At 37.0% G+C, this 72,089-nt stretch overlaps 1 protein-coding gene and 1 pseudogene across 1 annotated transcript; one reads left to right on the top strand and one right to left on the bottom strand.

Moving 5' to 3' along the window:
• Positions 1-26,809: 26,809 nt before the first annotated feature.
• Positions 26,810-29,204, bottom strand: LOC149163857 (L-ascorbate oxidase-like; annotated as a pseudogene).
• An 11,542-nt stretch (positions 29,205-40,746) lies between these two features.
• On the top strand, positions 40,747-43,195 carry LOC149163856 (uncharacterized). Its single transcript, XM_089429282.1, has 6 exons — positions 40,747-40,990; positions 41,108-41,675; positions 41,811-42,487; positions 42,578-42,672; positions 42,839-42,895; positions 42,995-43,195. Exons 1-6 carry the CDS (start codon positions 40,747-40,749, stop codon positions 43,193-43,195), a joined length of 1,842 nt encoding a protein of 613 aa, XP_089285408.1.
• The last annotated feature ends 28,894 nt before the right edge of the window (positions 43,196-72,089 follow it).

The following is a 72,089-nucleotide window of genomic DNA, read 5'->3' as shown; positions in this document are numbered from 1 at the left end:
GCATATGCATCGGCCACTATGGACAAGGCTACTGAAGTCTCTACTTTGTTAAGGGAAAACGAAGAGAGGATTTCATAGCTCGAGCAACAACTCGAAGCAGAGAAAGCAAACGTAAATAGGCAAGCAGCTTAGCAGCTCACACAATTGCAGCGAGACATGGAGGTCCTGAAAATAAGCCATGAAGCCGATATATCGGCCAAAAACATGCAACTCTAAGAAATGCAGCAAGCCATGGAAAGATACAAGGATGTTCCCACTACTGAGGAGTTTATTAAAGAGGCACTGGAATTAAATTCCCTTCTGGTGAAACAACAAGAATATTTCTACCAAAAGATGTCACACATTACTCCCTATCTGACTACTAGCGACTAGATGACAGATAAGGCAATCGACCAGAGAACTAAGTCTAATGATTTAAACACCAGAATATTTGAGTTCATCAAATGGTAGGAAACAGAAGACAAAAGGAAAGCCAATCTACCTGAGATTGAGGAAACTCATAAAGACATTCTCTTCATGGATTGGGATGCGAGAATCAAACAAGCTGAGCTAGCAGTCACAAGGGAAACCAAGGTATCAAATAATATCACTAAGGTAGTGAATCACACCCTGTTTGCCACCAACCTCATTAAAGAAGGCAATCTTAAAGAAATGCCCGATTTAAATGCTTTGTATAAAAGCTAGCAAAAAAGGCAGAGACTCAAAGGGAGGCAATTACAAAATTGAACAGGACCAACTAGGAGTTGTATTGGCAGTACCTCGTCAAGCAACACAGTTAGATTATGACTCTCAACTGTTCCATTCATATGACTCAGCGGATGCTGCCACCTCTCACCAATGTGATTTTCACAGGACAGCTCAGGACACATTTTGGGGCACCTCCTCAAATTCAACCGATGGCTGATATATGTGATTTGAAGGACAACCTGGCAGACACAAGTCATCCTCTTAGTTCTATTTGTTTAGTCACTGTTTATTTTTGGAGTTATTTACCTAGTTAGGAGGAAGGTTTTTTGAAACTTCCTCATATTTTGTATAATCTATTTTTGCGCATTAGTTAGAATAGTATTTATACCCTTCTCATGCATTTAGGGAAGGGTCCAAAATTTTATCCAAAACATTTGTAAAGAATGCACTATTGTAAGTTTGTGAATGCTTTGGGGAAATTATGGAACATGATCATTTCTTTTAGATATTAGACTACTTTCCTTTTTTGATGCACTATTGTATTCTTGGGAGACAATTTGATTTGAAGAAAGAAGTTGGTCTATGTCATTTGTCAAATGAGTAGGACTTTGTACATATCATACTATTATCTTGTATGATTGTTTATGTTTTCATTTAATTAGTAGAAAAACTTTACTTTCATGAATTGTATGTGAGATTTATTGTTTCTGTTAGGCGTTAATTGCACTTTTGTATGATGCCTAGCTGAAATTGTGATTTTCATATATAAACCATCATATATGCAATATATTTTATAAATTTCTTTGACTAACTATTTAGTCAAAGAAATTATCTTTATACGTTATCATCTTGTTTAGTTGTGATCAATCTTTATTATGACATGTTAAGCAGATATCTTTGTAGATCACATACCACACAAGAATACTCGAGTTTATATTAGAATAAGTTAGTTAGAGAATTGCATCATAGAATGTCATTTAGATTATCATTATTCTATTTCAAACACTCATGAACCACCCACTTTCATCTTAAAACCCACACTGTGAAACTGGTCCCATTATCCCTAGTTGGAGCCACCAATTTAAATGGAAAAGGGGTTGCCTTAAGGTTCGAACTGGGTGGTTATCCCCCAGGTTTCGAAAGTGGAATTATAAGGCTGCAACGGCACTAAAACAACCTCCAAAGATCTTCTTCTTGTCTGCTTACTTCTATATATATATATATATATATATATATATATATATATATATATATATATATATATATATATATATATATATATATATATATATATATATATATATATATATATATATATATATATATATATATATATATATAGATATATTAGCTCCTTTTCTTTTTCAAGATGCCAAGTTTCCACTTGGCTTGTTTCAATTAGACTTTGATGAAATTCTAATTGTTAACCAGCTCAGTACATTTAAGTCTAGGGGGATAATAATATTCATTTACCCATTTCCTCAGCACTTGTTTCACTGATTTTAATTAGGCTTCTCGCACATAGGTAGAAGATCCTCTAACTGGAAGCCTCCAAGTCCACCTGATCATTTCCACAACTCTTTCTTTCTTTAAACATGCAAGATTAAACCTAAATAGGATTGGGCCTAAATCATCTATACGATCCAATGATAAAGAGATTAGTCAATGAAAAAATTCACTCTATGTTTTGATTGCAGAAATACAATCCATCCCCTTTTAAAAAAAATATGTGTATTAAAAATTGATCCAATTTGGTCATTATTTGATTTTGTCCACACCTTCTATTTGTCCATATGTATTTACATGTTTTAGGGGGATACCCACAAGGTCCCATTCCTCTATTAAATCTTTGACATGTTCTCTAAATGGATCAGGTACTATATATCCCCCACTCTTTTCCGTGGACCTTAGAATAATATTAAAATCCCATCCTATTATGAATTTGTTGTGCCAGGAGCTCTCTTTAAGAGAGATTAGCGAGTCCCAAATTTACATTTTTCTCCATATAACAACGGTTCATTTACATTGATGACGAGTTTATGCTCACCTGTATCTTTTCTTTCTAAAAGAACTTCCACTGAGAATTGTGATTTTATACAATCTATTAGATTGAAAGGAATTTCTGACCAAAACATACCTAATCCACCTAAAGCTCCCCTAGAGCCTTGCGTAATTCCAACACTCTCTCTCTGGAAAGAATTACCTACATTAATAACTTCTCCTTCCTCGAGCTTATTTTCCTGAAGTAAAATAATCCAAGGCGCTTCTATTTCACCCAAGCCTTAACTGATAGGGAGTTTTTGGGGTTAACTAAACCCCTTATATTCCAAGACAAGATCTTCATCAATTTTTGGGAGGATTTTGGGAATTGCCTCCTCCTTATAATGGGGTTTCCATCCCCTTAGGTTTCCATCCCCTTAGGGTAATAGCTAATGATCTCCTCGATCCGAAGACAAGGGGTCCCATTAAGAGCCAACTTGTTCAATTTAGTTACAATCAGTGAATGGCATTGTCATTATTAGGATACTACACCTAGACAATGTCTTTTAAGAAACCAAAAAGAAAAAGATTATATTCAAAAGGAGAAAGGGACAAGGTCCAAGTGAGATTCAAAGCAAGTGAATATCATTTTGAAATTTTAAAATTCCTTCAGATGGGATAATGAATCATTGTTGGTTAAAAGATAACCCTGTCGAGACTATTAACATGCACTGGCAGTAGAGGCTCTATCTGTGATAAATGAGTAAACACCAAAAAAATAATCTGCAGAAGACACCTTCTATATGACTTTAAATCTTATTATTGGCTGATGTAAACGTTTATATTTTTATCATTACAAGAGTAAAGTAATTAAGTAAGTAGAGTGAGAAAGTAATGATGATTCCAGAGAAATGTTGTTTACCTTATAACTCATGTAATCATTATTCTTATAACTCTAATTACTTTGAAAGTTATTAGAAAATTCAAAAAACTACTCAGAGATAACTGGTTCTCCCAAGTGAATCGCTAATTATTGTACTACAAAACAACCCCCCCATTTATAAAGAACAATAGCTAAGGTTAGTGTTATAAATGGGGATCCTTTCAAATTTTTCGCTTAGGATGATAATACCTAACAAAAATGCATAGAAAAACATCACAAAATGAACTAAGGATGAAATCCACATCGTAAATCACACTTTTCCATGTGACTGTCTTAAAACATCTTCAAACACTTGCAATTTGCGATCAAATCTCCCATTGTGATAGCTCGATAAATAGCACCTTGTCATTTCACAAATTGCACTTCACACTTCGCAAGAAATTTAGCTATGAGATTAGAGTGTTGATTAGTGATTTACGAAATGCAATATTGTGATATTCACAATTGCATTTCGCTTTATGCATCTGATAGCGCGATAGTGTATCCATTTAAATATTGCAATGTGTGATTAAGAGCAGTAAAATGTGTGAAATAATTACATTTTAATATCAAAATGAAAGAATTGATAGGTTAATAAATATTTAGTAGCCCGAGGAAGGATAATCATTTTCCAAGTTATGAGTAGTTAACATCGAGTATCTCACTAAACCTTCTCATGATCCAAATTCATTTCAGAGAAGCTTTCAGTCTTAATTACCCGATACCATCTGCGCTGATATATCTTGTCTATTTTAGGAAAGCTACAAAAGACATGTCACTAAGGAAGGTGATACAGAAATAGAGCAAGCAGAGAATTGCTGAATATGAGTTTACAGAGATGGCTCCCATTTTCTCAAATACCGTCTGCAACACTGCCTGAAGCGCAACAATGTGGGAGGTCATATACAATAGACCCGAAGATGAACGTCCTAAAATCACTTTCACTAGAGCAACAGATGACTCAATGAGGCCTTGAGGACTTCAATTAAGGGATGATGCATGTTCTTTCCTTCATAGGATAGCAGAAAGAGCTAAAATCCTCCCATACACGGATACGATCAGATGGGTGGTCGAAAATCTCACCATTTAAGATAGGCAATTTAGGAATTCAAGAAAGGAGCTCATAGGGTCATTCAAAGCAGAGGATCTGAAGAATATGTACCACATACCTAACCCTCAGGATATTTATGACAAGGCATTCATGTCCAACTTCACAAAGAAAAACACGAATCCCTTCAAGCTGATTGAGGGTTGGAGAGTATTGGACAACAAATTCAAATATGAAAAATCGAGTATGTATGCTATAGCCTCTTTGGCAAACCCCTACAACTATGCAGTAACTATGTTATGTATATTATATGGGCTACCCAATAATACTAAGTTTTCCATATAATGGATTCCTCTGATTGATGCCTATGTTAATTCCCACATCATGAATTGGCCCTCCATCCTATCTCATAACCTAGCCAACACCATTACCAAATATCGACAGAAGAGAGCCTCCTCTCCAAATAACCTCCCTTCATTCTATTTTAGTGCCTACATTATGGATACCATCTGTTTTTGCACGATATTTTTGACCATGAGTTGGAAATGGACCTTACAGGACCCCTACCAAATCCATCTCAGTCATAAAAAATATGGGAATGGCATTATATACCTCACTTATATAAGATATTTCATGCTGTTGTGTTGCCCCTACATCAAATAATTCTCAATAAGAAAGCCCCTAGGTTTTCCCAAGAAGCCGCAACAGACCTGTTTACTGTCGGAAAATATTTCATTGAAGAATGGTTCACTTACATTAGGGTTTTTGGTAGCACAACCAAACCACATGTCCTTCCTTTATATGTTTCTGATAAATTATTAGCAAGAGATATTTCCTACCAGATCATGGGAAAAGGCCTCACTAAAGTTCTCAAAGACAACAAGAAGTCATTATGGCCCTCTTTTCCTGTCAAGTGTGGTTATTTTGCTTTAGTAAATTTTGTTTATGCTACTAAGGAGTCAGCACACATGGAAGCCCTTAGGCTTCATACATTGCCTAAGAGACAATTTGATCCAGAAAAAGTGGCATATAATATCACTACTATAGTAAATCTGAAGCAATACAACCATGAGGATAATGATTTTGAAGACTGTTACAGTTTTCCGAATCCTTCGAACAAGCATTCGAATGGGCAAAGGTGAATCTAAAACCTAAAGATTTTTAAAGCTTTCAATAATTCAGAAATGAAAGGCTCGAAGTTCTCCCAATGCATTTGCTAAAGCCCGAGGATAAGCCTACACCAAGTATCACTGTTGATAGTGAAGGTCCTAGTTCTTGAGTAGATTCTCAGGTAAATACTAAGAAGACTCCAGTCACAGGGAAACCCCAAGATGAAGATAACACAGCTGAGTCCAGTAGGAAGTCAACTAAGAAATAAGTGATGAGTACCCTGACTACAAAAATCAGTTCAGAGGTCAAAGGTAGTAGTTTGGAGCAAGAGTGGGATCAATTTAATTAGAAATTGCAAGGCACTCCCAAAATGAAAAATACCCAAGAAAATGTGGAATATAAAACTCCTCTGCATGTTAATAAGGATGCAGAGCTCAAGTCTATCAGTGAGAAATCTAAGCCTATGGAGGAACAAGCGACAAAGTCCCAGCATACTGAAATTATCCCTGCTCTGCCCACATCAGAAATTATTTTGAAAGTAACTGAAATATCTCCATTTGATGTGTTCTATAGCCCTCTCCATAAGGCTATAGTAATAAGGCAAAGAAGAAGGAAAAGGGTAGACATGCCCGAATTCCCACCTCGAAACGAGTCGATGGACGTAGTTTGGAAGGACATTCATTTCAATCCAGCCGAAAACTTGACTAGACTATCACAGTTCATAGTATCATATGCATCGGCCATTATGGAGAAGGCTACTGAAGTCTCTACATTGTTAAGGGAAAATGAGAAGAGGATTGCACAACTCGAGCAGCAACTCAAAGCAAAGAAAGCAAGCGTAAATAGCCAAGAAGTTGAGCAGCTCACACAATTGCAACGAGACATGGAGGTCCTAAAAATAATCCATGAAGCCGATATATCGGCCAAAAACATGCAACTCCAAGAAAAGCAGCAAGCTATGGAAAGATACAAGGATGTTCCCACTACTGAGGAGTTTATTAAAGAGGCACTGGAATTAAATTCCCTTCTCGTGAAACAACAAGAGTATTTCTGCCAAAAAATGTCACACATTACTCCCTATTTGACTACTAGCGACTAGATAATAGATAAGGCAATCGACCAAAGAAATAAGTCTAATGATTTAAACACCAGAATCTTTGAGTTCATCGAATGGCAGGAAACATAATACAGAAGGAAAGCCAATCTACCCGAGATTGAGGAAACTTATAAAGACATTCTCTTCACGGATTGGGATGCGAGAATCAAATAGGCCAAGCTAGCAGTCACAATGGCAGCCGAGGTATCAAAGAATATCATTAAGGCAATGAAGCACACCCTGTTTTCCACCAACCTCATTAAAGAAGGAAATCTTAAAGAAATGCCCGATTTAAATGCTCTGCATAAAATCTGGCAGAAAAAGGCGGAGACTCAAAGGGAGGAAATTACAAAATTGAACAAGACCAATTAGGAGTCGTATTGGCAGTACCTCGTCAAGCCACACCGCCAGATTATGACTCTAAACTGTTCCATTCATATGACTTAGCAGATGCTGCCACCTCTCACTGATGTGATTTTCACAGGATAGATGAGGACACTTTTTGGGGCACCTCATCAAATTCAACCGATGACCGATATATGCGATTTGAAGGACAAGCTGACAGATAGCAAGTCATCCTCTTAGTTCTATTCATTTAGTCACTGCTTATTTTTGGAGTAAGTTACCTAGTTAGGAGGAAGGTTGTTTGAAACTTCCTCATATTTTGTATAATCCCTTTTTGCACATTAGTAAGAATAGTATTTATACCCCTCTCATGCATTTAGGGAAGGGTCTAGAATTTTAACAAAAACATTTGCAAAGAATGCACTATTGTAAGTTTGTGAATGCTTTGGGGAAATTATGGAACATGATCGTTTCTTTTAGATATCAAGCCACTTTCCTTTTTTGATGCACTATTGTATTCTTGGGAGACAATTTGATTTGAAGAAAGAAGTTGGTCTATGTCATTTGTCAAATGAGTAGGACTTTCCACATATGGTACTATTATCTTGTATGATTATTTCTGTTTTCATTTATTAGTGGCAAAACTTTACTTTCATGAATTGTATGTGAGATTTATTGTTTTTGTTAAGCGTTAATTGCACTTTTGTATGATGCCTAGCTGAAATTGTGATTTTCATATATAACTCATCATATATGCGATATATTTTATAAATTTCTTTGACTAACTATTTAGTCAAAGAAATTATCTTTATACATTATCATCTCTATTTAGTTGTGATCAATCTTTATTATCACATGTTAAGCAGATACCTTTATAGATAGCATACCACACAGGAGTACTCGGGTTTGTATTAGAATAAGTTAGTTAGATAATTGCATCATAGAATAAGTCATTTAGATTATCATTATTCTATTGCAAACACTCATGAACCACCCACTCTCATCTTAAAACCCACATTGTGAAACTGGTCCCATTATCCCCAGTCGGAGCCACCACTTTAAACAGAAAAGGAGTTGCCTTAAGGTCCGAACTGGGTGGTTATCCCCCATGTTTCGACAGGAGAATATTGAGGCCGCAACACCACTACAACAACCTCCAAAGCTCTTCTTATTGCCTGCTTACTTCAAATATATGTTTTGTTAACTCCTTTTCCTTTTCAAGATGCCAAGGCTCCTCTTGGCTTGTTTCAGTTAGACTTTGATGAAATTCTAATTGTTAACTAGCTCAGTACAGTTAAGTCTAGGGGGATAATAATATTCATTTACCCATTTCCTCAACGCTTGTTTCACTGATTTTAATTAGGCTTCCCACACATAGGTAGAAGATCCTCTAACTGGAAGCCTTCAAGTCTACCTGATCATTTCCACAACTCTTTCTTTCTTTAAACATGCAAGATTAAACCTAAATAGGATTGGGCCTAAATCATCTATACGATCCAATGACAAAGAGATTAGTCAATGATCAAATTCACCCTATGTCTTGATTGTACAAATACAATCCATCCTCTTTAAAAAAAAAATATGTATTAAAAATTGATCCAATTTGGTCATTATTTGATTTTCTCCACACCTTCTATTCATCCATATGTATTTACCTATTTTAGGGGGATATCCACAAGGTCCTATTCCTCTATTAAATCTTCGACATGTTCTCTAAATGGATCATGTAATAGATACCCCCCTCTCTTTTCCGTGGACCTTAGAATAATATTAAAATCCCATCCTATTATGCATTTGTTGTGCCAGGAGCTCTCTTTAAGAGAGATTAGCGAGTCCCAAATTTACGGTTTTCTCCATATAACACCGGTTCATATACATTAATGACGAGTTTATGCTCACTCGTATCTTTTCTTTCTAAAAGCGCTTCCACTGAGAATTGTGATTTTATACAATCTATTATATTGAAATGAATTTCTGACCAAAACATACCTAATCCACCTAAATCTCCCCTGGAGCCTTGCGTAATTCCAACACTCTCTCTTCGGAAAGACTTAGCTACATTAGTAACTTCTCCTTGCTCGAGCTTATTTTCCTGAAGTAAAAGAATCCAAGGCACTTATATTTCACCCAAGCCTTAACTGATAGGGATTTTTTGGGGTTAACCAAGCCCATTATATTCCAAGGCAAGATCTTCATCAATTTTTGGGAGGATTTTGGGAATTACCTACTCCTTATAATGGGGTTTCCATCCCCTTAGGTGCTATGGGATTGAGTATTTTAATGATTAAAAATTGGTTGCCCAATCTATTATTATGTTTTACCACTACTTCCTGAGTAGTCATCTTGAAAGGCCTCCCTTTCTTTTTCTTATTGCTTTTTGTCTCTTGACTATTGCCTTCATCTGCCCAGCTTAGATTTTTGTGCCATATTCTGAGTTATCCTATTGGAAGACAGACCACCCTCAACATTATTGGATTTGGGTGGGGGACTTCCATCATTATTTATTGGAATGATTTGAGCCTCAATAGGGATCAACTCCATGGGTTGCAAATATGTTCTTTATTCAATGACTAGGACCTCCACTATGTCATTAAACTCTCCATCTTCTTGTTCGAGATTTTCTTCTTCCTCACCAAAATCCACCTTCTTTGACTTAGGAATAGGTTCTTCCTAACCATTTCCTTCTTAGGTATGTAGTACATCCAATGGATTTGTCAAAGTTGAGGCCCCACTCTTGTTCAAGGTATTATGTTTCTTAGATGTTGACGCTTTGCCTTTGATCCCCCCTTGCTTTTGAGTTCACTACTGCTCCTACTCATCTGTTGGTGCATCTAGGCTTTTACTTGCTTGGGCATTTTTACAATCTCTGGGAAAATGGGCATACTCATGGTATAATTGACACTAAAATGGGATCTTCCTATAATCTAACATTTGGCAATGGGTTCATCCCCTTACATTGAGATTGAACTCCAAAGGCATACCTTTCTCTAGATCAACCTCCACACAAATCTTGGCACATGCAAACAAAGATCCTTTAGGCTTGGCTTTGTCCAAATATTTTCAAATTCCTTTTCATGTTGTTTTAGACAAACATCACCTCAGGAAGAAAGTGGAAGTCATGGGAATTTGAGCCATACTGAAACCGCATTCATAATATCTTCATCTAGGTAGAAATCCAAAGACCAATTATTCAAATACATACCTTGAGATCTAAAGAAATAACAGCTCCTTCTAAATATCAGATCTTTATCTTCCATGATTTCAAATAAGAAAGTGAGAAAGCCATTCCCAAATGTGTAGAGTCTGATATTACCTTTCATCATCGCCTTCCAGGTTTTGTCTATTTAGGCATCCATTGATCGAGGGGACAACCACATCCTTGTAAATTTCCCCATCAATGCTCGCTCAAAAAACACTAGTGTAGTTCTTTGGGAACTCGTGGGAAGAGCCACGATTAGAATGGCTTTCGCCTTCTTCATGAACTTGGCCTAACTTTCTTTGCTCCTAGGTTTTCTCGAAATGGAAAACAAAAGAGCTTAGAAGGTCGTGGCTTCATTTTGTGGGGGGGAGAGACCCCTTCCATGGTAGCCATCGCAAGATAAATCTAGGGTTTCTGCAGAGATTGAGAGGGCCACAGCGCATATTTAGAAAGATGATAAGACATATCATAATTTCTCATAGTACTCCTAAAGCTTTAAATAAACTAAACAGATTTTATAGGGTAACGTACCTAAAATTCTTTCGCCAAGGCTTGTCATAAAAAAATTACACAAATTTTATAGAATAACATATTTGATATTCTACCAACTAAAACCTGCCACAAAAAGATATAAGCACAAAATTGTCTTTCGTACTAAAATCCTTTTAGCTAACCATAAAACATGGCACAATGCAAGGTAGAGAAGTATGATTCCTAATAAGCTCTTTTCACACTAATAATAATCTATTTTTTCAATTTATAGAGGATGAAAAACAAAATAGAAACTAGTGTAAAACTCTAAGTTTTTAATATAATGAATAATCAAATTTTCCCTTTTGATGATGTCACTAAGAAAATTAAACCAAAGATTCCAACTCTTATCAGCTCAAAATCAAGCCAACATTAGAAAATACTTTTAGAATAAAAGCTACAGCAATTTTCAAGAACCTAAATTTGAATATAAATATTTAAACCCTAGTTCAAAATAAAAAAAAACAACAAAACTCTCCACCATAAAAACTATAACAATTTTCACTCAAAAGGACTTCATTCCCTGCATTGCATTGCTCTTTCTAATTGTCAATAGTGAAAGGGAAACTAGATTAAACCCATAACAATAGGAACTCATTTGCTTCTTTATTCATCGACCATTTAGACGAAAATATTAATGTTGACATGAATATACTTTTCGAAGAATCGTGACCATTATGTTACCATTTACTAACTCTGCCCTTTGATCATAGTTAGAACTACAAATTCCAGAACAAACAAAGACTATAAAGATGAATAAACACTAAGAATGAGGAAAACATCACAAAAGGTGAAAGAATAGCTAAAACCAAAGTGACTTTCAAGCAATAACTAAAACCACATGAAAAAAAATGAATTGTGATGAGAGGCATTAACAGATCTAACTAAAGACATTAAGCAAAACTAGAGCAATGAAATGTGAAACCAGTCATGGTATTGTTTAACTATTAAAAGTTTTAGAGTTTTTATATGAAATTTGATAAAATAAATTTTGGTTAAATTATAATTTTTTTCCATATAAAATGTATTTTTATTATATATATAGATTCATTATTATGAAAAATTATTAGAACACATAAATTGTGAAAAATTTACGACTCAAACTTATAGTTTCAATAAATCCGGGCTGGATTCTCAGTAAATTACACTAGAAAATTTTCCAAAATAAAAACTACAACTATGTTAATTAAGCACATTAACACTTTGATTAACGTATCATAAACCGTTGATCCATCTGTTTCCACGTAATTCAATTCTATATTTAAAATTATTTTGAAATTTTTAATAAATGAACGAATTCATATAGATTGCTTCATTCATGTAATTCAAATTTCCAGAATTTACAATTTGCCAGTCTAGTCGAGAATGAAGTGGATGCCCACCTGTCATGCGGATGATGATGTCACTCTAAACATCTGGCCTATCTAGATTACAGATGACAACAACACGCTTTACTTATCGTAGACGCTACAAAAAAATGGTCCAACACTCGAGATTCAAGCCCCAGATACATATTTTAAGAAATATTTTAATGCTTCTTTCCACTAGTGATATGATCGATTGACCTGACATTTAGAATATAAAGCGAAGCCAATGTTACAAATGGGATTATGCAAAAACTGCAACAATTATTTTTTAATGCCTAGGATATCTATGACAAGGCATTCATGGCCAACTTCACAAAGAAAAACCCGGATCCCTTAAAGCTGATTTAGGGTGGGAGAGTATTGGACAACAAATTCAAATATGACAAATCAGGTATGTATGCTATATCCTCTTTGGCAAAGCCATACAACTATGCAGCAGCTATGTTATGTAGATTATATGGGCTACCCAATAATACTAAGTTTTCCACATAATGGATTCCTCTGATTGATGCTTATGTTAATTCCCATATCATGAATTGGCCCTTCATCCTATCTAATAACCTAGCCACCACCATATGAATATCGACATAAGAGAGCCTCCTCTCCACATAACCTCCCTTGTTCTATTTTAGTGCCTACATTATGGATGCCATCTGTTTTTTCACAATATTTTTGACCATGGGTTGGAAATGGATCTTACAGGACCCTACCCAATCCATCTTAGTCATAAAAAAATATGGGAATTGCATTATATACCTCACTTTTATAAGATATTTCATATTGTTGTGTTGCCCCTACATCAAATAATTTTCAATAAGAAATCCCCTAGGTTTTCCCAAGAAGCCACAACCAACCTGTTTACTTTGGCAAATATTTCATTGAATAATGGTTCACTTACATTAGGGTTTTTGGTAGCATAGTCGATCCAAATGTCCTTCCTTTATATGTTTCTAATAAATTATTAGCAAGAGATATTTCCTACCAGATAGTGGGAAAAGGCGTGACTAAAGCTCTCAAAGATAACAAGAAGTCATTATGGCCCTCTTTTCCTGTAAAGTGTGGCTCTTTTGCTTTAGCAAATTTTGTTCATGCTACTAAGGATTCAACACACATGGAAGCCCTTAGGCTTCATACATTGCCTAAGAGGCAATTTGATCCAAAAAAAGTGGCATATAATATCACTACTGCAGTAAAGATCAAGCAATACAACCATGAGGATAACGATTTTGAAGACCTGTTACAGTTTGTCGAATCCTTCGAACAAGCATTCGAATGGGCAAAGGGGAATTTGAAACTTGAAGATTTTCAAAGCTTTCAATAGTTGAGAAATGAAAGGCTCGAAGTGATCCCAATGCATTCCCTAAAGCTTGAGGATAAGCCTACACCAAGTATCATTGTTGATAGTGAAGGTCCTAGTTCTCGAGTAGATTCTCAGGTAAATACTGAGAAGACTCCAGTCACAGGGAAACCCCAAGATGCAGATAACAAAACTGAGTCCAGCAATAAGTCAGCTAAGGAATAAGTGATGAGTACCCCGACTACAGAAATCAGTTCAGAGGTCAAAGGCAGTAGTTTGGAGAAGGATTGGGATCAGTTTAATCAGAAATTGCAAGGAACTCCCAAAATGAAAAATACCTAAGAAACTCTGGAATATAAAACTCTTCTGCATGTTCATAAGGATACAGAGCCCAAGTCTATCGATGAGCAATCCAAGCCTATGGAGGAACAAGCGACAATGTCCCAGCATATTGAAATTATCCCTACTCTGCCCACATCAAAAATTGTTTTGAAAGTAATTGAAATACCTCCACTTGATGTGTTCTGTAGCCCTCTCCACAAGGCTCTAGTAAGAAGGCAAAGAAGAAGGAAAATGGTAGACACACCCTAATTCCCACCTAGAAATGAGTCAATGGACTTAGTTTGGAAGGACATTCCTTTCAATCTGGCCAAAAACTTGACTAGACTATCACAGTTCACAGGAGCATATGCATTGGCCACTATGGACAAGGCTACTGAAGTCTCTACTTTGTTAAGGGAAAACGAAGAGAGGATTTCATAGCTCGAGCAAAAGCTCGAAGCAGAGAAAGCAAACGTAAATAGGCAAGCAGCTTAGCAGCTCACACAATTGCAGCGAGACATGGAGGTCCTGAAAATAAGCCATGAAGCCGATATATCGGCCAAAAACATGCAACTCTAAGAAATGCAGCAAGCCATGGAAAGATACAAGGATTTTCCCACTACTGAGGAGTTTATTAAAGAGGCACTAGAATTAAATTCCCTTCTTGTGAAACAACAATAATATTTCTACCAAAAGATGTCACACATTACTCCCTATCTGACTACTAGCGACTAGATGACAGATAAGGTAATCGACCAGAGAACTAAGTCTAATGATTTAAACACCAGAATATTTGAGTTCATCAAATGGTAGGAAACAGAAGACAAAAGGAAAGCCAATCTACCCGAGATTGAGGAAACTCATAAAGACATTCTCTTCATGGATTGGGATGCGAGAATCAAACAAGCTGAGCTAGCAGTCACAAGGGCAACCAAGGTATCAAATAATATCACTAAGGTAGTGAATCACACCCTGTTTGCCACCAACCTCATTAAAGAAGGCAATCTTAAAGAAATGCCCAATTTAAATGCTTTGTATAAAAGCTAGCAGAAAAAGGCAGAGACTCAAAGGGAGGCAATTACAAAATTGAATAGGACCAACGAGGAGTTGTATTGGCAGTACCTCGTCAAGCAACACAGTTAGATTATGACTCTCAACTGTTCCATTCATATGACTCAGCGGATGCTGCCACCTCTCACCAATGTGATTTTCACAGGACAGCTCAGGACACATTTTGGGGCACCTCCTCAAATTCAACCGATGGCTGATATATGTGATTTGAAGGACAACCTGGCAGACAGCAAGTCATCCTCTTAGTTCTATTTGTTTAGTCACTGTTTATTTTTGGAGTTATTTACCTAGTTAGGAGGAAGGTTTTTTGAAACTTCCTCATATTTTGTATAATCTATTTTTGCGCATTAGTTAGAATAGTATTTATACCCTTCTCATGCATTTAGGGATGGGTCCAGAATTTTATCCAAAACATTTGTAAAGGATGCACTATTGTAAGTTTGTGAATGCTTTGGGGAAATTATGGAACATGATCATTTCTTTTAGATATTAGACTACTTTCCTTTTTTTATGCACTATTGTATTCTTGGGAGACAATTTGATTTGAAGAAAGAAGTTGGTCTATGTCATTTGTCAAATGAGTAGGACTTTGTACATATCATACTATTATCTTGTATGATTGTTTATGTTTTCATTTAATTAGTAGAAAAACTTTACTTTCATGAATTGTATGTGAGATTTATTGTTTCTGTTAGGCGTTAATTGCACTTTTGTATGATGCCTAGCTGAAATTGTGATTTTCATATATAAATCATCATATATGCAATATATTTTATAAATTTCTTTGACTAACTATTTAGTCAAAGAAATTATCTTTATACGTTATCATCTCTGTTTAGTTGTGATCAATCTTTATTATGACATGTTAAGCAGATATCTTTGTAGATCACATACCACACAAGAATACTCGAGTTTATATTAGAATAAGTTAGTTAGAGAATTACATCATAGAATGTCATTTAGATTATCATTATTCTATTTCAAACACTCATGAACCACCCACTTTCATCTTAAAACCCACACTGTGAAACTGGTCCCATTATCCCTAGTTGGAGCCACCAATTTAAATGGAAAAGGGGTTGCCTTAAGGTTCGAACTGGGTGGTTATCCCCCAGGTTTCGACAGTGGAATTATAAGGCTGCAACGGCACTAAAACAACCTCCAAAGATCTTCTTCTTGTCTGCTTACTTCAAGATGCCAAGGCTCCACTTGGCTTGTTTCAATTAGACTTTGATGAAATTCTAATTGTTAACCAGCTCAGTACATTTAAGTCTAGGGGGATAATAATATTCATTTACCCATTTCCTCAGCACTTGTTTCATTGATTTTAATTAGGCTTCCCGCACATAGGTAGAAGATCCTCTAACTGGAAGCCTCCAAGTCTACCTGATCATTTCCACAACTCTTTCTTTCTTTAAACATGCAAGATTAAACCTAAATAGGATTGGGCCTAAATCATCTATACGATCCAATGATAAAGAGATTAGTCAATGAAAAAATTCACTCTATGTTTTGATTGCAGAAATACAATCCATCCCCTTTTAAAAAAAATATATGTAATAAAAATTGATCCAATTTGGTCATTATTTGATTTTCTCCACACCTTCTATTTGTCCATATGTATTTACATGTTTTAGGGGGATACCCACAAGGTCCCATTCCTCTATTAAATCTTTGACATGTTCTCTAAATGGATTAGGTACTATATATCCCCCACTCTTTTCCGTGGACCTTAGAATAATATTAAAATCCCATCCTATTATGAATTTGTTGTGCCAGGAGCTCTCTTTAAGAGAGATTAGCGAGTCCCAAATTTACATTTTTCTCCATATAACAACGGTTCATTTACATTGATGACGAGTTTATGCTCACCTGTATCTTTTCTTTCTAAAAGCACTTCCACTGAGAATTGTGATTTTATACAATCTATTAGATTGAAATGAATTTCTGACCAAAACATACCTAATCCACCTAAAGCTCCCCTAGAGCCTTGCGTAATTCCAACACTCTCTCTCTGGAAAGAATTACCTACATTAATAACTTCTCCTTCCTCGAGCTTATTTTCCTGAAGTAAAATAATCCAAGGCGCTTCTATTTCACCCAAGCCTTAACTGATAGGGAGTTTTTGGGGTTAACTAAATCCCTTATATTCCAAGACAAGATCTTCATCAATTTTTGGGAGGATTTTGGGAATTGCCTCCTCCTTATAATGGGGTTTCCATCCCCTTAGGGTAATAGCTAATGATCTCCTCGATCCGAAGACAAGGGGTCCCATTAAGAGCCAACTTGTTCAATTTAGTTACAATCAGTGAATGGCATTGTCATTATTAGGATACTACACCTAGACAATGTCTTTTAAGAAACCAAAAAGAAAAAGATTATATTCAAAAGGAGAAAGGGACAAGGTCCAAGTGAGATTCAAAGCAAGTGAATATCATTTTGAAATTTTAAAATTCCTTCAGATGGGATAATGAATCATTGTTGGTTAAAAGATAACCCTGTCGAGACTATTAACATGCGCTGGCAGTAGAGGCTCTATCTGTGATAAATGAGTAAACACCAAAAAAATAATCTGCAGAACACACCTGCTATATAACTTTAAATCTTATTATTGGCTGATGTAAACGTTTATATTTTTATCATTACAAGAGTAAAGTAATTAAGTAAGTAGAGTGAGAAAGTAATGATGATTACAGAGAAATGTTGTTTACCTTATAACTCATGTAATCATTATTCTTATAACTCTAATTACTTTGAAAGTTATTAGAAAATTCAGAAAACTACTCAGAGATAACTGGTTCTCCCAAGTGAATCGCTAATTATTGTACTACAAAACAACCCCCCCATTTATAAAGAACAATAGCTAAGGTTAGTGTTATAAATGGGGATCCTTTCAAATTTTTCGCTTAGGATGATAATACCTAACAAAAATGCCTAGAAAAACATCACAAAACGAACTAAGGATGAAATCCACATCGTAAATCACACTTTTCCATGTGACTGTCTTAAAACATCTTCAAACACTTGCAATTTGCGATCAAATCTCCCGCCGCGATAGCTCGATAAATAGCACCTTGTCATTCACAAATTGCACTTCACACTTCGCAAGAAATTTAGCTATGAGATTAGAGTGTTGATTAGTGATTTACGAAATGCGATATTGTGATATTCACAATTGCATTTCGCTTTATGCATCTGATAGCGCTATAGTGTATCCATTTAAATATTGCAATGTGTGATTAAGAGTAGTAAAATGTGTGAAATAATTACATTTTAATATCAAAATGAAAGAATTGATAGGTTAATAAATATTTAGTAGCCCGAGGAAGGATAATCATTTTCCAAGTTATGAGTAGTTAACATCGAGTATCTCACTAAACCTTCTCATGATCCAAATTCATTTCAGAGAAGCTTTCAGTCTTAATTACCCGATACCATCTGCGCTGATATATCTTGTCTATTTTAGGAAAGCTACAAAAGACATGTCACTAAGGAAGGTGATATAGAAATAGAGCAAGCAGAGAATTGCTGAATATGAGTTTATAGAGATGGCTCCCATTTTCTCAAATACCGTCTGCAACACTACCTGAAGCGCAACAATGTGGGAGGTCATATACAATAGACCCGAAGATGAACGTCCTAAAATCACTTTCACTAGAGCAACAGATGACTCAATGAGGCCTTGAGGACTTCAATTAAGGGATGATGCATGTTCTTTCCTTCATAGGATAGCAGAAAGAGCTAAAATCCTCCCATACACGGATACGATCAGATGGGTGGTCGAAAATCTCACCATTTAAGATAGGCAATTTAGGAATTCAAGAAAGGAGCTCATAGGGTCATTCAAAGCAGAGGATCTGAAGAATATGTACCACATACCTAACCCTCAGGATATTTATGAAAAGGCATTCATGTCCAACTTCACAAAGAAAAACACGAATCCCTTCAAGCCGATTGAGGGTTGGAGAGTATTGGACAACAAATTCAAATATGACAAATCGAGTATGTATGCTATAGCCTCTTTGGCAAACCCCTACAACTATGCAGTAACTATGTTATGTATATTATATGGGCTACCCAATAATACTAAGTTTTCCATATAATGGATTCCTCTGATTGATGCCTATGTTAATTCCCACATCATGAATTGGCCCTCCATCCTATCTCATAACCTAGCCAACACCATTACCAAATATCGACAGAAGAGAGCCTCCTCTCCAAATAACCTCCCTTCATTCTATTTTAGTGCCTACATTATGGATGCCATCTATTTTTGCACGATATTTTTGACCATGAGTTGGAAATGGACCTTACAGGACCCCTACCAAATCCATCTCAGTCATAAAAAATATGGGAATGGCATTATATACCTCACTTATATAAGATATTTCATGCTGTTGTGTTGCCCCTACATCAAATAATTCTCAATAAGAAAGCCCCTAGGTTTTCCCAAGAAGCCGCAACAGACATGTTTACTGTCGGCAAATATTTCATTTAAGAATGGTTCACTTACATTAGGGTTTTTGGTAGCACAACCAAACCACATGTCCTTCCTTTATATGTTTCTGATAAATTATTAGCAAGAGATATTTCCTACCAGACCATGGGAAAAGGCCTCACTAAAGTTCTCAAAGACAACAAGAAGTCATTATGGCCCTCTTTTCCTGTCAAGTGTGGTTATTTTGCTTTAGTAAATTTTGTTTATGCTACTAAGGAGTCAACACACATGGAAGCCCTTAGGCTTCATACATTGCCTAAGAGACAATTTGATCCAGAAAAAGTGGCATATAATATCACTACTATAGTAAATCTCAAGCAATACAACCATGAGGATAATGATTTTGAAGACTGTTACAGTTTTCCGAATCCTTCGAACAAGCATTCGAATGGGCAAAGGTGAATCTAAAACCTGAAGATTTTTAAAGATTTCAATAATTCAGAAATGAAAGGCTCGAAGTTCTCCCAATGCATTTGCTAAAGCCCGAGGATAAGCCTACACCAAGTATCATTGTTGATAGTGAAGGTCCTAGTTCTTGAGTAGATTCTCAGGTAAATACTGAGAAGACTCCAGTCACAGGGAAACCCCAAGATGAAGATAACACAGCTGAGTCCAGCAGGAAGTCAACTAAGAAATAAGCGATGAGTACCCTGACTACAGAAATCAGTTCAGAGGTCAAAGGTAGTAGTTTGGAGCAAGAGTGGGATCAATTTAATTAGAAATTGCAAGGCACTCCCAAAATGAAAAATACCCAAGAAAATGTGGAATATAAAACTCCTCTGCATGTTAATAAGGATGCAGAGCTCAAGTCTATCGGTGAGAAATCTAAGCCTATGGAGGAACAACCGACAAAGTCCCAGCATACTGAAATTATCCCTGCTCTGCCCACATCAGAAATTATTTTGAAAGTAACTGAAATATCTCCATTTGATGTGTTCTATAGCCCTCTCCATAAGGCTATAGTAAGAAGGCAAAGAAGAAGGAAAAGGGTAGACATGCCCGAATTCCCACCTCAAAACGAGTCGATGGACGTAGTTTGGAAGGACATTCATTTCAATCCAGCCGAAAACTTGACTAGACTATCACAGTTCATAGTAGCATATGCATCGGCCATTATGGAGAAGGCTACTGAAGTCTCTACTTTGTTAAGGGAAAATGAGAAGAGGATTGCACAACTCGAGCAGCAACTCAAAGCAAAGAAAGCAAGCGTAAATAGCCAAGAAGCTGAGCAGCTCACACAATTGCAACGAGACATGGAGGTCCTAAAAATAATCCATGAAGCCGATATATCGGCCAAAAACATGCAACTCCAAGAAAAGCAGCAAGCTATGGAAAGATACAAGGATGTTCCCACTACTGAGGAGTTTATTAAAGAGGCACTGGAATTAAATTCCCTTCTCGTGAAACAACAAGAGTATTTCTGCCAAAAAATGTCACACATTACTCCCTATCTAACTACTAGCGACTAGATAACAGATAAGGCAATCGACCAAAGAAATAAGTCTAATGATTTAAACACCAGAATCTTTGAGTTCATCGAATGGTAGGAAACATAATACAGAAGGAAAGCCAATCTACCCGAGATTGAGGAAACTTATAAAGACATTCTCTTCACGGATTGGGATGCGAGAATCAAACAGGCCAAGCTAACAGTCGCAATGGCAGCCGAGGTATCAAAGAATATCATTAAGGCAGTGAAGCACACCCTGTTTTCCACCAACCTCATTAAAGAAGGAAATCTTAAAGAAATGCCCGATTTAAATGCTCTGCAAAAAATCTGGCAGAAAAAGGCGGAGACTCAAAGGGAGGAAATTACAAAATTGAACAAGACCAATTAGGAGTCGTATTGGCAGTACCTCGTCAAGCCACACCGCCAGATTATGACTCTAAACTGTTCCATTCATATGACTTAGCAGATGCTGCCACCTCTCACTGATGTGATTTTCACAGGATAGATGAGGACACTTTTTGGGGCACCTCATCAAATTCAACCGATGACCGATATATGTGATTTGAAGGACAAGCTGACAGATAGCAAGTCATCCTCTTAGTTCTATTCATTTAGTCACTGCTTATTTTTGGAGTAAGTTACCTAGTTAGGAGGAAGGTTGTTTGAAACTTCCTCATATTTTGTATAATCCCTTTTTGCACATTAGTAAGAATAGTATTTATACCCCTCTCATGCATTTAGGGAAGGGTCTAGAATTTTAACAAAAACATTTGCAAAGAATGCACTATTGTAAGTTTGTGAATGCTTTGGGGAAATTATGGAACATGATCGTTTCTTTTAGATATCAAGCTACTTTCCTTTTTTGATGCACTATTGTATTCTTGGGAGACAATTTGATTTGAAGAAAGAAGTTGGTCTATGTCATTTGTCAAATGAGTAGGACTTTGCACATATGGTACTATTATCTTGTATGATTATTTCTGTTTTCATTTATTAGTGGCAAAACTTTACTTTCATGAATTGTATGTGAGATTTATTGTTTTTGTTAAGCGTTAATTGCACTTTTGTATGATGCCTAGCTGAAATTGTGATTTTCATATATAACTCATCATATATGCGATATATTTTATAAATTTCTTTGACTAACTATTTAGTCAAAGAAATTATCTTTATACATTATCATCTCTATTTAGTTGTGATCAATCTTTATTATCACATGTTAAGCAGATACCTTTATAGATCGCATACCACACAGGAATACTCGGGTTTGTATTAGAATAAGTTAGTTAGATAATTGCATCATAGAATAAGTCATTTAGATTATCATTATTCTATTGCAAACACTCATGAACCACCCACTCTCATCTTAAAACCCACATTGTGAAACTGGTCCCATTATCCCCAGTCGGAGCCACCACTTTAAACAGAAAAGGAGTTGCCTTAAGGTCCGAACTGGGTGGTTATCCCCCATGTTTCGACAGGAGAATATTGAGGCCGCAACACCACTACAACAACCTCCAAAGCTCTTCTTATTGCCTGATTACTTCAAATATATGTTTTGTTAACTCCTTTTCCTTTTCAAGATGCCAAGGCTCCTCTTGGCTTGTTTCAGTTAGACTTTGATGAAATTCTAATTGTTAACTAGCTCAGTACAGTTAAGTCTAGGGGGATAATAATATTCATTTACCCATTTCCTCAACGCTTGTTTCACTGATTTTAATTAGGCTTCCCACACATAGGTAGAAGATCCTCTAACTGGAAGCCTTCAAGTCTACCTGATCATTTCCACAACTCTTTCTTTCTTTAAACATGCAAGATTAAACCTAAATAGGATTGGGCCTAAATCATCTATACGATCCAATGACAAAGAGATTAGTTAATGATCAAATTCACCCTACGTCTTGATTGTACAAATACAATCCATCCTCTTTAAAAAAAAAATATGTATTAAAAATTGATCCAATTTGGTCATTATTTGATTTTCTCCACACCTTCTATTCATCCATATGTATTTACCTATTTTAGGGGGATATCCACAAGGTCCTATTCCTCTATTAAATCTTTGACATGTTCTCTAAATGGATCATGTAATAGATATCCCCCTCTCTTTTCCGTGGACCTTAGAATAATATTAAAATCCCATCCTATTATGCATTTGTTGAGCCAGGAGCTCTCTTTAAGAGAGATTAGCAAGTCCCAAATTTACGGTTTTCTCCATATAACACCGGTTCATATACATTAATGACGAGTTTATGCTCACTCGTATCTTTTCTTTCTAAAAGCGCTTCCACTGAGAATTGTGATTTTATACAATCTATTAGATTGAAATGAATTTCTGACCAAAACATACCTAATCCACCTAAATCTCCCCTGGAGCCTTGCGTAATTCCAACACTCTCTCTTCGGAAAGACTTAGCTACATTAGTAACTTCTCCTTCGTCGAGCTTATTTTCCTGAAGTAAAAGAATCCAAGGCACTTATATTTCACCCAAGCCTTAACTGATAGGGATTTTTTGGGGTTAACCAAGCCCATTATATTCCAAGGCAAGATCTTCATCAATTTTTGGGAGGATTTTGGGAATTACCTACTACTTATAATGGGGTTTCCATCCCCTTAGGTGCTATAGGATTGAGTATTTTAATGATTAAAAATTGGTTGCCCAATCTATTATTATGTTTTACCACTACTTCCTGAGTAGTCATCTTGAAAGGCCTCCCTTTCTTTTTCTTATTGCTTTCTGTCTCTTGACTATTGCCTTCATCTGCCCAGCTTAGATTTTTGTGCCATATTCTGAGTTATCCTATTGGAAGACAGACCACCCTCAACATTATTGGATTTGGGTGGGGTACTTCCATCATTATTTATTGGAATGATTTGAGCCTCAATAGGGATCAACTCCATGGGTTGCAAATATGTTCTTTATTCAATGACTAGGACCTCCTCTATATCATTAAACTCTCCATCTTCTTGTTCGAGATTTTCTTCTTCCTCACCAAAATCCACCTTCTTTGACTTAGGAATAGGTTCTTCCTAACCATTTCCTTCTTAGGTATGTAGTCATCCAATGGATTTGTCAAAGTTGAGGCCCCACTCTTGTTCAAGGTATTATGTTTCTTAGATGTTGACGCTTTGCCTTTGATCCCCCCTTGCTTTTGAGTTCACTACTGCTCCTACTCATCTGTTGGTGCATCTAGGCTTTTACTTGCTTGGGCATTTTTACAATCTCTGGGAAAATGGGCATACTCATGGTATAATTGACACTAAAATGGGATCTTCCTATAATCTAACATTTGGCAATGGGTTCATCCCCTTACATTGAGATTGAACTCCAAAGGCATACCTTTCTCTAGATCAACCTCCACACAAATCTTGGCACATGCAAACAAAGATCCTTTAGGATTGGCTTTGTCCAAATATTTTCAAATTCCTTTTCATGTTGTTTTAGACAAACATCACCTCAGGAAGAAAGTGGAAGTCATGGGAATTTGAGCCATACTGAAACCGCATTCATAATATCTTCATCTAGGTAGAAATCCAAAGACCAATTATTCAAATACATACCTTGAGATCTAAAGAAATAACGGCTCCTTCTAAATATCAGATCTTTATCTTCCATGATTTCAAATAAGAAAGTGAGAAAGCCATTCCCAAATGTGTAGAGTCTGATATTACCTTTCATCATCGCCTTCCAGGTTTTGTCTATTTAGGCATCCATGGATCGAGGGGACAACCACATCCTTGTAAATTTCCCCATCAATGCTCGCTCAAAAAACACTAGTGTAGTTCTTTGGGAACTCGTGGGAAGAGCCACGATTAGAATGGCTTTCGCCTTCTTCATGAACTTGGCCTAACTTTCTTTGCTCCTAGGTTTTCTCGAAATGGAAAACAAAAGAGCTTAGAAGGTCGTGGCTTCATTTTGTGGGGGGGAGAGACCCCTTCCATGGTAGCCATCGCAAGATAAATCTAGGGTTTCTGCAGAGATTGAGAGGGCCACAGCGCATATTTAGAAAGATGATAAGACATATCATAATTTCTCATAGTACTCCTAAAGCTTTAAATAAACTAAACAGATTTTATAGGGTAACGTACCTAAAATTCTTTCGCCAAGGCTTGTCATAAAAAAATTACACAAATTTTATAGAATAACATATTTGATATTCTACCAACTAAAACCTGCCACAAAAAGATATAAGCACAAAATTGTCTTTCGTACTAAAATCCTTTTAGCTAACCATAAAACATGGCACAATGCAAGGTAGAGAAGTATGATTCCTAATAAGCTCTTTTCACACTAATAATAATCTATTTTTTGAATTTATAGAGGATGAAAAACAAAATAGAAACTAGTGTAAAACTCTAAGTTTTTAATATAATGAATAATCAAATTTTCCCTTTTGATGATGTCACTAAGAAAATTAAACCAAAGATTCCAACTCTTATCAGTTGAAAATCAAGCCAACATTAGAAAATACTTTTAGAATAAAAGCTACAACAATTTTCAAGAACCTAAATTCGAATATAAATATTTAAACCCTAGTTCAAAATAAAAAAAAAACAACAAAACTCTCCACCATAAAAACTATAACAATTTTCACTCAAAAGGACTTCATTCCCTGCATTGCATTGCTCTTTCTAATTGTCAATAGTGAAAGGGAAACTAGATTAAACCCATAACAATAGGAACTCATTTGCTTCTTTATTCATCGACCATTTAGACGAAAATATTAATGTTGACATGAATATGCTTTTCGAAGAATCGTGACCATTATGTTACCATTTACTAACTCTGCCCTTTGATCATAGTTAGAACTACAAATTCCAGAACAAACAAAGACTATAAAGATGAATAAACACTAAGAATGAGGAAAACATCACAAAAGGTGAAAGAATAGCTAAAACCAAAGTGACTTTCAAGCAATAACTAAAACCACATGAAAAAAAATGAATTGTGATGAGAGGCATTAACAGATCTAACTAAAGACATTAAGCAAAACTAGAGCAATGAAATGTGACAACAGTCATGGTATTGTTTAACTATTATAAGTTTTAGAGTTTTTATATGAAATTTGATAAAATAAATTTTGGTTAAATTATAATTTTTTTCCATATAAAATGTATTTTTATTATATATATAAATTCATTATTATGAAAAATTATTAGAACACATAAATTGTGAAAAATTTACGACTCAAACTTATAGTTTCAATAAATCCGGGCTGGATTCTCAATAAATTACAGTAGAAAATTTGCCAAAATAGAAACTACAACTATGTTAATTAAGCACATTAACACTTTGATTAACGTATCATAAACCGTTGATCCATCTGTTTCCACGTAATTCAATTCTATATTTAAAATTATTTTGAAATTTTTAATAAATGAACGAATTCATATAGATTGCTTCATTCATGTAATTCAAATTTCCAGAATTTACAATTTGCCAATCTAGTCGAGAATGAAGTGGATGCCCGCCTGTCATGCGGATGATGATGTCACTCTAAACATCTGGCCTATCTAGATTACAGATGACAACAACACGCTTTACTTATCGTAGACGCTACAAAAAAATGGTCCAACACCCGAGATTCAAGCCCCAGATACATATTTTAATGCTTCTTTCCACTAGTGATATGATCGATTGACCTGACATTTAGAATATAAAGCGAAGCCAATGTTACAAATGGGATTATGCAAAAACTGCAACAATTATTTTTTAATATGTGCAGTTTCGTGTTATTACCTTTGAGTGCCATTATGCCATGGCACGAAAAATATTCAAATTTTAATTATGCTTTCAAAAATGTATCCAATATATATCAGTGACGCATCATCTTATTGAATCCAATATGTATCAGTGACGCATCATCTTATTGAATCCAAGATGTATCAGTTACGCATCATCTTATTGAGTGTGAGGCCACATCCCGTGGCGGAACGAGGCAACCTTCCTAGTTTCTCAATACCTTCTGCAAACATCACCCCCATTCCCATGAAGAAATGGGCTTACAAATGGCAATGGAAAACCCACACTCCGGGATTGTCTGCCCTGAACCGCAGAGCTGTCCATCCATACGGAAACAGAGCCACCGTGTTACGAAGAGGAGGATTGACCAAGTTGTATTTCTTGGGATCTTCTAGGGGATCGAACACGCCATCACCGTAACCAAGAACCCAAAAATCGTGACCGTGCAGGTGCCATGGATGCATCTCCGAGATATTTACAGTCAGTGTGTTTGCATTCTGAAGAATCACATCTACTACAGAGTTCAGCTCAAATACGTACACGCCATTCCCTTCAGTCGTATTAGGGTTGGGGGGAGGAACATAGATGTTGTAGTCTCGAGGGTGGTAGGTGTCCGGAAGGGGCGTGGGGTCATAGGCGCCTTGGATTTTGTATTTCATGGCGGCCAGGTATGGAGTGGGAGGAGTAACCAGAGAGATGTTGTTGACTGCCCATTTTACAAATCCATTGATCTTGTTCTGGGTGTTGAGTAAGATCATCTGTCTGGTAGATTTCATAGGAGGAGGCTTTTCGTGTCCGCGGAGGGCCAGGAACTTCTTGGCTAAGGTCTTACTATAGGTAAAGTCGTTTCAGAGAGGGCTTGGAGGGGGCGGCGTGGTGGGCCGATTAGAGGAGGGATTGGGGAGATAGTTGAGGATGGCCAGGCCAGTCGGCGTCTTGGCTTGCCGCCCTCTCACATTCACGGCTGCCCAATAGTTTTTCGAGGGATCCTGATCTGTCCTTACCAAAACTGAATACGATTCTCCCGAATACACGTCCAGATTCCGCACCGACACTGGTTCTACGTTGTGCTCGTCAGCCTCAACAACGGTCATGTTGTGTCCCTGACAATCATAGAACAAATAATTAGTTCACATTTTAACTTCGGAGTTGTCTATAATGCGATTTTTTTGGAGATTTCGGTGACGGAATCCGGAAGAAATTGAGGTTAAATCTTGATTTGTTGCAGTTAAAATGGTTTTTTAACTGCATATTTGGATTCAGCACCCTGAAAAACCCCTGCCCCTGCGACGCTTTCATTGTGCAAAAACTAGCTATCAAACTTCGATTCCAATAAATTCCTGTCAGATTTCGACCGGAAAAACACGGCGGAAAGACTTTCAAAAAATCGCGTTATAGACAACTGCTTTAACTTCTAATTAAAGATGAAAGATTATCGAATCAATGAATGTGTTATTTCACCTGAATCAGAAAATTGAGAGCGCATAAAGAGGCTACGCTGGCGATGCGTAGGCGGTATGTCTTGCCAGGTTTTACTGGTAAAATGTGGGGTGAGCATTGGCGGCTTGTAGCGTTGCAAGTTTTTGTGCTGTCTAACGAGCAGTCGTATTTTCCTCTGCCCTCTATCAATAGAGACTGCAATGTATTCAACCAGAAAATTCACTTCTATTAATTGAACTTCCAAGTTTCGATCATAGAAAAGTAGTTCCATGGCAGAATAATACCTGAGGATCTCCAACCCAGACGAAGGGATTGGATGAGAGGCCCACTGCTTGTTCGTAAGTGCTAGTGTGCCACCAGTCATTGAGGATGATGCTCAGTTCCCCATCATAGACGAAGGGCTCTGGTTTTGCGGAATCGACTATCAACGACCCATATAAACCAGCCGATCGCTGCAGACCGTAATGGCCATGATAGAAGTATGTCCCAGGCTGCATATATATATATATATATATATGAATGATAACATTAGGACATAGTCTTCTAATTACAGAATCCCAAAGACGTAACTGTAGAAAAGTAAAAACATGATAAACATACATTGTCCACAACAAATCTGTAGATGAAAGTGTCGCCCGGTTGGATCACACATTGGGACATGGGAGTTCCATCGCTCCACGGAGTTCCTTTCTGAACCACAACATATTGATCAGTACTGTATTATATGATAAGAGCATATAGGGGTAACGACAATCAATTCACCAACATAAGAATTAGTTGTCGAATTCCTTTGGTAGAGACAGAACACACCTGGCGAATTCCATGCCAGTGAATAACAACATTTTCAGTGGGCATCTGGTTGTTTAATTCAACTACAACGGTGTCTCCTTCCCGAACTCTGATTGTTGGACCCGGATACTGCCCATTAATGGAGATAGTCGTCGTTTGCACACAATCAGGAGACCAATTTTGGTAACTGAGCGTCCATTTATGGGTTTGGACTATCGCCGAAGAGACAGGCGCCATTGCCAACATCACCGTCACCGCAAACACAAGCCAGGACGCTCGGTACAACAACGGTTTGTTTCCCGAGTCCATTTTTGCACAGTTCAAAGACTGCAGCCTAAGGCTACGGCCAACCCTCCAAGTGCAGGCGAAACTTTTGGACATCAAAGTTAAAACTATCTGGATCTATTGGAATGTTAATTCCAACTGCAGGCAGCAGGCGGACGTGGGCAGCCGATTCAGCAGCCGTACCAACACCCAAAACCGCCAGAATGAATCCGCCCGGTCTCCCCGCACCGCCTTTGGCAAAAGGCTGTTTTCGTAGCGGAGGCTCCGACACAATCACACCCCGCCACGTGTCCCCAGTACGAACGACGAAACCGCTTTCCCCGGACGCTAAAGTCCGTTTGGTTTTCCCGAGGTTGGTGTGCGAACCTCGTTGGATCAGCCAAGTGTTTAGGGCGCCCGATCTCTGCCGTCGATTTCCCGAAGGTGCACGGGCCCACGTCAAATCACATTTTTGCGTGGATTGAAAGTCTTTTTGCGTTGACCGCCGTAGGTGATGAAGTTAATGGTTTTTAATGTGCCTACGTAGAATTGGGTGGTGGCCTTTATTATGGTTATGGGCATATGTTTAATATGGTGATGGGCACACGTCCCATTTTTTATATGTTTTTATATATCGCTATGTAAGCCTGCGTGTGGCAAGAGTTATGCAGTTTTTTATGTGTAGTTTTTTTTTGGTGTATGGTGTATTGTGGCTGTGGCAGCGTATAGTGATGTGCGCGATTTTTTTTGGGTGATGGGTATTGTGCCTGTGCACAATTCTTTTTATGTAATGGTGTTATGTGATGGTTGTGCACAGTAGTGCGATTTTTGTAATGAACGCACAGCAATGCGAGATACAGAACAAGGGAGGCATGTAATTTTTTTTGGGTCATTGTAAAACACAGGAATAGTATGAAGCTGTTTATGTAATCTCCACAACAGTGGAAAATCTGTGACTGCAACAGAGTTTGTTTTGTAAATCCCTCTCTGCACAGAGGAAGAAATATGTATCAGTGTTTTGTTCTAAATTAATAGAAATGTCTTTGTGACTGTGAAATGCTGTCTTATGAGTTATTTTTGGTTTTAAAAGCTTCCCTGTGTAAAGATCCTGGAACAAATGAAACAGAGCATTGGCTCTGTGGTATTTATTTGTTTGGTTTTGGTATTCTCCATGTAAAAATACCCAACAGTGGTATCAGAGCTAGTCCAGGCTCTTTGAAGACTCAAAGAAGCTGAAGGAAGGTGTTGTTGCAGTAGTCAAACCTCTCCAGTAGTGTGAAGTCACAGCCAAAAGGGTTAAGGTATTTTTCAAAGCTTTCCTTTGTGTTACTGTTGAAGGAACAGTCAGTGATTTAAAAGAAAACACAGTCAAGTATTTAAAGCCTAGATAAGAATGGCAAGGTCAAAGAAGAAAGCCTCCAGGCCTGTTAAAAATGTGTCTCCCTCCTCTATTAAAATAGAAGACAATTTATTTGAATACATTTTATTTGAAACCCCAAAGTTTGATGGAAACTTTGATGTATGGGAAATAAAGATGAGGGCTTTCCTAATGTCTGAGGGGATTGAAGTCTGGGAGTCAGTGATTGATGACAGCAAGATGGATAAAGAATCCATGGAGTATGATGCACAAGCAACAAAGAATATCTTGGATGGTCTCCCTGATTCTGTGAAGAAGAATCTAGGAAAATATACATCAGCAAAAGATATATGGGACAGACTGCATGACCTTCATGCAAAGGGAGCACTGACCATGACAATGAGTCAAGAAGAAACTTATGAACCCATCATAGAAGCTGAGAATGAAAAGCTTGACCTCATCAAGCTTCAAGTAAGAGAAAGGGATGAAGAGCTTGCCAAGCTTAAGAAGGAGCTTGACCAATGCAAGAAGAAACATCATGAAGAAGTCATATCCATGACAAATCAGCTGAATGAAGCAAAGAAGCAGGCAGATGTCTTGACAAGTCAACTTGAACAAAGGCACATGAGAGTGAACAAACTTGTAGAAGAGATTGGACAATACAAGGTAGAGGTCTCCTCCCTTAAGTCTGAACTACAAGAAGCTAGGAAGCAGGCACAAGGAGCTGAAAAGAAAATGAAGAGCAGTCAAGCAGAAGATGAAGAAATCTCCAAAATGAAGACAGAGATTATCTCCTTCAAAGTAGTAGCAGCTGAAGCTACTCGTAGCAAGGAAGAAATTGAGGGACAACTAGCAAAGAGAAATGATGTATGTGAAAAGCTAGAAGAAGAGATTGTCCTCCTCAGGAAGAAGGTTGAAGGGATGAACAAGATCATGAAGAGCTCTCAAGCGTTGGATGACATGCTTAGCTATCATAGATCTCCATTTGATAAATCAGGACTTGGGTATGTAGGTGAACCCTCAAACAAGGATTAGGATGCTTTAAGCAAAGGAGATGTGAAGAAGCCACAAAGAAGTTGTGATGCTCCTAGTTCCAGCAAAGGCAAGGAGAAAAATGAAGGCTGCAATAGAAGAAATCCTACTCCAAGAAGAAAACCAGCTCCAAGAAGAAATGTAGCTAATGGCAAAGAGGAAAGATGCAATGGTCATCAACAAAGGATCTCAAGGCAGCAAGGATTTAGAAGTACATCAAGGAAACCTCCATCTCCAAGGTACCAAAGTTCATTTTATGGTTATTGTTACTCTTGCTCAAACTTTGGTCATATGGCAAAAGACTGTAGAGCATTTCATAAAGATAGATGTTGTGGTCTCCGACAATCTCCAAGAAACAATTTTAGAAGAAGTCATGAAATGTTATTCATGAACAATGTTGAATGTTTCAAGTGTCATAACATTGGGCATATGGCACGAGATTGTAACTTGACATGGGCTCTTACACAAGCTAGACCCATGCAAAAGAAGAAAGTTACACAAGTATGGAGAAGGAAGGTAATACAATCTGAAAACCCTTTGAACTTCCCAGTGGATCTAAATTTGTTTTGAGAAGAATTTGCCAAAAGAAGACAAGCATACACTAAAGGGGAGCTTGTAATTTTTTATTGCTGAACTGTCTTAACAATCATTCTTTAATGAAGACTTCTTTTTATAAAGGAAAGACATGAAATCAAATCTGCCATAAGAGCAGAGAAGAAAAGGGGACAACGCTCAAATGTGAATTGCAGTGGCGCAATAAGGAGTATGCAGAGCATGGAGACCCTCACAGCAGTGGGAGGACAAAACATAAAACAACAGTTTGAAATTTTTTATGGAGTACATGCATTGAAATGCATAGCAATGGAATGTAGTTTTCTTTTATGAAATGTGAGAGAATATACTCACAGCAGAGTGAGTATAATACACAGGAGAAGGAAATGTTTTGTATTGGCATTGAAAATGCAAAGCAATGAGAAGAAAATGAGAAGAAGGCAAAACGCAGCAGAGCATAAATGTCCAGTGGCTGAGAATGCAATGAAATTCTTTCACACAGCAGTAAAAAAAAAATGTAATGTTTTTTTTATGCAATGCAGCATGCAAAGAAATGCATAAAGAAAAACAAGGACAGCAGATTTTTAATGCACACTGGATGTATAAGAATGTGTGTGGCAGCAGAAAGCCAAAGGAATTGCACAGTAGTGCATTGTGTAAAAAAAATGAAGACTAAGATTGTGTGAAGCAAGGGTGCATAAGAAAAGGCAGCGGCCTGTGTTATTTTTTGTGGAGAATGAAGTGCCAAGTGTATGTGCACACAGCAGTGCAAATTGCAGCAGCAACACAACAGCAAGTGTATGGACAGCAGCAGCTTGAAGAAAAGTTTTCCCATCGTGAAGAAGGAGAAGCGCACAACAATGCAAACAAGAAAGATGCAGTAGCATTAAAGTTTTGTTGAAGAAATGAGATGTAATGGACAGTAGCACATGCAAAAGAAATTTTCCTTACATCAGTAAAGGTAAATGTAATGAATTTGTTGTTCATTGAATTGAAATGCAATATATGCAACAACAGTGAATGTAAGAAATATTTACACACAACAGTGTAAATTTGTAAGTTGGGACAATGTAATTGTTCCAGAAAAGACAGAGTATTTGTCTTTGAAAAGTGCACAAGCAGTGCAAGTGTAGACACAGCAGTGTGGGGTAGACACAGTAAAGAAGATGGCACAACAGTGCAGCCGAGAATATGCATCAGCATAAAAGAACATTGTAATGAGTTTGCACACACATCAGTGCAATGATTGTTTGTTTTGGAACTGCATTTGAAGCAGTCATTTGGTGAAACCCTCTATCAAGAGGATGATGCTTTTCAGCATAGTCATTAGTGAATCCCTCTGTTGAGAGGAAGATGCTCTTTAGCATAGTTTGGTAAATCCCTCTGTCATGAGGAAGGTGCTCTTCAGCACATTGTTATGGTGAATCCCTCTGTCATGACGAAGGTGCTCTTCAGCACATTGTTATGGTGAAACCCTCTGTCATGAAGAAGGTGCTCTTAAGCACAGTTTCAGGTGAATCCCTCTATTAAGAGGAAGACAACTTTGTTTGTTTGTGAACTGCATCAGAAGCAGTTGGTGAATCCCTCTATGTGAGGAAGATATCTTTGTAACAGCAGTACTGAGGAATCCCTCTACGAGAGGAAGTGCTTGGGTATGTCCTAATGCCCAGCAGTTGAAATTAAAGGGGAGTGTTGGAATGTTAATTCCAACTGCAGGTAGCAGGCGGACGTGGGCAGCCGATTCAGCAGCCGTACCAACACCCAAAACCGCCAGAACGAATCCGCCCGGTCTCCCCGCGCCGCCTTTGGCAAAAGGCTGTTTCCGTAGCGGAGGCTCCGACACAATCACACCCCGCCACGCGTCCCTAGTACGAACGACGAAACCGCTTTCCCCGGACGCTAAAGTCCGTTTGGTTTTCCCGAGGTTGGTGTGCGAACCTCGTTGGATCAGCCAAGTGTTCAGGGTGCCCGATCTCTGCCGTCGATTTCCCGAAGGTGCACGGGCCCATGTCAAATCACATTTTTACGTGGATTGAAAGTCTTTTTGCGTTGACCGCCGTAGGTGATGAAGTTAATGGTTTTTAATGTGCCTACGTAGAATTGGGTGGCGGCCTTTATTATGGTTATGGGCATATGTTTAATATGGTGATGGGCACACGTCCCATTTTTTATATGTTTTTATATATCGCTATGTAAGCCTGCGTGTGGCAAGAGTTATGCAGTTTTTTATGTGTAGTTTTTTTTTTGGTGTATGGTGTATTGTGGCTGCGGCAGCGTATAGTGATGTGCGCGATTTTTTTTTGGTGATGGGTATTGTGCCTGCGCACAATTCTTTTTATGTAATGGTGTTATGTGATGGCTGCGCACAGTAGTGCGATTTTTGTAATGAACGCACAGCAGTGCGAGATACAGAACAGGGGAGGCATGTAATTTTTTTTGGGTCATTGTAAAACACAGGAATAGTATGAAGCTGTTTATGTAATCTCCACAGCAGTGGAAAATCTGTGACTGCAACAGAGTTTGTTTTGTAAATCCCTCTCTGCACAGAGGAAGAAATATGTATCAGTGTTTTGTTCTAAATTAATAGAAATGTCTTTGTGACTGTGAAATGCTGTCTTATGAGTTATTTTTTGTTTTAAAAGCTTCCCTGTGTAAATATCCTGGAACAAATGAAACAGAGCATTGGCTCTGTGGTATTTATTTGTTTGGTGTTGGTATTCTCCATGTAAAAATACCCAACAGGATCCAATCAGGATCGAGATAATTCATCCAGAAAGGGAGCGTCGCGGTATATAAACTCTGGAAAAAAATTTCCGCGGCGTTGCACTTGTCATGTTCATGCCGCCTCTTATACGCTGTGAACGTATGCTAAAAACACCGATACTTTTATGTCATTCAGCGCCCTTGTCTGTGTGATTTAACATGAGCTGTTATTGCACCCACTTGGCCAACATTTGGGAAGACAGCAACATTGGGTCGGTTGGGAATAGTACATCTCAGATACGGTTTAAAGCATGATCTTCAGTGTCAATCAACCCTGGTTATGATTCCACTAACATAACCAATAGTGAGTGTCTCTGGAATATACACCAACGTCGTTTATTTAATTTATTTAATCTTAATAGGTTATAATTTGCATTTGTATTATTATTATTTTTATTTTTAAGTCAATAGAGCATACATTGGGAAGAAATACACGAATTTGTTAACATAATACTTGATAGTGCAAGGTATTTCACATCAAGTAGAATCTCTGCCAACATTACTGAATTATAATTTCATTAAAAAAATATATAATTATTAAAAAATAAAAATATACAGATCTTTTCTTTATTTTTATTTTTTTTTGCATTTGATTTTGGATGTGATTTTTTTTTTTATTAAATGTTTTTTTACATGTAAAGTGTAAAGTGATTTTGGATGTGATTTAAGACCTATAATTATTAAAAAATTAAAATATATAGTTTTTTTATTATTTTTTTTACATATAAAGTGATTTTGGATGTGATTTAAAAATTAAATCTTATTTTAGGAATGTTTTATTTTTTTTAAATGTAAAATGATTTTGGATGTGATTTAATTGCATAATGAATGTTTTTAAAATATATATAAGTGTGATCAGATTAATCTATTTAATTTTTTTTTAACTAAATGTTTTTAAAGTCAATTAAAAAATTTAGAAAAAATGTTATAATTGTATATATAAAGGTTGAGTTTGTATAATTCCACTCTGGCATGGAATTCATTTATAATTATAAAAGATAATTTTAATAATGAAAATTATAATTTGACCAAATTTATATAAATGATAGAAAAGATAGAAAAAGTTCAGATCATTTATTGATTAGAGTTCATATTCGTTGTTATTGTTCAAAATTTAATAAAAACACACTGGAATTGTATATATAGGTGCTGAGATTGCATGATCCTCGTGAAACAAGAAATTTAATAAAAACACACTACAATTGTATATATAATTGCTGAGATTGCATGATCCTCCTGAAACAAGAAATTTCAAGGGTATTCAATCCATTAATAATTAGAAAGTATATTTTAAACAATGAAAAGTTACAACTTGATAAAAAAAATTCAAATTTCTTAGATGTCGTAATCCACGTGTATGCCATTTAACATTAAATGTGATTCCACACACATATCTTAGGAATAAGGGTATGCTTTTTATGCTTGAGCTAAATTTAACATTATGTGTGATGCCACCCACATGATCCACCTATGTTGTATTATGTTGGGAATAAGGGCATGCTCTTGATGTATGAGTTAGATTTAATGTTACATATAATTCCACTCTAAAAATAAGGACATGCTTCTTATGCTTGAGCTAGATTTAACATGATGTGTGATGCCACCCACATGATCTACATATATCATGTTACGTTGGAAATAAGAACATGCTCTTAATCTAGATTTAATATGATGTGTGATGCTACCCACATAATCCACATAACTCATGTTATAACATGCTCTTAAGTTATATTGAACATTACATATAATTCCACTCAGACTACCAATATTAAACATGTTAAGAATAAAACCATGTTCATTATGTATGAGTCAACTTTACATCTGATTTCACGTACACAACCAAAAGCCAGACTTGTGAATATATATAAAAACATGTTAAGAATAAAACCATGTTCATTATGTATGAGTCAAATTTACATCTGATTTCACTTACATAACCAAAAGCCAGACTTGTGAATATATATAAAACTGATTAAATTTTAGATTCCTTATACCTCATTCATAGAGGTTATATGTGATTTAACATTAGGTGTAATACCACCCTCATGATCGACATTAGATATGTTTGGAATATGACAATGCTCCTTATGTATCAGTCAGATTTAACATTATGCGTGATTTTGCTCACGTGTTGAGTATATATGTTCACAATAAGAATTGTTCCTTAGATTTAACATTATGTGTGATTCCACCCACATACATTGAGTATGTTGGAAATAAACACATGTACCTTGTATGAATTAAGCGTAAATATAATTTCACTCGTATAATAAAAAATTAATATTTTATGATTATATATAAATGTAATTTGAATATTAAATATCGATACTATTTTATTATTATATATATATATATATAGATATTACAATCAAATATAAAATAAATAAAATATTAAATTTATATTTTATTAAATATAAAATAAATTAATCAATCCTTAATAATCTTAAAAAATCTATATCTTATAATATTTTGATTTTTTCTTTATACGGTGGAGTTATAAAAATCTTGTTGTTTATTAGTATTGAGTATGGATCCATTGGCATATATAATTATCAATGTTTTGGAAATATATGTAAGATAAGATTTATAAGGATAACATTTTAAAATTTTCTTCTTTATAATTTACAGGTGGAGTGATAAAAAGCTAGTTACTTATCAATATTGAGTGTGAATCCATGGGCATATCTAACCATTAGTGTTTTGAGAATACATGTAATATAAGATTTATGAGGATGACAACTTATAGAATATTGTTTTGAGAATACATGTAATATAAGATTTATGAGGATGCCAATTTAAAATTATAGTTCTTTATGATATAATTTTTGTATTTTAATTTTTAATTTTTGTTTTGTAAGTAATTTTAATGGTTGTACATAACAGCAATAATTTATTTATTTTTTATTAAATTGAATATAAAATTAGTATATGAAATTTTTTATTTGGGAAATAAGAGATTCATTTCTAATTTATTTATTTATTTTTGCACGGAAAACAAACAATTGTATTTTTTCCAAAAAAAGAACAAAATTACATTTTGTAGATGTTCAAAACATTAATTTATATAATCCATACAACTTATGGTAAAAAACTAAAAAAATTACATAAAAATATATTAAAATTAAAATTAAGTATAATAAAAATTTCCTTAACTTCTTATTTGCAACTATCTGCAAGGGGACTTCTTTGTCAAAACTAGACCACTAAGAAGTATGGTTTCTCTTGTTAGCCTCCATACACATTTCATTATGTCTCTCTTGTTCCTACTGCTTTCATTCTTGGATCTTCACTACTTTAGTATTCTTATGAACGTGTGTTTTGGATCTTGGATAAGTCATAACACCCCCTTCTACTTGATTTCCATATTGGACTTGAGCATTTACATTGTATGGTTATCCATGAGCTCTTCCTCTTCTTCTTAATTATGGGGATAGGATACCACCATCCCTTTGACTTTTAATCTGGTTTCTTTTTCTTTTCTAAATTCATTTTTCCTTTGGCCATATGTTCTATACGAGTCTTGCTTGAAATAACTTTTGGCCATATGTTCTATACGAGTCTTGTTTGAAATAAAAATTTGACATATGTCGTGTTCTAAAATTTAATACCTCATTCCATGGAGGTATACATTTGGGAATATATACAACACTGGGTCGGTTGGGAATACATATGAGCTACGGATTAAAGCATGATCCTTAACCAATAGTGAGTGTATCTGGAATATACACCAACGTAGTTTATTTAATCTTAATAGGTTATAATTTGTATCTTTATTATTTTATTTTAAATTCAATCAAACATACATTCGGAAGAAATGTAGAAATTTGTAAACATAATATTTGATCTGTGTTGCACGGGTACCCGCACCCGGGGGTGGGGTTCTCGAACCCATCCCGGGTTCCCGCACCCAAGTCCCGGATTCGGGTACGGGTTCTTCTCAGATGCACCAGAAGAACTGGGTTCTTCAAAAAAAAATTGGGTTCTTAAAAAAAAACGGGTTCTTGCCTTCTGACGGGTGCTTGGGTTCTTGGGTTCTTCGGGTTCTTGGGTTCTTGGGTTCTTCGGGTTCTTTGGGTTCTTCGGGGTTCTTTGGGTTCTTCATTAAAAAACTAATGGGTTCTTCCATAAAAAAAATAATTTTTTTTATTGAAACAATGAAATTTAAAAAATAATTTAAAACACCCTAAATCTTAAAGGCAAATATCATTGTTTAAAAAATAAGTGATACGCTATACTCATTGTTCTTGGCGGCAGAGGTTCTTGGCGGCAGAGCACCACGACATACCAGTTTCGCAGCAGTGAGCAGCTTCAGCGTGGACCGTGGGCAGCTTCCGGCAGCAGTGGGCAGTGGACCGTGCAACTTCAACGGCAGTGGACGGTATTTACTATTTACAAGTTCTTTGTAGAGTCTAGGCCCGTGTTCTCTGTTTTCAGTATGGGGTTTTCTAAAACATGCAAACAGAATCTTTGAAAGGCAGATGATATATTTAAATTTCATGGTGTATAGAGAAAGACAACCCCCCATAACATGGAGCAAAGCATGCTTAGATAATGATATTTGCGAAAGATTCAATTCATGCTCTCAGCTGATAGTCTTAGATCGTTTTGAGCTGTTTAGAAGAGTGTTGTAGCTGCAACTTTTAGCCCATGAAACCATTTCTTTGTTCTCACATTTGCTTTTAAAATGCTTCCATTTAGTTCCTGATCTCCCCTAGTCGTTCCAGTTGGATCTGGCATGTTTCGTAACTGTTCCAAGGCTACCGGAAAGGCTGAATGCTGGAATCTTGTTTTTGAAAAGCTGGGAACGGTTCCTGTGCAACAGAAGAATAACGTAACCGGATCGATTAAGTAATAACAATATTTAAATAGCCTTGATTCATTTCATCACTATTACCGTTTACGGTTTTTGTGCTTCTAACTCCGTAACCTTATTCACATCAATTTACAAATAGGCATAGGTTCTAACACTGGGCACTGTGTCTCTTGAGACAGAACATGACTCTATCTTGGTTTTCTATTTACAAGATAGTGTCCCCTATCTACTTAGAGCTCCTAAGCTTCAGTACAGAGACAACGCTAAGAAATATAAAATGGAAAAAGTTCAAAACTTATTTGACAGATTCATCATTTTTCTAACCTGAATTCCCACTTGCAATACAAGTATATTTGACATGCTTGATGCCAATCTCTTCTTAAGAATCAAGATAAAATTCTAGTGGTGGCAAATGTTTTGATCATGGCAATGCATTATGACTATAGTTAGTAACTCAAGTTTACTTTTTGATAAACACTCCAATGTTCCACAAAGTTTCCAGGATACAGGGAGGTGGAAGCTGGGAAATGCATCTGGGGATGTGTGGAAGCACAACCCCAAATTCTAGGAAAAATCATAGGAGATGTTGGGGTCACTGATATGAGGGGCCCACCTGAAATATTAAAAATTAAAATTTATGAAAGCTGAAGCATAAATCATTGAAGTCATTGAAACTAGTATTACCAGAGGATTTCGCCGATATAGTGAGAGTACAAGGTTTTCTTGAAGACAATAAAAATGTATATCATTAGGTCTTCGTGAAGACAATAAAAATATATAACATTGGGTCTCTTGTAAAACATTGAGAAGTATTTAAATACTATGCCTTCTACAACCATCTCTCAGTTCTGTTTCTGGCATTCTGCCATATATTAGTATTACCATCCCACAGTGAAGTAATTCACCCACAAGACTGTGGGAGTGATTAGTTGTCGTTGGAGTGATTACTATTTAATAATTTATTATTTAAATTAATAAGGTGATGACCATACCAGAAGTATTAACATAACTTTTACTTTCAATTTTGTTAAACAGATTCAAATTGTCTTCCAAAATTTGCAAAATAAAAAATGTCTCCAGCAAGTCCACAATATCCACTTTGGAAATATGTGGATAGGCAAAAACCTCCAAAAGGTGCTGGGGGGACAGCAACAATAAAATGCACTTTATGTCAGCTTGAATGGAAAGGGAGCTATACCAGAGTTAAAGCTCATTTTATGCAGATACCAAGGAAGGGTGTTGATGCTTGCACTGGAGACCCAAATGATCCCACTAGACTCCCTAGTGCACAAAGAGAGCAACAAAAGGCTGATGGTAAGGCAAGCAAAGAGATCTCTAAGCCATCTCACAATGTGACTGAAAATGATGATTCAAATGAAGAAGAATTACCATTTGATGATGAAGATGAAACTGGTGATGAGTATGTGTCAGTGTCATCTAGAGCATCAAAAATCACTACCAATCAAACACGCAAGAAGCCTAAACTTGGTGGCCTTTATGACATGTTTGATGTGAAAGGTAGGGATGGTGTTGATCTTGCAATAGCAAGATTTTTTCTTGCATGTGGCATTCCCTTTAATGTAGCTCGTTCCCCCTATTTTGAGCAAATGGTTCGTGCTATCAATGATGGACCTCAAGGGTATAAAGCTCCTGGTTATGAAAAGCTTCGAACTGTATTGGTGGACAAGGAGAAAGCCCGTCTTGAGAAGGCAATGGCACCCTTGAAGGAATCTTGGAGTGTAGATGGATGCTCCATTGTCATGGATGGATGGACTGATTGTAGGAATCGTCCATTAATAAACATCATTGTCTCTTCCATGTCTAGGCCTTATTTTCTTAGGGCCATTGATTGTTCTGGTCAAGAAAAGAACACTATGTTCTTAAAAGACCAATTATGTGATGCCATTGCAGAGGTGGGGCCATCCAATGTTGTTCAAGTTATTACTGATGCAGCTCCAGTGTGCAAAGCAGCAGGAGCAATGGTTCAGAAGGAGTACAAGTAAGTGACAAGTTTCAACTTTCATGTTTGACTTATCTTATATTTAAATTACAGAAATGATAAATTACATTTTTAAATTTTTTAAGTTTAGTCCTTGATTTATTAATATTTTAATTTTGTCCTTGATGTACCCAGGCATATTTTTTGGACACCATGTGCTGTGCATGCTATGAATAATGCATTGAAGGACATTGGAAAAATTGAATGGATTCAAGCATTAATTGAAAATGGCCGCAAAATTCAAATTTTTATATGCAACCATCATCAGTCACAAGCCATTTACCGCAAGCATGCAAAAATGGAGCTTCTTAAACCAGTAGATACCAGATTCGCAACTTACTACAATTTACTTAGGCGGCTTGTGGAGATGAAGGAGGCTTTATCTGCCACAGTCGTTAGTGACATGTGGGAACAATGGAGGTTATCTACCTCAGATGCAGCTTTGGAGGTGAAGAGGTTGATTTTGAATGATAATTTTTGGGTTGATGCCAAATTTGTTGTGGAAATTATAGAACCAATTTGTGATATGATCCGCTATGCAGACACAGATGGTCCATGTTTAGGTGAGATTTATGAGAACATGGACTCCATGTGTGAGCGGATCCAAACCATCATAGATAGGAAGGATCCTACTTTATGGCCACAACTGAAAGAGTTTATACATGGGCGTTGGAATAAACTGAATACCTGTCTTCATATGGCAGCTTATGCAGTTAATCCAAAATGGTATGATCCCACAACAGGAAGGAGGCCTCCATCCCAAGATAGAGAGGTGTTCAAAGGATTCTTGAACGCTGTCAAGAAAATTTATGGTAATACAGAAGAAGCCTCTGACATATGATCTCAGTTTGCCCAATTTTCACGTGGCCGAGGTGTCTTTGGTTCACATGTATCTTTGGCAGATAGACGCAAGAATAAGGATCCAATTGATTGGTGGTGGCTTCATGGTGTTGATGCTCCTGAGTTGCAGCAATTTGCCATACGGTTACGTGGACAGGTAGCTAATTTGGATTCCCTCATCTTACTCAAAATTTGAAAATTCTCAATTAAATATAGGAAATTAATTTTAATTTTTAATTTTTAAATTTTCATTTTAGTCTTAGTTTTTATTTTTAAAATGATATTATTATAACTAATTTAATGGGCTCCCCCTAATATTTCAGGTAGCTATTTCTTCATCTTGTGAGAGGAATTGGAGCACGTATGCCTTTATTCATTCAGTAAAGAGAAATAGGTTGGGCTCAAAGAAGGCAGAAAACTTAGTGTACATTCATAGCACACTTCGTCTCATATCTCGAAAAGACCCTGGGTATAAGAAGGGTCCTTTCAAGAGATGGGACCAACACATAGATGATGCTTCGTGTGTGGACGAGGAGATACAACCAGATGGCCTTATCAATCTACCTCCAATTGCTATGGATGAGCGAGAGTCTGTTGATGAGTGTGATTCCTACATGGAGAACATGCTAGCTGAAGATCTAAGTGATGTTGATGACATGGATTTTGAAGACATGGCTTGAGGAAGCCATTGTTCCTTAGGCTTTAGCTATTTAGTATTTTAAAATTTCCTAGTTCATGTTTGAAGATGCTTTAAGGCAAATTTTGAATGTAGTATGACAATGGACATATATCATGATTCATGTTAATATGTAAACAATGAACAATTTTTTGGTGATAAGTTTAACTGATAAATTTTGAAATTTCAATGTCAATGTTGAATGTTCAATGATGTGCAATGTTTAAATGATTATCATTAAAGTTTTCTTGTTTAAAGTTGAAAAAATATACAAATTGTCAAATTCAAATTTCACATATATTATTAATTATAAATTATAAATTTATAAAATATAATTATTAAAATTTAATATTATTATATTATCCGACGAACCCACGCACCCTGTTTCCAAAAATGCCGTCCCCGTCCCCGTCCCTGTCCCCGCACCCATGTTTCCTGGCAACATAGTATTTGATATTGCATGGTATTTGACATCAAGTAAGAATCTCTGAAGACATTATTGAATTATAATTTTATTAAAAATTTTATAATTATTAATTAAAAATAAATAAATTTTATCAAAATAAATTTTATTATATAGATTATTTATTTGTTACATGTAAATTGATTTTTGATGTAATTTTAATTGCATAGTGAGTATATTTAAATTATATATAAATGTAATTAGAGTAATTTAATAGGTTATAGTTAACTTTTTTAACTGATTTTTCTTTGAGTTAATTTGAAAATTTCGAAAATATGCTATAATTGTATATATAGTGGCATGTAATTTATTTATAATCATAAAATATAATTTTAATAAATTTATAATTTGACTAAAACTTATATAACTGATAGAAAAAACCCAAATCATTTAATGACTAGAGTTTATATTTGTTGTTATTGTTTAAAATTCAATAAAAAAATGCTGGAATTGTATATATAATAGCTGAGATTGCATGATCCCGTGAAAAGGAAAATTTCCACATTGAATCCATTTATAATTAGAAAATACAATTTTTATAATGAAAAATTACAACTTGACCAAAAGATTCAAATTTCTTATATGTCATTCATCCAAATATATACCATTTAACATTATATGTGATTCCACTCACATATTTTGGGAATAAGAACATGCTTCTTATACATGAGTCAAATTTAACATGATGTGTAATGCCACCCACATGATCCACATAGGTTATATTAGAAATAAGGGCACGCTCTTGATGTATAAATTAGATTTAACATTACATATGATTCTACTTACAAAATTGTCATTAAGCATGTTAGGAATAAAACCATCTTCATTATGTATAAGTCAACTTTAGATGTGATTTTACTTCTTACATAACCAAAAGCTAAAGACTTGTAAATATATCTAAAAGTCCAAATCTTATAATGAATAAATTTTAGATTCCTTATATCTCATTCATAGACTGATTTAACATTAGGTATAATTCCAACTACATTGATATTAGATGTGATTTCACTTTTGAAATAACCAAAAGCTAAAGATTTGTGAATATATCTAAAAGTCCAAATCTTATAATAAATAAATTTTGGATTCCTTATACCTCATTCATAGACTGATTTAACATTAAGTGTAATTCCAACCACATTAACGTTATATGTGATTTAACCTTAAGTGTAATTCCACCCACATTGATATTCGATATGTTAGGAATATGACAATGCTCCTTATATATGAGTCAGATTTAATACTTATATGTAAACTTCCCCATATTGTTGAGTATATTGACTCATGAGATTCAACATTGTGATTCCACCATATCGCTAACATTGAGTACGTTGGGAAAAAGCACATGTAACAATATGTGTGATTCCAACCATATACATAGAGTACGTTGGGAATAAGCACATGTACTTTGTATGAGTTAAACATAGATATAATTATATTTATAAAATCCAAAGCTAATATTTCATGACTATATATAAATGTAATTGTTTTTATTATATATTTTAAATAATAAAAATATTGAAAAATTATATATATAGAATTTATAATATGAAAATATTAAATGTGTTTTTTATTAAAAATAAAATAAATTATTCAATTGATAATAATAAAAAAAAATAAATTTAAGTAAATTTTATAATATTTTGATTTTGATTTTATATTTTATAAATGGAGTGTTTTGGGAATATATGTAAAATAAGATTTATAAGGATAACATCTTAAAATTTTCTTATAGGTGGATTGATAAAAAAACATGCCATTTATTAGTATTTATTGGATTTAGTATTTATTGTGAATCCATTCACATATCTAACAATCGGTGTCTTGGAAATACATGTAATATAAAATTCATGAGAATAATAATTTAAGATTTTTTTAATGGGAAAAGGTTAATTATATAGTGAAATTTGCTTATGATATAATTTTTATATTTTAATTTCTAATCGTTGTTTTGTAAGTAATTTTAATGATTGTATATTACAATAACTTATTTTTATGTGGTTAAATTAAACATAAAATTGGTATATCAAATTTTTATTTTCTAAATAAGAGATTCATTTATAAGTAATGATTTGGATACTAATTTATTTATTTATTTTTGCACTAAAAAAAATAGTTTTATTCAATTTGAAACAAGTAATAAATTCACATTTTGTAGATGTTGAAAGCATTTTTTCATATAATCCATGCAACTTACGAGCAATAAAAAAAAACTAAGGAAAATTACATAAAAATATATTGAAGGTGGGTATGATAAAAATCCCCTAACTGCTCCTTTTGTCCTTTCTTTTTCCTAGAGCTCTTGCCAACCCTCGTGTCGAGTGTGTAGCCTGATTATCTTCATGATTCATAGGTCTTGTTTCAATTGGGTGTATACGCGAGGAAGACTATACACCCCTCCATGCGGGGAGGACTTGTCCCCCCCAGGGGGTGTGGGGGGAACTTTTCCCCCCCGTAGGGGTCTGGGGGGTTGTCCCCCCCTACTGGGGGTCTGGGGGCTAGTGAGCCCCAGAAGCTAAAAATAGATGAAAAATTACCTTGTAAAATATTGTAATTTTGTAGCCAATCTAGGTCGTTCATTAGGCAGATGATTTGATGATAAAAGTTATCTTAATTTAGGGTTTTTTTTTCCGTAGAAGTCAACCCTTAGTTTATATGAGGGAATCGTATTGCGAATGTGTATTATTATTCTGAGCAAGAAAGAGAGAGGAGATTGTGTTAGAGCGAAGAATAAATTACAACATATATGTTGTAGGTTGTATCTCTTCATTTTGTTGGATAATGTAAAAGGAAGGACTGATTGTTTCTCGGTGGATGTAGCCCAAATTGGGTGAACCACGTATAATCTCTGTCTCTCTTGTTTTATGTATTTATGTATTTTTTTTCCACAATATTTTATGTGTTTCATTGCTCCGTTAATTAATTTCTAACACCCCGGGGTTGAGATCAAACGATACCACTGCCAATTCATTCGTAACTATCTGCAAGGGGACTTCTTTGACAGAGTCAGACCCCTCAGAGTTATGGTTTCTCTTGATAACCTTCACACCCTTTTCATTATTTGTTTCATGTTCCTACTGCTCTGATTCTTGGGTCATCACTAGTCTGGTTCTCTTGTGAACGTGTATTTTGGATCTCTAATGAGTCACAACACCCCCTTCTACATGATTTCGTTATTGGACTTGAGCATTCACATTTCTATGGTTCTCCATGGGCTCTTCCTCTTCTTCTTCTTAAATATGTCGATATGATACTTGCCATCCCTTTGGATTTTCAAATGGCCTTTTTTTATTTTTTGAATTCATTCTTTCCTGTGGGCATGTGTTTTGTAGGTGTCTTATTTGAAAGTAAATTCGACATCTAAATGTTGTGTTCTAAAAATCTAATACCTTAGTCCACCAAAAGTTTTTATGCTTTAGTGGGATATGATTATGTAAGTATTTGCTCAGATATATTCTACACGAATTCTAGCAAAGGTAAAAATGCATTTCTCTCTTCTTTCAAGGTCCATTGTTTTGAATTTTCCTATTTCCAATACCTTTAGGACCTTATGGTGCCAGAAAGGAAGAGGGATATTGGGTAGTCTCACCAATACCGACGTTATTGATATTACCATATTAATAGCATCAAAATATGGGAACCATGGGGTAATGAAGGGCACTTCTCTACCCCAAAACTATGGTCCCTCATTTAGGATGACTTCCAAATCTTTTTGTGTATCAAATTGAACTAGGAAAAATATTTTGGAGCATAAATATAAAGCATAGTTAGGGATCCAAGTGGAGAAAACCCATTTGTGTAATGCATCATATTTTGGTTAGAAACCATTGAATCTGCATACAACGACCATAGATTGCAGAACAAAATAAAGGGAATTTACCTCTTGTAGGTTAACTTCCATGACATGTGTTTATTCCATTCGATATATGATATAAGGTCTTAGGTTGTTTTGGATCTAGTTGGATGGGCTATGTGCCTTCCCTTACATTGTATCCTTGAAAGAGACTGATCCACTTGGGTTTATGGAACTTTGAGCTCCACCTCACAACCTCAGATTTAAAATAATGATGGAATCCTACATAATATCATATTCCTTCATTTTGATAGAATCTTGTAGCAATTTTACCTTGAATAAAAACATTGAGAAGGTGAAACTATACCAAGGCTTTTCTGAATGTTTTATTTTAAGTTTCCCACGGGATACGAACCCTAATCTAGAAAATGGTCGTTTTCCCTTAATTTTTTTTTAAGAAATCCTCAAATGTTTCCTCTTCCACCTTTTCCTTCCCTTTGGCTAGACTAGAGGGTGTAACACCCTCAGATGCTGAAGTAAATTTTAGAATTACTGTTAATACTATTATTACTGTTAGTTACGATTAAAAGGAGAAAAATAATTCATGAAAAAAAAATAACGCATTGTATTATGTGTTAATTCTAAAAATATGTTAAGAAGTGGAATAAGGATGAAGACTCATTAACTAATTAAAACTTCCAAAAGATAGTTGGGGGAAGTTATTCCTTTCATTCTGGGCCTGGAGATAAAATATCTCCTGAGGGACGAGAAGGGGTTAGCCACCAAAAGGAGGCAGAACCACCTAAGTAAAGAAAGATAAGGAATGTGAATGTTTTCGAAGTGTTGTCCTGAGTTGGTTCTGGGCCAGTGGAAACTCTATAGTTAGATGAAAATTGAGTGTTTCAAGCTGGACTGGGGGATCCTGAGGTCTGGGAACTTAACCTGTAGAGGTTGATATCCAACTTGTGTGGAAAGTGAAGGTTAGGGGGGAACCTGGACGTAATTGCTAGTTCCATTTGAAGGGAGGCGTGGTCTCATCCTGATTACACTTTCCTAACCAATTGAAGAATTCAAATACAAGTAGACCACTTTAGTGTACAAAGTATTTTGTGACTATATGCTTCTGTTATTTAATGAATAGTCTTTACTGGAATTAAATTTTGCAGTGATAACTATCACTCTTGCTTAATTGCTTAAAGAATTCTATTGTTGAAAGTAATTTCTATTGCTTAATGTAAATTCTATTAATTGAAAGTTTATCACAAATAATGGGAGATGTTGCAGAAAAGAACCTGAGAGTATTACTATGGCTGAGATGCAACTATTTTTGTGATATGCACAGTTCATAGCGAAGAAAAAAAATGATTGGAAACTTTCTGCCAAATTAGGAGGGATATTAGTAAGAGGAACATCTTAGAAAGTTAGAATTGTGATAGAGAGATCACTTCCAGCACAAACCCAACACTTTTGTGGGTCTCATTAGAGTGGACAATTCAAAGAATATTAGTTCAAGCCTTTAGTATATCTCCACTATTGAAAGAAGCGAGCAGTAAAACCTTCGAATAATGAGATATGGTTTCGGATGACCAAATGGTAACAAGAAGGAGGTAATGTAACCCTGTGTGAAAGGCCCTAACTCTTAATCTTTAGAAGTCTGATGTTTCAATATTTAATGTTAGTGCTGCAGACAATGAGGCCTTAGATAGCCTGGTACATAGTCGAGTTGTGAAAATCTAATGAAGGGCATGGAACTGATAATTTATTCTATATTTTCTTTCTATGTATAACGAAATCATTGAGCCTGTATGTTACTTGGATTAGCCCTAAGGCCAAGCTGGTTCCAGCAACCTCACCGACAGTGCCAGGATGGAGACAAGCCCTATAGTAATTGATGAACTATCAAAGAAAACAAAATTCCTTCACTTATGTAAACCATACAGTGTAATATTAAAATAACAACTAGTAATTGTACAGAACATATGACAATTCAGGTTAATAAGAAAATTTTATTGTGGAAATTCTCTGTCAATGAATATGGCATGGAACTAATGCATTGTTTTCTTGAGCATTAAACCCTGGAAGGGGTGCATTAATATGATTGTACAAGACCATAATCTATGTGTATACGGGTAAATATAGTGTGTAAACGTCGGACAATTTATTATGTAACGAGAGCATACAATAACTAACCAGATACCAACTTCAGCAGATTTTACAAATTAAATTGTCGAACAGAAGGTGGAAGTAAATTAACAAGAAACCCTGCTGTAATAATAAACTATTTCTCTTAAAGGAAATTGTGAAAGATGTAGTAGAAACAAAGGACCAACAAAATGAAGAAAGTAATGGGTTACAACAATTTTACGACCTTCCATAGACATCAACTGGACAGTGGCAAACATAGATCATACATTCATTTAAATGGCTTGACCCTGTCAAGTTGAATGGTAACCATACCAAACTAGAAGGACCATTAAAATGAGAGACTATGTATTACAAGCAATAGCCAACCAGATATTCGACATGCCATGGTCACGACCGAAACTCTAAGACCAATATCTATCCAAAACTGTGCGAAGAGGGAACAGTAAGAAGGGGACCAGTAGTCCTCAAATGGGTTTACCGCCGTTAGATGAATAAGAGGCCGACCGAAGCTTGAGAGCTGGAAAATGACCGACTTCTACTAAATAAACCCAAGGTAAGTCCCGAGAAAACTTATTAAACTACAAGAGGAACCTAAGAATTATGGAATTTCAGAACTAGACATCTCTTGTGACAATATTGGATGGGTTTCCATGCTACAGGAGGCAAGGGTGAAAATGGTTTGTAGAGCCTCCCTCGCCGGTGAGAAAGGCAACAAATGACTGAGCACAGTAGTGAACCCAGAGACCGTTACCCTAAATCCATCCCAAATCACATGAGTCGTCAGATCAAAAGGCAAGAGATCAACTGCAGAAGGGCCTCCTTGTGGAATTCAGGTTGGGGTACACCTGGGAGGGTACAAGGATGGTCTCGGGAACCATTCAAAGCATCGTGGTTATTAAACGCATTCAATGATCCTTAATTTCCATAAGTGTATAATTCATTTCTCATAACATCACTATTTACAAACATAAATGGCATAGTTAATCGATGTCAAATCCTTATATGGATATCAAATCAAATTTCATGTGTGGTGGAATTATAATTATATACATGTAACCAAGAAACTATATTAAACCAAAACATTGTTGGGTATTTTTTTTTTTTTTGTATAATTTTGGTTGTTTTAATTTGGGATATTTGTAAGGCCTGATGTTTGGGGGAAAACTTCCTGGAATCAAATGAATAACATGATCATGATCATGAATAGTTGGGAGGCCTTTGGGAGTCTCAAATACCTTGGAATGATTGTCCAAAACATTTTGGAGATCTAGAGAAATAGATGATTTCGATATGGGAACCTCTAGTGAACACAATTGTGCAATTACGCCTCGTTGTTCTTTATTTAAAAGCTTTTTCATGCTGTTAGAGCTAATTATCTTTCTTGAATTCCTTGCGATACCCCTTAATTCAACTTCCTTTCTTTCCCAAAAAAAATTCAAGAAAAGTTCTTGAAAATTAAAAGCTATCGTACCCAAAGATTGTAGCCATTGGACTCCTAGTACAACATATGCACCACCCATTGGAATGGAAAGCATTGGACTATTCAAGACATATTCTCCCATGGATAGCTTGATATTATGGCACTTTCCAGAGAAATTTATGGTTCCTCCATTTGCAACGATTACTTGACACTCTGGTGCTAGATATAGGAACCAATTCAATTCCTTGGCTATCTTACAATGAATAAAATTATGGTACTACACGAATCAATCAACACTATTACCTTTTTCTTCTTGATATGCCCTTCTATCTTGAGAGTTTGAGGAGTGGTAATTCCTGCCAATGCATTACAAGATATGGTCAGATTAATTTCGTGTTTCTCTGGGATTGGTTCTTGGTGTATATCCTCTTCTTTTGATGTTTCTTGTTTCTTTTCTTGCTCCTCTTCCCCATCTATGTAATTTCTTCTTAGCACACTTCCAAAATTCATGATAGGTTTACCTGTATGGTTGTTCTCAACTTATTTAATTCCAAATACTCCAATTATACCATCTCAACTGATTTTTTCACCTCAACTGAGTTCACCATCTCAACATCACCAACTTACTGCTGGCCCTTTACCTTCTTCAACCAACATTTCCTCCTCCCTTTATTCTTAGCTTCATAAAAGTCTTGATGCTAGTAACCAGGTGACTAAGAAGAAGAAGAAAGGGAAGACGAAGAAGAAACAAGATAAGGAAGAAGTCAAACAACCAACCATGGATGTAAGTATTGGTAATGTTAAGGAAGCCTTCATAATACATCGTAAGCCAAAATACCCTTGCAAACATTGTAAGGGTGACCAATTCCTTATCAATTTTCTTGGTATTCCTAAGGTCTTGGAAGTATGGTCAAATAATTCTGATCAACTTACTATTGATCTATCAACTAGTGATTCTCAGATTTGAGGGAAAAATATTAAGGTCAGGTTTCCTTGTAGGTTATGCAAAGGGACTCATCATAGTCATCTTTGCCCTAACATGGATGAAGCCTTAAAATTGTTGGAAAAGCTTACTGTTTCTGAGTAACAATTTCCAACTAATTACCGTAAACTTTCTCCCCATCTACCGTAAGTTGACGAAGTGATTGATCTAAATCCAAGTACAGTCAATCCCACTCTTCCATTAGAGAGTGAAACATGTATCACTTAGGTTGATGGACCATTTTTTGATCAATTGGTCGTATCGATTCCATTTCAATCGATCCCACGCTCCCTTAAGAGATTGAAATTCATACCATTGAGGTTCTTCATGTTACCTCAGATTCTTCTACACATGGGGGCATTTCATTTGTTGCTTTTGAACCCCATCCAAGTAATGAGGCTATTTCTTTTGATTGGAGTAGACTGAAAGAACCTTGTCTTCCTTCTCCCACCCCTTTACAAATTATTTTGAGGGCTTATGGTAAGAATGTGCATCACACAAATGTAGATGAAGGTGCTTTTATTAGCGTTTTATCCTCAACCGCTTGGAAATCTTCGGGTTCCCCACAGCTTGTGCCTATTACACATAATCTGTTAGATTTTAATAGAACCATTAGTGAACCTTTAGGGATCCTTCCTAAGTTACCTATTACCTTCATAGGTAAGATTGTTTTTACCGATATTAGGTAGTCCAAGGTCCCTTGGATTTCAATTTTCTCCTTGGGCGAGACTATGTCTATGCCATGAAAGTTTTCGTAGCGACACTCTTTAACATGATGTCCTTCCCTCAAAATGGAAACATTGTGATGGTTGATCAACCTTCATAAGTTGATCTTGCTTTGAATACCCGTCATCCGACACCCCTCAAAGTTCCTTATATGGAAGTGGTACCTACCCCGCCATGGGTTAATTATGTGGCAACTTGTCCCATGTTTTCAGTTACTAATGCAAGCAATCCTCTCACTAACTTCTCTACTTATTTTGAATTAGATTCGGTAAATGACTGATCCGAGTTGCCTCAACTCCCGCATTTAACCAAGATCTTTTGCTTTCATGATGTGATTAGAATTGCAATTAAAATAGCATAAAGGAACATAAATTCATGCTATAAAGAAGAAGGAACATGAAAATTATCAACAACATAAAACTCAAGACATTGATAATGGAGTTCGTCCATGAGGGACTACGTCTCTGGGCCCCGGTGTCAAGACGGTGTAGGCTGCGGCATTAAGTGTTGTCAATAGTGATGATGTACATAAGAGGTGACGTCGCTGTCATACAAGGAAAATGCCCTCACACAGGAGTGGATCCAAGAGGTGTTCCGCTACAGGAATTCTCAGTCAAAATGGACTCCTATCAGTATGACATAAACTCATGCATGATGATAATGAACATCGCACCAACATGGCATAAAGGGATTTCAATGCAATCATACATGGAGACACATGAGTATCCCATTAACATAACGACAAAGGGATCTCAAACAAAACATGATGAATCATGACAACAAGTACATCCCACAAATGATTCCACATCACATCAAGCAGGAATCATGAGACAAGTAAGAAACAAGATCCCACGTCAAACATCAAACAGGGATCTGTGCAACACAATGCATCTCATAGCAAAAAGAAGTAAATGAACACACTGCATATACCTCACATCATGGGGCCATCTAAAGACAAGGATGTCAAATTGCTGAAGCTAGCCGTACCATCAATCTCGCGGCGTCGAATCTCATGGAATGACTGCTCGCACGTTGAATGCTGACACATGTGCTCCACTTTGAAAAGTGGCCAAAAAATGAAATGAGAAAACGGAAAATCTAAATGCACCATCAGATTTGTGGTGTCGAATAGTGCAAAATCGACTATCAAATTTCTGAATTCTAAGAAAATGGAAATATGGAGCTTAAGGAATATTTTAGATTCCCCCTAGATTCCTCAAATATTCCCTCCTCCGGGTCATCTGCAAATCTGCTGCTCAAATCAAAATTCTGACTGCGTCATCGGGTTCGCATCACCGAGAGGTGTAGGATAGACATAAAATTTGTCCAATTTGGACACCACAAAAATTTCACCCTCTTGAGAATTTCGCCCAATCATGGTTCTGCCTGCCTCTTCTCTAGGCTCATGGTTCCACCTGCAATAAATTAATTTAAAAAATTATCTCGATTTCCTTACTTGCTCTTAGCTCCTCCATCCTAGGCACACTAAACAAGTGATAGGGTTATATGTAAAATTTGAGGGCAGATATTACAGCAATGTTGGTTGGCATGTTTGGTGGAAAAAAGTAATCGTTGAGGAGGCATCAGGGGATCAAATCTCGCCCCTCCTTTTTTTATTACATAGTGGTTTACTTAACTAAAACAGGGGCACGGTTTGTTGGTGGAGTAATGGTGCATTAATGTTTTGGTCGTTGGTTGTGAGGTCTGGTACATGGGGCCGCCCAGTGTGGGCCGGACCACGTGGGCTGGGCGGGTTTAATCCCCGCTGGCCCCACATTTGATATGGCATCTGTGGTTGGTGATGGGGTGTGGGACGGGTCCACCGGAGGTGGCCCTCCCAACCCTTTAAAATTGTGTTTAATGTATGTGGTGGCAGATAGGGGTGTGGGTCGGGTCCACCGGAGGTGGCCCGCCCACCCAAACTTAATTTTATCGAATTCGTATAATGGGTGGTTGGTCAAACGGTTCGACGAGATCATGGCTGCGGACCCAAAATAAAATTTGTTTTAAAATTTTAAACATGTTCGGTTGGGAAGGGAGGTGGTGGGGGTTATGGCCTACCACCTCATAATATATATATTTTTAATTTTTTACCACCATAAACACATTTTTTGGATTTTGTCTAATATAGGGGATATTAGACAAATTAATGATCCAACAAATTTTCCCACTTTCGGGAGCTAGGTTTCATGCCCCGGGGTTAGTCAAATTGTAGGACACTTAAACCTAGCCCACAGTCCAACTTTGACCAAAACTTTGACTGGCTCGTTCTCCCTCATACGAGGTCGTATTGACGAACTGTTCACACCACTGTGATCAGGATGACAAGATCTACGCTCTAGTTGTAGTTTGAAAGCATTCTTATAACTTTGATTTTCGAGCTTCCATAAGCCCTCTTTGTCCTATGTGTCTCTCTAGAGCCACCTGGATCAATCCTCCCCACTAAGGAGCTTTCGGTCCTCCAAAAACATGAAAAATAATCTACAACTTTTATGTACCTTGTCTGCATCACAAGCGTCCTGAAAATGTCTCGCTTCCATCTCCTTCACCTTTGCTCTTCGGAGCCTTAAGCGATGAGCTGACACTTGCAACCTCTGCCACCTATAGTACAATTTTTTGAAAATTACATGCTTGTCTTACATGATCAACTAATGACCCAAGCATCCCATACTTTCCATGAGTTTATAACACATACTCGGTGGTCAAGTTTACATCAAGATGGACACAATACCCCAACTCATTGTTGCTCCAACAAGTGATGGAAAACATATCATCACTGCAACACATGATTTACAACAATAAGGCCAAACACAATTTTGTTTTGAAAAGTGATGGAAACACAACATCATTTTCACAGTTTATCATGCAACTCAAAATAAGACCAGACATCATTGTTGCCTAACAAGTGATGGAAAACACATCATTTCTTTTACATTTTAAAATGCAACAAATGGTTTACAAAAGCATGACCATGACAAGCTAACATATCTAGAAACCATTTTTCACTTATCACTGTGAATGGATCATCCCCTTGTGGTGGTTTTGCTTGTCGAACAATTGTTTCACCTGGTTCATGCACTGACGCTTTGTCTTTAAGGCGCTGCTTTGGATGGAGCCTCCAACAAGTGGCTCTTTGATGGCCACCCTTGTTGCAATGACTACAATACATATTCTTCCTCCAGATCTGCTTAACATGTTTCTTTACCTATTGTTGAGAGGGTCTTTCATGCCTCCTCCTTTTGTGTGTTGCTATTTTTTCGAACACTTAGAAAATGTATGGTTATGTAATCCACAAAAGGTACATGTTTTTCGATTCCATGATTTATTTTCATCTTTAACAACATGATTATAATTGAAATGAACATTCAAAAATCCAAACTGGTTATACCTTTTCTTGCTGTCGCTAGTGTCATTATGGTGATGAGAGCTTGCCTTATCTCTTTCCCTAGAATGGGCACTGCCATGGGATGATGGGGATGTGTTCCCATCATTCTCTTTCCTCGACGATTTCGACGACATCTCGGAAGAATCTAACATCTTCGAGCATTCTCTCTCGGTGTATCTCAAGCCTGCAAATTGAGGTCTCTGCACAACCTCCAATGGTTGAGTTATGCCTTGGTTATTAACATCAAGTTATTTTTACTCCTTGTGCCTCGTCCTGGTAAGGAGCCTCATGTTTGTCCCTATAATTGGGACCTCCAAATCTCCAACAGAAATCATACTATGTGAAGACGAAACCTAAAGGAAATCAACATCTTTTACCTCCTTTGTCAATTTGGACAGAACTAATGAGGGCCTCTCATGATCTGTTGTTGGTGGTTCACTAATTGTCTCGGCACATTCCCCAACTTCCTTTCTGACATACCCAAGTCCTGCCTGATGGGGTAATTCTTCTACTTTGATGGGGATGGCAAAGCCTTGGCCATTAATGCCCAAGCCGTTTCCTTCATACCCCATTTTCTTCAATAGTTTGGAGCCAATTCCTGTGGTATGATTTTCAAAAATAGCGAAATCATCATTAGGACACATACATGAATTCAGAGAATTACTATTTTACCTCACATGGGTCACGCTACAGCTTTTCCATGGCCTCATCCTTTTCTTGCAGCTGCCACAGAAGATTATGTTTCTCCTCTTTCTCTTCATGTAGAAGCATCTTCAATTCAACATTCCCTGTTTAAAGATTTTGGTTGTTGTGCTTCAATTCTTCCAGGGCCTCTTCTGTGGCTCACAGCTGAAGCTGCAATCGCTCCTTTTCCTCTGTCTCTTTTTGTAGAGATTCATACATTATTTCCACTCTTTTGGAAATTTTGAACATGGTCTCGTACATTGCTTTTTCATCCTCTCTTGCTGCATGATCCATTGTTCATGCGTGCAATTCACATCCTAGTAAATATTGCTCTGATACCAAACTTGATCCAAGTTGACTCAACTCCCAGATTTAACAAAGATCTTTTTCTTTCGTGATGTGATTAGAATTACAATTAAAATAACATAAAGGAACATAAATGCATGTTGTAAAGAAGAAGGAACATGACAATTATCAGCAACATAAAACTCAAGACGTTGATAACAGAGTTCGTCCAGGAGGGACTACGTCTTTGGGCCCCGATGTCAAGATGGTGTAGGCCGCTCCATTAAGTGTTGTCAATAGTGATGATGTACATAAGAGGTGACGTCACTGTCATACAAGGAAAATGCCCTCACATGGGAGTGGCTCCAAGAGGTGTTCCGCTATAGGAACTCTCAGTCAAAAAGGATTCCTATCAGTATGACATAAACTCATGCATGATGATAATAAACATCCCGCCAACATGGCATAAAGGGATTTCAATGCAATCATACATACATGAGTATTCCATCAACATAATGATAAAGGGATCTCAAACAAAACCTGATGAATGATGACAACAGGTACATCCCACAAATGATTCTGCATCACATCAAGCAAGAAGCATGAGACAAGTAAGATACAAGATCCCACATCAAACATCAAACCGGGATCTGTGCATCACAATGCATCTCATAACAAAAAGAAGTACATGAACACACTACATATACCTCACATCCTGGGGCCATCTGAAGATAAGGATGTCAAACTGCTGAAGCTAGTCGTACCATCAATATCGCAGCGTCGAATCTCATGAAATGACTACTTGCATGTTGAATGCTGACCCCTGCACTCCACTTTGAAAAGTGGCTGAAAAATGAAATGAGAAAATGGAAAATCTAAATGCACCATCAGATTTGTGGCGTCGAATAGTGCAAAATCGACTGTCAAAATTCTGAATTCTGAGAAAATGGAAATCTGGAGCTTAAGGAATCTTTTAGATTCCCCTTAGATTCCTCAAAGATTCCCTCCTCTGGGTCATTTGCAAATATTCTGCTCATATCAAAATTCTGACTGTGCCATCGGGTTCATGTCGCCGAGAGGTGTAGGATAGACATCAAATTTGTCCAATTTTGACACTGTAAAAATTTCACCCTCCTCAGAATTTCGCCCAATCATGGTTTCGCCTGCCTCTTCTCTGGGATCATGGTTCCACCTACAATAAATTAATTAAAAAAATTGTCTCGATTTTCGTGCGCTCTCTTAGCTCCTCCATCTTGGGCGCGTTGAATAATTGATAGGGTTATATGTAAAATTTGAGGGCGGATATTACAACAATGTTGGTTGTCGTGTTTGGTGAAAAGAAGTAATCGTTGAGGAGGGGTCGGGGGATCAAATCCCGCCCCTCCTTTTTTTTATTACATAGTGGTTTCCTTAACTAAAATGGGGGCACAGTTTGTTGTTGAAGTAATGATGCATTAATGTTTTGGTCGTTGGTTGTGATGTCTGGTACATGGGGCTGCTTGATGGGGGCTGACCCATGTGCGCCAGGGGGGTTCAATCCCCGCCGGCCCCACATTTGATATGGCATGTGCGGATGGTGATGAGGTGTGGGTCGGGTCCACTAGAAGTGGCCCGCCCAACCCTTTAAAATTGTGTTTAATGTATGTGGTGGTAGATAGGGGTGTGGGTCGGGTCCACCGGAGGTGGCCCACCCACCCCAACTTAATTTTATTGAATGTGTATAAGGGTGGTTGGCCAGAGGGTTCAGCGGGGTCATGGCCGCCGACCCAAAAAAAAAATTTGTTTTATAATTTTAAACATGTTCAGTTGGGAAGGGAGATGGTGGGGGTTATGGCCCACCACCTCATAATATATATATTTTTAATTTTTTACCATCATAAACACATTTTTTGGATTTTGTCTAATATAGGGGATATTAGACAAATTAACGATCCAACAAATTCGCCCGATTTTGGGAGCTAGGTTTCATGCCCTGGGGTCGGTCAAATTGTAGGACACTTAAACCTAGCCCACAGTCCAACTCTGACCAAAACTTTGACTGGCTTGTTCTCCCTCATATGAGCTCGGATTGACGAACCGTTCACATTGTTATGATCAGGATGACAAGATCTACACTCTAGTCCTAGTTCGAAAAAATTCTAACCACTATGATTTTCGAGCTTCCATAAGCCCTCTTTGTCCTTTGTGTGTCTCTAGAGCCACCTGGATCAATCCTCCCCACTGAGGAGCTTTTGGTCCTCCAAAAGCATGAAAAATAATCTGCAACTTTTATGTACCTTGTCTACATCACAAGCGTCCTGAAAATGTCTCGCTTCCATCTCCTTGACCTTTGCTCTTTGGAGCCTTAAGCGATGAGTCGACACCTACAACCTCTGCCACCTGTAGTACATTTTTTTGCAAATTACATGCTTGTCTTACATGATCAACTAATGACCCAAGCATCCCATACTTGCCACGAGTTTATAACACATACTCGGTGGTCAAGTTTACATCAAGATGGACACAATACCCCCACTACGAAAACAAGGCCAACATATCATTTTTGCTCCAACAAGTGATGGAAAACACATCATCACTGCAACACATGATTTACAACAATAAGGACAAACACCATTTTGTTTTGACAAGTGATGGAAACACAACATCATTTTCACAGTTTATCATGCAAGTCAAAGTAAGACTAGACATCATTGTTGCCTAACAAGTGATGGAAAACACATCATCACTTTTACATTTTAAAATGCAACAAATGATTTACAAAAGCACGACCATGACAAGCTAACATATATAGAAACCATTTTTCACTTATCACTATGAATGGATCATCCCCCTGTGGTGGCTTTTCTTGTCGAACAATTGTTTCACCTGGTTCATGCACCGACGCTTTGTCTTTAAGGCGCTGCTTTGGATGGAGCCTCCAACAAGTGGCTCTTTGGTCACCCCCCCTGTTGCAATCACTGAAATACATCTTCTTCCTCCAGATCTGCTTAACATGTTTCTTTACCTGTTGTTGAGAGGGTCTTTCATGCCTCCTCCTTTTGTGTTCTGCTATTCTTTTCCAACACTTAGAAAATGTATGGTTATGTAATCCACAAAAGTTACATGTTTTTCTATTCCATGATTTACATTCATCTTTAACAACATGATTATAATCGAAATGAACATTCGGAAATCGAAATTGGTTATACCTTTTCTTGCTGTAGCTGGTGTCATTATGGCGATGAGAGCTTTCCTTATCTCTTTCCTTGCAATGGGCACTACCATGGGATGATGGGGATGTGTTCCCATCATTCTCTTTCCTCAATGATTTCGATGACATCTCAAAAGAATATGACACCTTTGAGCATTCTCTCTCGATGTATCTCAAGCCTGCAAATAAGGGTCCCTGCACAACCTCCAATGGTTGAGTTATGCCTTGGTTATTAACACCAAGTTCTTTTTCCTCCTCGTGCCTCGTCCTGGTAAGGAGCCTCATGTTTGTCCCTATAATTGGGATCTCCAAATCTCCAATAGAAATCATACTATGGTAAGATGAAACCAAAAGGAAATCAACATCTTTTACCTCCTCTATCAATTTGGACAGAACTGATGAGGGCCTCTCATCATCTATTGTTGGTGGTTCACTAGCTATCTCGGCACATTCCCAAACTTCCTTTCTGACATACCCAAGTCCTGCCTAATGGGGTAATTCTTCTACTTTGATGGGATTGACAATGCCTTGGCCATTAATGCCCAAGCCTTTTCCTTCATACCCCATTTTCTTCAACAATTTGGAGCCAATTCCTATGGTATGATTTTCAAAAATAGCGAAATCATCATTAGGACACATACATGAATTCAGAGAATTACTTTTTACCTCACATGGGTCACGCTACAGCTTTTCCAAGGCCTCGTCGTTTTCTTGCAACCATCGTAGTGGACTATGTTTCTCCTCTTTCTCTTCATGTAGAAGCATATTCAATTCAGCGTTCTCTGTTTGAAGATTTTGGTTGTTGTGATTCATTTCTTCCACGGCCTCTTCTGTGGCTCGCAACTGAAGCTGCAATCACTCCTTTTCCTCTATCTCTTTTTGTAGAGCTTCATACATTATTTCCACTCTTTTGGAAATATTGAGCATGGTCTCGTACATCGCTTTTTCATCCTCTGTCGCTGAACTTCCATTGTTCACACTTGCAATTCACATCCATGCAAAGACTGCTCTGATACCAAACTTGATCCGAGTTGACTCCACTCCTGGATTTAACCAAGATCTTTTGCTTTAGTGATGTGATTAGAATTGCAATTAAAATAGCATAAAGGAACATAAATGCATGTAGTAAAGAAGAAGGAACATGACAATTATCAGCAACATAAAACTAAAGACGTTGATAACGGAGTTCGTCCAAGAGGGACTACGTCTCCAGGCCCCGGTGTCAAGATGGTGTAGGCCGCTGCATTCAGTGCTGTCAATAGTGATGATATACGTAAGAGGTGACATCGCTGTCATACAAGGGAAATGCCCTCATGCAGGAGTGGCTCCAAGAGGTGTTCTGCTACAGGAACTCTCAGTCAAAAAGGACTCCTATCAGTATGACATAAACTCATGCATGATGATAATAAACATCCCGCCAACATGGCATAAAGGGATTTCAATGCAATCATACATGGTGACGCATGAGTATCCCATCAACATAACGACAAAGGGATCTCAAACAAAACATGACGAATCATGACAACAAGTACATCCCACAAATGATTCCGCATCACATCAAGTAGGAATCATGAGACAAGTAAGATACAAGATCCCACATCAAACATCAAACAGGGATCTATGCAGCACAATGAATCTCATAGCAAAAAGAAGTACATGAACACACTGCATATACCTCACATCCTGGGGCCATCTAAAGACAAGGATGTCAAACTACTGAAGCTGGTCGTACCATCAATCTCACGGTGTCGAATCTCATGGAATGATTGCTCGCACGTTGAATGTTGACACCTGCACTCCACTTTGAAAAGTGGCTGAAATATGAAATGAGAAAATGGAAAACATGAATGCACCATCAGATTTGTGGTGTCGAATAGTGCAAAATCAAGTTTCAAATTTTTGAATTCTGAGAAAATGGAAATCTTGAGCTTAAGGAATCTTTTAGATTCCCCCTAGATTCCTCAAAGATTCCCTCCTCTGGGTCATCTGAAGATCCACTGCTCAGATCAAAATTCTGACTGTGCCATCAGGTTCGTGTCATCAAGAGGTGTAGTATAGACATAAAATTTGTCCAATTTGCACACTGCAAAAATTTCACCCTCCTGAGAATTTCGCCCAATCATGGTTCTGCCTTCCTCTTCTCTGGGCTCATGGTTCCACCTACAATAAATTAATTAAAAAAATTGTTTTGATTTCTGTGTGCTCTCTTGGCTCCTCCATCCTGGGCTTACTGAACAATTGATAGGGTTATATGTAAAATTTGAGGGCGGATATTACAACAATGTTGGTTGGTGCATTTGGTGAAAAAAAGTAATCATTGAGGAGGGGTCGGGGGATCAAATCCTGCCCCTCCTTTTTTTATTACATAGTGGTTTACTTAACTAAAACAGGCGCGTGTTTTTTTGTCGGAGTAACGGTGCATTAATGTTTTGGTCATTGGTTGTGATGTCTGGTACATGGGGCCGCCCGATGGGCGCTGACCCACGTAGGCCGGGCGGGTTCAATCCCCGCCAGCCCCGCATTTTATATGGCATGTGCGGTTGGTGATGGGGTGTGGGCCGAATCCACTGGAGGTAACTCGCCCAACCCTTTAACATTTTGTTTAATGTATGTGGTGGCAAATAGGGGTGTGGGTCGGGTCCACTGGAGGTGGCCCACCCACCCCAACTTAATTTTATTGAATGCGTATAGTGGGTGGTTGGCTAGAGGGTTCGGTGGGGTCATGGCCACCGACCCAAAATAAAATTTGTTTTATAAGTTTAAACATGTTTGGTTGGGAAGGGAGGTGGCAGGGGTTATGGCCCGCCACCTCATAATATATATATTTTTAATTTTTTACCACCATAAACACATTTTTAAGATTTTGTCTAATATAGGGGATATTAGACAAATTAATGATCCAACAAATTCGCCCACTTTCGGGAGCTAGGTTTCATGCCCCGGGGTCGTTCAAATTGTAGGACACCTAAACCTGGCCAATAGTCCAACTTTGACCAAAACTTTGACAAGCTCGTTCTCCTTCATACAAGCTGGGATTGACAAACCATTTGCACCGCTACGATCAGGATGACAAGATCTACGCTCTGGTCCTAGTTCGAAAGAATTCTGATCACTTTGATTTTCAAGCTTCCATAAGCCCTCTTTGTCCTATGTGTGTCTCTAGAGCCACCTGGATCAATCCCCCCCACTGAGGATCTTTTGGTCCTCCAAAAGCATGAAAAATAATCTGCAACTTTTATGTACCTTGTCTGCATCACAAGCATCCTGAAAATGTCTCGCTTCCATCTCCTTCACCTTTGTTCTTCGGAGCCTTAAGTGATGAGTCGACACCTGCAACCTCTGCCACCTGTAGTACATTTTTTTGCAAATTACATGCTTGTCTTACATGATCAGCTAATGACCCAAGCATCCCATACTTTCCATGAGTTTATAACACATACTCGGTGGTCAAGTTTACATCAAGATGGACACAATACCCCAACTCATTGTTGCTCCAACAAGTGATGGAAAACATATCATCACTGCAACACATGATTTACAACAATAAGGCCAAACACCATTTTGTTTTGACAACCAATGGAAACACAACATCATTTTCACAGTTTATCATTCAACTCAAAATAAGACCAGACATCATTATTGCCTAACAAGTGATGGAAAACACATCATCACTTTTACATTTTAAAATGCAACAAATGATTTACAAAAGCACGACCATGACAAGCTAACATATCCAGAAAACATTTTTCACATATCACTGTGAATGGATCATCCCCCTGTGGTGGTTTTGCTTGTCGAACAATTGTTTCACCTGGTTCATGCACCGACGCTTTGTCTTTAAGGCGCTACTCTGGATGGAGCCTCCAACAAGTTGCTCTTTGATGGCCACCCATGTTGCAATGACTGCGATACATCTTCCTCCTCTAGATCTTCTTAACATGTTTCTTTACCTGGTGTTGAGGGGGTCTTTCATGCCTCCTCCTTTTCTGTGTTGCTATTCTTTTCCAAAACTTAGAAAATGTATGGGTATGTAATCCACAAAAGGTACATGTTTCGCGATTCTATGATTTACGTTCATCTTTAACAACATGATTATAATCGAAATGAACATTCGAAAATCGAAACTAGTTATAACTTTTCTTGCTGTCGCTGGTGTCATTATGGTGATGAGAGCTTGCCTTAGCTCTTTCCCTGCAATGGGCACTGCCATGGGATGATGGGGATGTGTTCCCTGAGATACAAGCGCCATCGCCAAAATCACTATCACCGCAAAGACTAACCAGGAGGCTCGGTACAACAAGGGTTTGTCTCCCGAGTCCATTTTTGCACAGTTCAAAGACTGCAGCTTGAGGCTACGACCAACCCTCCAAGTGCAAGCGAAAATTTTACACATCAAAGTTAAAACGATCTGGATCCAATCAGGATCGAGATAATTCATCCAGAAAGGGAGCGTCGTGGTATATAAACTCTGGAAAAAAAATTCCGCGACATTGCACTTGTCATGTTCCTGCCCCCTCTTATATGTTGTGAATGTATGCTAAAAACACCGATACTTTTATGTCATTCAGCGCCCTTGTCTGTGTGATTTAACATGAGCTGTTATTGCACCCACATGGCCAACATTTGGGAATACAACAACATTGGGTCAGTTGGGAATAGTACATCTCAGATACGGTTTAAAGCATGATCTTCAGTGTCAATCAACCCTGGTTATGATTCCACTAACATAACCAATAGTGAGTGTATCTGGAATATACACCAATTTCGTTTATTTAATTTATTTAATCTTAATAGGTTATAGTTTGCATTTGTATTATTTTTATTTTTATTTTTAAGTCAATAGAGCATACATTCGGAAGAAATACAAGAATTTTTTAACATAATGCTTGATATTGCAAGGTATTTCACATCAAGCAAGAATATTTACCGACATTACTGAATTATAATTTCATTAAAAATATATATATAATTATTAAAAAATTAAAATATACAGATCTTTTATTTTTTTGTACATGTAAAGTGATTTTGGATTTGATTTAAAAATTAAATTTTATTATATAAATGTTTTTATCTTTCATGTAAAGTGTAAAGTGATTTTGGATGTGATCTAAAAATTAAATCTTATTCTATAAATGTTTTTTTTTTTTTTAATGTAAAATGATTTTGGATGTGATTTAATTGCACAACGAGTGTTTTTAAAATATATATAAGTGTAATTAGATTAATCTATTTAATTTTTTTCTTTAACTAAATGTTTTTGAAGTCAATTAAAAAATTTAGAAAAAATGTTATAATTGTATATATAAAGGTTGAGTTTGTATAATTCCACTCTCGCATGGAATTCATTTATAATCGTAAAAGATAATTTTAATAATGAAAATTATAATTTGACCAAATTTATATAAATGATAGAAAAGATAGAAAAAGTTCAGATCATTTAGTGATTAGAGTTCATATTCGTTGTTATTGTTCAAAATTTAATAAAAACACACTGGAATTCTATATATAGTTGCTGAGATGGCATGATCCCTGTGAAACAAGAAATTTAATAAAAACACACTAGAATTGTATATATAATGGCTGAGATTGCATGATCCTCATGAAACAAGAAATTTCTAGGGTATTCGATCCATTTATAATTAGAAAGTATATTTTAAACAATGAAAAGTTACAACTTGATAAAAAAAAATAAATTCAAATTTCTTAGATGTCGTAATCCACGTGTATGCCATTTAACATTAAATGTGATTCCACACACATATCTTAGGAATAAGGGTATGCTTTTTATTCTTGAGCTAGATTTAACATTATGTGTGATGCCACCCACATGATCCACCTATGTTGTGTTATGTTGGGAATAAGGGCATGCTCTTGATGTATGAGTTAGATTTAACGTTACATATATTTCCACTTTAAAAATAAGATCATGCTTCTTATGCTTGAGCCATATTTAACATGATGTGTGATGCCACCCACATGATCTACATAGATCATGTTACGTTGGAAATAAGAACATGCTCTTAATCCAGATTTAATATGATGTTTGATACCACCCACATAATCCATATAAGTCATGTTATATTAGGAACAAGAACATGCTCTTAAGTTATATTTAATATTACATATAATTCCACTCAGACTACCAATATTAAACATGTTAAGAATAAAACCATGTTCATTATGTATGAGTCAACTTTACATCTGATTTCACTTACATAACCAAAAGCGAGACTTGTGAATATATATAAAACTTTAAATTTGAGATTCCTTATACCTCATTCATAGACATTATATGTGATTTAACATTAGGTGTAATACCACCCTCATGATTGACATTAGATATGTTTGGAATATGATAATGCTCCTTATGTATCAGTCAGATTTAACATTATGCGTGATTTTGCCCAAATGTTGAGTATGTATGTTCACAATAGGAGTTGTTCCTTAGATTTAACATTATGTGTGATTCCACCCACATACATTCAATACATTGGAAATAAACACATGTACCTTGTATGAGTTAAGCGTAAATATAATTTCACTCATATAATAAAAAATTAATATTTTATGATTATATATAAATGTAATTTGAATATTAAATATTGATATTTTTTATTATATATATATATATACTAGCACAATCACATTTACCAATGTAGTTGATAAACGCCGATAGGCGTATATGAAACATATATACAACCACATTTTCCAATGTGATTGATATACGTCGATAGGCTTATATCAACCACATTAATAATTATTATAGGTATTTTTTTAAACACCAACTATTTATGATTATTAATAACTATATAAATATTAACAACCATATTATTTATATATATTATTATATGAATATTATAATAATAATATTATTATATTATCATTATATTATTATAATAATATACAAATATAATTATTAATTGGATAATAATATAATTAATATTATAATAATAATAATAATAATTACTATTATATTATTATTAAAATAATATATTATGATTATTATTATATTCCTGAATTAGTCATCGGAGAATCCACAGTAAGAACGATTTTCTGCCAACGTTTCGAATCCCAACCGGGATCCATCATCAGGACAACTTTAATGCTTTGATAGAAGAAGAGCAGACTATTAGGGTTTAAATATTATTATAACAATAATGTAAAATAATAATAGTAATCACAATAATAATAATAATAATAATAATTAGAATTGTGATAAGTGAATTATTATGTGAAATTTTTTAAAGACCAACATTTATTATAATTAATAACTATATAAATAATAACAACGATATTCTTATATATTTATATATTTATGATTATTATATTAATATTATTACAATAATTCCTGGATGTGGGTGACAATTAAGGACAGTAAGGTGGCAGCCAACTGGGTTGGCGTGTGGCGAGACCACATGGCCTCCCACAGGTTGGCACAGAGGTCCAAAAATGGCATTTACAATCGCCATAAATGCACCTTATGCGAGCACTGCCTCCAATCTGTTAACCGCCATCAACCTCGGCTCAGTGCAAACATGAATTCTCGGGAGAATTTCACCTCTGCTTTTGCCTATCAACCTCTGCAACCTCTGCCACTGCAATGCCTCTGCCCTCAAGCCATGAATGTATCCAATTCCTGCACCACCATAGGGAGACGCTGCCACTGGTGAGCTCCAGTATTGTAGCAATAATGCTACAACTCCTAGGGCTTCCTGTCTCTTAATTTTATCAACCCGGTAGTTCGTACAAACTTGGAAGCGACGGTGCTGTATGCACAAGTACTAGCTCTTGTCGCAGCTGTCACTTGGTCAGCTGGCACAAGTCCGCCAGGGCTCAAGCCAACTTCTATAGGCTCTCAGAAGAAGCTTGTTAAATGATGGACGAAAGCTAGCTCAAAGAAGACTAATCTACTTGGCAAAAATGAACTGAAAGCAAATCAAAACATGGAAACCCTAAGAAACCCTAATTTAACTAGTCTAACCTCTATGATGCAAAGAATGTGAAGGAAACTTCTACCAATGATGCCATTACTTCTAATAAGTGAAAATGGATAAATCTAATCTACTTGCATCTTAAAAGACATGTTTTTGTATTTTTTTTCTTCAAGTGGATGGAGTGATTGTGATTTTGTGCTTATTAGGGTTTGGTTGTGCAGATGTGATGCGGAAGGAAGGAAAGCTTGAGAAAGGTTGGGGAGGCTAGGAGAGGTCCCCAGAGATCCTTAACATCAGTCCACAGAGGTTCCTCACGTTCAGAGGCTCAGCAACCGAGTGAGTGGCCTCCTACAGGATGTCTGCAGGGGATTCTACAGGAAACGTAGGGGTTTCTACAGGAAGTCTACAAATTGCTACAGGATGACCTACCGTGGGTGTTTGAAGTGATGGTGGAGTGATGGAATGGTAGGGGGAGATGTGCAAGGTAGGAATAAAGCTGGTGATGGCTCAGGAGTGGAGAAGTAGGATGGAGAACGAGTGTATGAAGTGGGTTGATGGATGGAAGGTTATAACAATGAAATATCTAAAGAATGAAGTTACGTGAGGAGTGGAGGAGTTTGGGAGATAACAGAGCGGAGCAGAGGTCAAGGATGTGGTTGTATGCGTGATCAAGACGAAGAAGAAGGTAATAGAACGAGGAAGAGCAGTGTAAATAAAACAAATGGCTTATGACTGTCACCAAGATGAAAATTCATTAACCTATGCTACCTGTGCTATGAACTCAATGAACAGCAATATAAAGCGTGTAGAGGAATGTGCATGAAGCGGTGATGAAGGTGTATGGTGCAAGAGTGAAGTGCATGGAAAGATCTATCATAAACGAGACTATGTTGCAGCATATATAAAGTGAAGAACTGCGTATTTTTGTGGTTGGTATAGGCTGCACTCCAATCTCCAAACAGAGATGGCAGTGGAGACTTCCTCAACCTTTTTTCCTTGGAGCTCCAAGAGATTATATCTATCCTCCTATCAAACTTAAGCAACTGAAAGCAAATCACCATAAACTAGTCCTATCTATGCTCATGAAAACGACTAAATTACCAAACTGTGAATTCGAATTGCATGTGAAAATAAACAAACTCAAAGTGCTGGAACGAAATGCAAACACATTACAACACTGAGGAGATCTATTGCTCTCAGGTTGGGCCCTAACCTGAGAGCTATAGCTCCTTGAGAAAATTCAGAACTAGATCAAAATCTGCCTTCTTTATTCATAATCTGATGTCATGCCAAATTGGCTTACAAAAAGGAACAAAGACTGAGCTCTAGCTCGTACTTCCCAATTACAAGAGTAATGCCAAGGTTCAAAAAGCTTCTCTGCAAGGCTACGGCCTCAGTATTTATGCAAAAACGATCATCCAACAGATGTCCTTGATTTTAGGAGCTCGGCTGTCCAACTAAAGTTTAACTGCTGATCCTGTAGGACAGTCATAACTATTGTTCCTGTAGAACAATTATAACTGTTGTTCCTGTAGAACAGCTGGCTGCTTCTAAGCTCGGTGGGGAGATGGATTGGAGCTCGGATTTCTTGGTGGGAATCACGAGGAAGGTCCCCAAGACCGTGGACATCCTCTCCTAAAAACCAACAGTGCCACCTCATTGTCTCCTTGTCTCCTTTTTCGTTGTCTTTTTCCCCCTTTTAATGCCAAAAACCTGAAAGCATCATGCATTAGTCACGTAGATAAAATGTCTACCCTTCTTCCTACAAACAACACGAATAAACTAAGAAATGCATGCATAAGCAGTAAAAAGTGAATGGTTTGAGCAAAGCAAGTAGGCCAAATGAGCCCAAATTATACCAAAAATTGGGGCTCATCATCACCCCCCAGCTAAACTATTTGCTCATCCTTGAGCAACTTTGCCCTGGCTCCTCATCTTTTGCCGAGAACTAGAGCCCGGAGCACGCTTTTCCTCCCCTGATTTTGGTGGTTCTGCCTTTTCTGCCGAGGGTGGTGACGAAGGTGATGCTTCCTTCCCCTTTCCTATTTCCTTGAGCCGGGCTTCGGAAGGCGACTGGCCTATTTTTCGTGTCCAGGAAGTTATTTTTGGGCTCCCCTTTTCGGGGGTGGCTGATGTTTTAGAGGGGGTTCTTGCACTGGGTGAAGTAGGGACGTCCCCTGAAGTGGTTTGGCTGCTGGGTGGAGGCTGTGGCTTGCCCGTGGTCATCCTCTTGCTTCTCCTGGCTTCAGATGGTAGAGGGGTCTCCCTCTCCCTTTTCTCCTTCGGTTTTGGAGGTGTACTGAGGGCAGCCAGTGCCGCTGCTGCCTCCTTTTCGAGAATGCCAGCCTTCTCTTTCTTGTGTTTTGCTCTCTCAGAGATCCTTGTAGAGGGCCCCTCCTTTTCAGATTTCGGGCTTCCTGTGGAAGACCCTGCTTTGCCCACTTCCGGGCCTCCGGTAGAAGATTCTTTCTTTCCCGCCGTTGGGCTTCCTGAAGAAGGCCCTCTCTCTACCTTCAGACTCTCTGTAGGAGGCTGTTTCTCAATGACTTGCGGGCCTCTTATAGAAGCCCCTTTTTCCAATTTTGGGCTTCCTGTAGAAGCCTGTTCTCCAACGATTTTCGCGCTTCCTGTAGAAGCCTGTTCTCCAACGATTTTCGCGCTTCCTGTAGAAGCCTTGGTCTTTGCTTTTAGTCTTCCTGTAGAAGCCTATTTCTCACTGATCTTCAGGCTTCCAGTAGAAGCCTTTGTCTTTGTTTTCGGGCTTCCTGTAGAAGCCTGTTTTTCAATGATTTTTGGGCTTCCTGTAGAAGCCTGAGTTTGTGTTTTCGGGCTTCCTGTAGAAGCCTGTTTTTGCTTTCCTGTAGACACAGGTGTCTCCACTTCCGCTTGCTTGCCTGCTTGAGTTTTGCTTTTTGCTTTGGGTGCAGGTGCTGTTGAGGTACTTGGGCTGACGTGGGCCACCTCTGCTTTGTCCATTCTGTTCTTCATCCTCTTTTCCCTTGCTGACAGGATAGGTGTGCCACCTTTTTCTTGGTCCTTCTTTTCCTCATGCTTCTTCCTTTGTTCTTCGGCCACTGCTTCGTGTTCCTCACTGCTAGAGGAACCCGTTTCTTCGATCAACATTTTAATATCCCCATCTTTGGTCAAATTGCGGAAGGATTCCCATGAGAGGGGGACCTTATATGAGTGCAATGCATCTTCCACAAGCAGCTTTATTAACCCATGGTGGGCTATCTGATCAGGTATGCCCTCTCTTAGCTTTGTAGCACACTCCATTAGGGACTACAGGATATAATAAGGGATGCTCAGTTTTTGCTCTACAGGAAGGTCAATTCGGTGCCTCAACTCAGTGAGTAGCCGAAAGTGATATGCATACACGATGCTGAACCGGCCTTCAAAAGTAATATATTTCATGATTTGCAAACTGACTTCATTCCAAGGTGGTGATAGACTCGTTCTTCTCACCCCGTTTTTATCCTCTGAGAATTCTTCCTCAGGTGGAAAGAATTCCTTCTTTGCCTACTGACTCAGCTTTCTCTCCTCTTTATCCCACGGCAGACCCATAGGAAGTTCTGTGATCCGACTGATATTTTCTTGGGTGAGTTTGAGGCTTAGACCTCTGAAGTTTACTGTGGCCAGTGTCTGGGATTTAGGCTTCAAAGCCTGCAAGAATTCCTCGGCTACTTCATCATCGTAGCCCTGCAGCTTATCACAAAAAGGCATCCATTGTGCTCTGGTGAAGAGCTCTACCACTGCCCGGTTTCTCCTTAAGTTAGTTGAATCAGTCGGCTCTCGTCTTATAAACCCACCCGGCATGATGAACACGGTCGTTTTAACTAAAGGTGGCAGATGCAAAAGAGATTTGGTCTATGAAGACAGAGCATGCACATACAA

The sequence above is a fragment of the Pinus tabuliformis genome, chromosome 5_1, assembly GCF_031772625.1.
Source record: "Pinus tabuliformis cultivar Carrire ecotype Pingquan chromosome 5_1, CPIR1, whole genome shotgun sequence".
In the NCBI taxonomy this organism is placed as follows: Eukaryota; Viridiplantae; Streptophyta; class Pinopsida; order Pinales; family Pinaceae; genus Pinus; species Pinus tabuliformis.
The sequence above is the reverse complement of the archived record's forward strand: the minus strand, read 5'-3'. Positions and strand labels throughout refer to the sequence as shown.

What these genes read in the sequence shown, in the direction of transcription:
- LOC149163856 (XM_089429282.1), top strand. Translation starts at nt 40,747, where the DNA reads ATGTCTCCAGCAAGTCCACAATATCCACTTTGGAAATATGTGGATAGG. An exon ending in AGAGCAACAAAAGGCTGATG is followed by an intron (nt 40,991 to 41,107) that starts GTAAGGCAAGCA and finishes AGTATGTGTCAG; the next exon opens with TGTCATCTAGAGCATCAAAA. An exon ending in CGCTGTCAAGAAAATTTATG is followed by an intron (nt 42,488 to 42,577) that starts GTAATACAGAAG and finishes TATCTTTGGCAG; the next exon opens with ATAGACGCAAGAATAAGGAT.